Below are 60,956 nucleotides of genomic sequence, written 5' to 3' on the forward strand. Positions count from 1 at the left end.
AAAGATCCACTTGCCTCTGCCTCCCAAGTACTTGGATTAAAGGTGTGTACCACCACCACCTGGCGCAATAAGTCACAATAAGTATTCTTCATCACTGAACCAGCTCTACAAATCCTTGAGTGTATTTTTGTAGCCTACATTCTTGTTAAGGGAAGACAGAAAATTAAGAAAGTAGTATATTGTATTATGATATGGAAGAATGTTAAAGAGAATTATAATACCATATACATTATACACAATATGTGGAAATATTGCCAATCTGTAGTATTAGAGTTTGAAGGAAGTCCATAGTAAAGGATTGGTAAGATTTCCTTCAAAGGCTCACAGAGTTCAGATCACACGGGGTCTATACATGCACTAAGGGTCCTGTATTTTATCCAAAGAGATAAAAATCAATCAATAGTTAAAATGAAGAATCTAGTCAATGATTTATAATTCAACAGAAAACTATTTCACCCAGGGTAATGTGTAGCACTTTTAGAACCACATGTGGTATGCAAAGCAAAGCACATTTAAAATTAAAAGTCATTCCCTTCCATTAATATATAAATTCAGTGGGAGAAAGATAATGTGTGCCAGCAAGTAAACCATCCACGCATACATTAGTGTTTAATCCAGCAGCAAGATGTAGAAAAGAAATTTGTAAATCAATGATTTAGAAGCTGAAAATAACACATTAATCTTCATTCAATATTCATCCTACAAATGTGGTTTCATAAAAAGTTCTCAGTGTCTGGAGTATTTTTCATTTTCTAATCTCGATTGATCTCAGCTAATAAGAAGGCTGTTGTTCAAAAGAATGATCTTGTTCAAGATGATTTAGCATGGTTAAGATGGCAAAGGAAATTGGAAATTTATAGATCTGTTAAAGAGACCTAGATGTCAGGCTAATTGATACATTTTGGCTACCCTTTGAAATTGCATCCATTTTTAGAATGTCAAATGAGCTCTCAAAGCAACAAAGAAGAATCACCCTTTAAACACACTGCGGAGCAGCATCAAATAGTTATCCATTAAGCAGCTCAACAAGCATGTATACATTCTTTCCATCAGAAGTTCTTGTTTCTCAGAACCAAATACACACGGCATGTAACACTCACGCATAATAATCAGCACAAAGGTAATCATAATGAAAAGTAGCAATTTTGTAAAACTAAAAGTTTGATTGCCCTAATTCAAAATGAAAGCATATAATGCCTATTACTAGTTTTGTCTGAACAGCTCTTTATCTATCCCTGCTTAGAAAGATGTTAAAGAATCCAAAGGTGCTTAGATTTGACTGTAAACCTGACTACTTGTCCCCACTCAAACAGCTGGTACTATGCTTAGAGCTATAGTCATCTCTTACCAAAAAGTCTGTCAATAGACTTACAATAGAACACCCTGTAAACACTTGATCTTGCCGTAGTCCTCCTACACAGAGCCAGAAAAGTCTGAGTCAAAAGCTACAGTAATTTCCTACCTTACTATAATGCCAAGGTCCTCAACAAATGCCTTCAAGCCAAGACAGACAGTAATACCAAACCCTGCTATTCACTGTATTCCCTCTGCTACTGGAACTCTTCGAGTCAATGCCCAGGTCCTCATCTTGCCCACCAATCCCCAGTAAGACAATTACGCATACAAGTAACAGGAAAAGCTGAAGGATGAGAGAGACATACTTAATGTGTTCACACTGGGAAGAGGAGCAAAGAGGTCCAGTGACACTCCCCAATTCATCTTGGGTCCTGACAAGAATTTCACGTTTAAGTGGAAGTCAAGAAATGTGTGTAACAGAGCAGTCATGGTCAAAGTGTGGTCTTACCCATCCTGATCTCTGCTTGTCTCCCCTGAAAGGTGGTCTGACAACTTGTCAGAACTGTATGGAATCTCTTTCTGGAAGACAAGTTCCTCCTCTGGCTGGCATCAGCCTTTGGTCTTCTTCTTCTCCCAGCATGGGATTCTTGGGGAAATTCCAGTTTTCCAAGGACAATTGTTTCAATAGTCTGATAAGCCACAGGGAGGGGCTCAAACATCTCTTTAGTATATCTTGTTCCTACCAGGAAAATTATACCTGTCCATGCACTCTACCACCCCCAGGCTGCTCGAGTTCAGTCCCAATGACCTCCCAGCTCTGGCCAAAATACAGAGTACACTCTTGCTACTTCTCTGAAGAGATCTGCTCCTACAAGTTCCCCACATCTTGTTCATTCTGTCCTTACTACCCTCTCCTCTTTGAAATTGTTACCCTATCTTCTCAAAGTCTGACCCCCACAGTCTCCTGTCCCTCCTCAGCACTGTCTCTCCACAACATCTGCCACCACCTACTGTGTGCTAGTTTGGTTTACAGCCTGTTTCTTTCCCATCTCCTCTGCCTCTAAAATGCTTCCCATGAGAGCAGAGGTTGTTATTTATTTTGTTCACCAGTGCCTTCAAAATTTGGAAAGCAGAGCCTAGCACACTCTAGACACTATCAATATCTGTTGAAGAAACAGATGCACAGAGAGAGCATAGCTGATAAGATATTTAAATCACCTACTAGATCCAACAATCTGAATCATTATTCTGACAATGTAGGAGAAATACTCTTATCATGCACAGAAGTTCTGACAAAATGCCGGCCCATTTTCCTTGGAGAAAGGAAACCTTGGGATGCATACAGCACATACACTAGAGAAGGAGATAAACACTTGTCCTTGTTCAAAGTATTCTTGCTAGAAAATAAATCATAGTTTAAAGGATTTCATTCCGTTTTGATTGGTAGGAATTTCAAGGAGCGATGTTAATAGTAGCTGTTATTGCATCATCAAAAATCTCCATAGTTAATTAGACAAATTATACTTGAAGAATCAACCCATGCCAAAATGTAATTAAAGGTGTCATTTCAAAATAATTTTATGTATGCCTGTCAGGACTACTAAAATTATCTCTCTTAAGAGTAATTACTTAAGAAAATGTTACAAATGTACTGACTGGTGAGAAACTCTTGATTAAAAGATGTTTTTTAACACACACACACACACACACACACAGCGCACACGTATACACACAAACGTGGCCATAATGTTGAGGGGGGCAGACTGTGATGACAGATCTTCCTCTGTATCAGATCCATCTTCATCGCTGTTGCTCAAGCTCTAAACCTAATTAACACCCTGAATTTTACATGATAACGATGTGAATTCCTTCACCACCACCTTGCCACCTTCCTTCTTATGCCCCAGTTTTCTTCTTTCACACTTAAAATGTGAACCAAGCGATTTGTTGAAGTTATTTTTGGCCTGGCAAGCAGAGCGAAGCAAATGACTTTGCCTATGTTCCCTGTTCTGGAGTTTATATTTTTTATTATTCTTCATTAAGATTATAACAGATTATATGTGCCAATGTTGACTTAATTATTCACTAAATAGTAAACTTTTTTTTCTCTTTTTTTTTTTGACATAGTGATAGGAATTCCAACCATGCCCCATGGTCGTGCATGCCCAGCGGGACACTTAGTCATCTCTGCCTAGTCATTTCCGGGTCATACTTCCTGTGTGACCCGTGACCCATGCCCCATGGTTACGCGCATGAGTAACGTGCCCAGGTGCGTCCTGGCCTTTATAAGGCAGCGCCATCTTCCCCGGTCTCTTTCTCACACACGTCCTTCCACAGGCCTGATCACATCTATCCCTTTGTCTTGATAAAACTCTTGTTAGTGGATTCTGTCATGTGTCATGACTTTTCCTTTGGGGCAAGAGCACCGCAAAAAACCATCACACAGGACCTCTTGCTCAGTGTAGTCCTTCCGCCTTAGCCTCCTGGGTGATGAGGTTACAGTTATAAGTCACCTGGCTTTGACAGGTATTTTTTGATGCTTTATTCCAACCCTCCTAGCAAGAACAAATATATTCTGAAGAGAGATGCTTGTACCTCTCCCTCTGGCTATCATACTATTAAAATATGACCCCAAAGTATAAGTTTCCCTAGGATTTTATGCTGGGACAAGAAAAAGGTTGAACCCTTTGTTCCAGACAGAGGAGGAACTTGTTTCCCAGGAAGAAATTTCACACAGTTCTGACATTGCAGGACAGACCAGAAACCAGGACAATGGCGGTTCAGTTATGGGTGAGAGCACACCTTGAGCTGGACTGTTTACATAGGAATAAATAACTCTTGTCCTCTTTTTAAACCCCCCAAATGAACTCGGCAGACACTGGATTTCTTCACTGTTCCTCTTCCCAGTGTGGCCAGGTTGAATAAATCTCGTTTCTCTGCTTCTCATTATTACTTGTCTCCTTAATTGGTGAATCGAGAGTAGGGAGCTGAGCATAGATTGTTAGGGTTGCCAGAGCTGTCTGTGACCCTAATAACTCCTGTCACATTAGCTACTTGACACATACTCCCAATTAAAAGTCTGCGCCACAACACCTGCCTATTATAACTTGGAATTAAAAAATAAAACACTATTGAATTTTTCATGTTTATGCTAATAGTTTAGGCATCTTCACAGAACCTAACATTTAAATGTCATCAAGCTATTATCAGTTTTGGTACTAAATATATTTTCTTTTGTAAAAAATTTAATAGCATGTCTGTGTATGTGTTTGTGTGTGGGTTATGCACACATATTTAGGGGTGTCTGAGGAGGCCAGAAGGGGCACCAGATGCCCTGGAGCTGGAGTTGCAGGTGTTTGTGAACCGCTTGACATTTGTACTGGGTACTGGACTGGGGTCCTCTGGGAGAGCAGCTTGACATTTGTACTGGGCACTGGACTGGGGTCCTCTGGAAGAGTCCTCGATAGGGTCATCCTTGTAGAATCCTTTGAGTTTCTACTGCACTAGGTTTCCACATGGCCCCTCAAATGCCCTCCAATTCCAATCATGTCTTCCAGTATTCTTGTCCTTCATCCTCCCCTTCCACCACCTGATCCTACCTTTTCCTGTTCCTCCCTGACCCCAGTCCACCTGCAAAATATATTCTATTTCCCCTTCCCAGGGGAGATCCATGCATCCCCCTAGAACCCTGCTTGTTACTTAACCTTTCTGGGTCGGTGGGTTGTAGCATGATTATCATTTGCTTAACTGCTAACATCCACTTATAAGTGAGTACATACCAAGTTTGCCTGTCTGGGTCTATGTTAACTCACTCAGGATGATGTTTTTTTAGTTCCATCCATTTGGTGGCAAATTTCATAATGTTTTTTTTTTTTTTTTTTTTTTTATTTTTGGGAAACATTTCATTGAAGTGGCTCCCTTACATTTTCAGAGGTTCCGTACATTGTCATCATGGTGGGGGAGCATGGCAGCATGCAGGCAGACATGGTGCTGGCTACGTCTTGATCAGAAGGCAACAGGAAGTGGACTGTCTTTCTGGGTATGACTTGAGCATATATGAGACCTCAAAGTCCACCTACACAGTGACACACTTCCTCCAACAATGGCACACCACCTATTCCAATAAAGCCACACCTCCAAATAGTGCCAATCCCTTTGGGGGCCATTTTCTTTCAAACTACCACATTCTACTCCCTGCCCCCAAAGGGTTGTAGCCATATCATAATACAAAAATGCATTCAGTCCAACTTCAAAAGTCCACATAGTCTTTAACAGTTTGAAACTTACTTAAAAGTATAAAATTACAAGTCTCTTCTGAGATTCAAACAATCTCTTAATTGTAATTCTCTATAAAATAAAAATAAAAAAGCAGATCACATACTTCCATCATATAATGACACTGGATGTATATTACCATTCCAAAACACAGGGAAGGGAGCATAGTGAGGAAATATTGGACCAAAGCAAGACCAAAAACCAGCTGGGAAAACTTCAAACTCTGCATCTCCATATCTGAAATCAGAGCGCTCTTCAGATCTCCAAGTTCTTTCTTCTTTGCTAACTGCAACATAGTTCTTCCACTTGGGCTGGTTCCACTCTCGTTAGCAGCTCTCTTTTGGCAGGTGTTCCACGACTCTGGCACCTCTAACATCTTGGGGTCTCCCAGGCAATCCAGGCTTCAATTTCACAGCTTCACACAATGGCCTCTCTAGGCCTCTATTGAGGAACACCCCTGTCACATGCCTGGCCTTAGCGGCCTTAGTCACAAGGGCAAATTCCATAGTTCCTTTCTTCTATCCACAATTCCAGAACCACATGGCCATGCCATTTTTTTAAACAGCTGAGTAATATTCCATTGTGTAAATGTACCACATTTTCTTTTCTTTTTCTTTTCTTTTTTTGTTTGTTTGTTTTTTCAAGACAGGGTTTCTCTGTGCAGCTCTGGCTGTCCTGGAACTCACTTTGCAGACAAGGCTGGTCTTGAACTGCCTCTGCCTCCCAAGTGCTGGGATTAAAGTCATGCGCCACCACCCCTCGAATGTACCACATTTTCTTTATCTATTCTTCAGTTGAAGGACATCTAGGCTGTTTACAGTTTCTTGCTATTATGAATAAAGGCGCTATAAACATAGCTGAGCAAGTGTTTTTGTGGTAGGATGAAGTGTCCTTTAGGTGTATGCCCAAGAGTGGTATAGCTGGGTCTTGAGGTAAATAGATTCCCAGTTTTCTGCAGAACTGCCATATTGTTTTCCACAGTGTTTGTACACGTTTGCAATCCCACCTGTAAGTGGTCCCCTTGCTCCACATTCTAGCCAGCATGAGCTACCACTTCTGTTACTAATCTTAGCCAATCTGATAGGTGTAAAATTGAATCTCAGAGTAGTTTTGATTTGCATTTCCCTGATGGCCAAGGATGTTGAACATTTCTTTACGTGTTTCTCAGCCATTTGAGATTCCTCTATTGGGAATTCTCTGTTTAGATCTGTACCACATTTTTAATTGGATTACTTGGTTTATTTATGTCTAGTTTCTTGAGTTCTTTATGTATTTTTTATATTAGCCCTCTATCAGATGTGGAGTTGGTGATAATTTTTCCCATTCTGTAGGCTGTCATTTTGTAATATTGACAGTGTCCTTTATCTTACATAAGCTTTTTAGTTTTATGAAGTCCCATTGTTTAGTTAATTATTGATCTTAGATCATATAACCTTTAAATAAATAAACATTTTAATTGCAAAACATAACAAACCTAAAGAAAAGTATGTAAACATAATAGAGATAGGTTAATAAAGAGTTATACAGAGAACACCAAAGAAACCAGAATAGGGCATCCAGAAGTCCCCTACCACCTCATGTAAGCTATCAAACTCCCTTCCTCGCCACCACAGATATTCACTTTGTGGTACTCAGTAACTATTTTTGTGATCTTTCTTCATAGCCATAACACTAGATACTAGTCCTTAAACAATGAGGTAATTCTTCTTTGGACTTTATGTAAGTGGAACAACACAGTATACGTTCTTTGGTTTTTATTTTTCCATTCATTGTTACATTTTTGTTTCATGAAAATTCTTGTGTGTGGCTCTGGTTGAATGATTTTCACTATGGTGATGATGACTATATCATGATTCATTCATATTTTCTGCTGCTGGGGAATGTTTTGTTGTTGTTATTGTTGTTTTATTTTGGTTTTTTTTGTTTGTTTGTTTGTATGGTTTGTTTTTTTAATTTGAGCTGTTATTAACAGTGCTGCCTCAGAGTGTTTTTCTGTGTCTCTCCTCTGTTCACAGTCCCTCCAGTACAGAGTGACATTATTTTTCAGATGGTTAGATTGTGATCATTTTTCCATTCTAACACCTGAGAACAATGACTCTACCCCCATTGGAAATAAAGAAAAAAATTTAAATTTCACAGATAGAAAATAAATATACAGTGAATACAACATCAGATTATAACGACATAGCCTAACCTAGTGAGTGATGAAATCATCGTAAGAATAACAATAATAGGGGCTGGAGAGATGGCTCAGAGGTTAAGAGCACTGTTTGTTCTTCCAAAGGTCCTGAGTTCAATTCCCAGCAACCACATGGTGGCTCACAACCATCTGTAATGAGATCTGGCACCCTCTTCTGGCCTGCAGGGATATGTGCAGACAGAACACTGTACACATAATAAATAAATAAATCTTTAAAAAGAGTTTCTAAAAAAAAAAAAATAACAATAATTAACTTTGTAAACAACCAAATTTTTTTAAAGAGATAATGCAATGAGTGCATTTGAAAGAGAGACTTCAGAGCAGAAGAATGAAGGGAAGCCTTGCAGGGATGATGGTATTTACATACATGATGATGGGTAGAAAGATGACTTGTAAGGAAGTGGCAAAAGGCATTCCAGAGCGGAGGGAATAACACAAGAATACAAAGGAAAGGAAGGAAGGAGTAGGTACAGGAACCTGTGGGAAATTCACTTGTGCAAGTGCATGAAAGACTCTAAAAGGGGGCTTTTTCAGTAATCTATTCAATGAATTTAGTTAACATCTAAAAAATAGGCTCAAGACCATTTTAATACAACGGGCAATAAAGGGAGCCATATCTGACTTCAGGGAGCTTATAAATCAGAGGGGAATAAAAGCAACCAGTAATTACGTTTAAAAAAATGCAAACTCAACCCTGGGACAAACCTTTGGAAAAGATGTAAAATGCATGTAAGAACAGCAAGACAGCCAGGCGGTGGCACACGCCTTTAATCCCATCACTTAAGAGCACTCAAGGAGGATCTCTGTGAGTTTGAGGCCAGCCTAGTCTACAGAGCGAGATCCAGGACAGCACCAAAACTACACGTAGAAACCCTGCCTTGAAAAAGAGAGAGAGAGAGAGAGAGAGAGAGAGAGAGAGAAGCAAGACTGAGACTGGTTACAGAAAAAAAATGAGATTTCCTAAACAAAAGGTTAGTGACACCAGGAAAGTAGAAATAAATGGACTATCCACCACAGAAGAATGAACATTTCCAGTAAAAGACATAGCTGTGCAAAGGACCTAGGGCGACTGGGTGCAGTGTGTGATGGTGCCTTCAGGAGATAGCCAGGAAAAGGTACATTGGGCGAAAATTTGAAAGACTTTTAAATGCCAAAGACATTCCATCTTAGACATCTTGCGTTCCATGTAGTTGCAGACTATGTTGCATTTAATTCTGTGTCAGATATAGACTAGTACCTCAAATGTAGATGTTCAAATCACTTGCCGAATTGACCCAAGAGCAGACTTTATTTTGTAGATAAGATCCTCGAGATCTGAAAAAAAATCTGTTACGATTGGATTGATGAGATACACATTTACCACCTATTTAGAACATTTAAGCACAGTAGGATTCTAGAAAACCTGCTGTTGCTTGACTCCACAAGCTAAAATGAAACAATAAAAATTCAGGTAAACTGTTGAGCCTCAGATTCAAGAAATCTTGAAGGCTTGGTGAGTGAAGTGCTCGGGCACAAGCATGAGGACCTACGTTCTAATACCCAGAATGCACTGAAAAAGTGTGGTGTGGGGCAGTCATCCGCTTTACTCTCCAGGAGAACATTGTTTGGAGAATCTCTTAAGTCACATGGGAGATAGTGGACACTTCTCGGGTTCCTGGCATGAATGCAGTTGACTGTCACTCATGCACTCTGAGTGTCACTCATCCATCCACTCTGAGTGTCACTTATCCACTCTGAGTGTCACTCATCCACTCTGTCACTTATCCACTCTGAGTGTCACTCATCCACTCTGTCACTTATCCACTCTGAGTGTCACTCACCCACTCTGTCACTCGTCCACTCTGAGTGTCACTCACCCACTCTGAGTGGTGATGAGTGTCTTGCCAGTGGAATGACATCCCTACCCACCCCACCTACAAGGAAGGGCGTCTTCTCCGTAGCTGTGAAGTGGCTCATCAGACATCAAACAGCTCCCTTCCTCCTATGTCGGGACAGCTTGCCTTGGCAGTGTGAAATGAATGAGTATGCTCTCTCCACACCGAGGAGCCCTGTGCACTTTGGTGTGTGTATTTTTTTTTTTTTTCCTATCAGAATTTAAATTAGCAGGACAAGAAAAAGAAACCTTTACAGTAAGAAACAAAGGCCTGATGCTTCCACTGTGTGTGCTTTTACTTCAAACTGAATCATCAAGACAATAGTAACCAGTGTCCAGGTACGTCCCTTGTCCCTTGATTCCTACATTTTGTGCCAGGTGTGTGCTGGCTCCTGGGATTACAGTCACTAAGATAAACAAGAAATCATCGTGAGGCCTTTGCCGATTTTGGAGGCTCAGTGCGGAGAGCGGTGGGTGCTGTTTCCAAAAGAGGAGCTGGGTTTTTCTAAACCGTGCGAGCGAAAACCTCGGCTCCAGGAACTGAGTGCTACCACGTTGTACCCCAACCTTGAGAACGCCGCACCTCCGCACAGCGTACTAGCGCCTCTGCCTGGGACACTTCCGGTCTTCGCGCAGGCCCCGCCCCCGCCGGCCCCGCCCCTCACGCCCCGCCCCCGCACGCACGCCCCGCCCCGCACGCACGCCCCGCCTCTGCGGCCGTAGAAAGATGGCGGAGTTGGACATCGGGCAGCACTGCCAGGTGCAGCACTGCCGGCAGCGAGGTGACGCTGGAAGCCCCGTGCCCGGCCGCGGGAGACCTGGGCCGGGTTCTGACGGCCGGGGCGGTGGCGGCGGGTGAGGGAGGACGCGGGCGCGAGCGGCCTTCCGGGGGAGGAGGCGGGTGCCTTGGGTTGCTATCCCTCAGTTTAGGGGTGAAACTTGTGGCCCCTGGGTTTCCACCCAGGTCCTAAAAGCAGACCTTGCAGACTTCCAGGTCGCTTTGCTCAGGAAGCCTGGGGCCGCAAGGGCGTAGATCAGGGCTGCAGTTCCCCTCTGTCCTTACCACTGCGGCCTGGGCCACTGCCTCAGGCCTTTTTTTGTTTTGTTTTGTTTTGTTTTCTTCAGACGGATGAGTTGAACAGCATCAGTTTTTAACTGTGTTCGCGGGCTTTTAGAAGTCTCAGGGTTTCTGACCCTCAAACTATTCCAGCGGGTCCTTAGGCACTCTCCCACTCAATCATTGCTTAAATCATCACTGTTTGAACAAACAGAGCGTTGATTTTGGTGCCGGATTCACTTAAGTGGTTAGTGGCAGATTAATAAACTACATTTTAGAAAGGTTTAATAAATAATATAGTGGTGGTCTCTCCATTGAACAGAGACCCCGTCATAAACATAGACCCTGGTGGTAGGTGTTATATTCCTGTAGCCGGCAAGTTCTTCAAGCCTTAGACTCACAGACAGCACAGCCTTTGCCGACTGGACTGCACTCGGAATGTTTTTGCAGGGCTTCATCCCGCTGCAGCTTCAGTCAATTCCTAGCAAGTTCCTGAATCCAGCTCTTAGATTTGGCCTGGATTCAGTGTGAAGCCTGTAGTAAGCAAAGACAACAGGACAGGTGACTTAATTCATTGTTACTTCGATATGTCCCTTACCATTGACTGTAGTTATGAACCACTAAGCAGGTCGAAACTTGTTTTCACATGGTCCTTTTCTATGGAAACTTAGCCATCTGGGTTATACTGTTACATTTTGTACATCTGGTCAGGCTGACTTATGTCTAAAAGTGTCTACTATCTGCGATACAGTTTATCCTTTCCAGTTTAACATATCTTTCGTGTTTATTAAGTTGAGATCTGTCTCTTTTGGATTAGTTGAAAGGGTTAAAATTAAGTGGGGATATCAGATACTAGGAAATTATCTTGATCATAACTCTTCGTTTTGGGCTTCCTTGAATGGCATATAATATATGCTTGATCACTCTTAAGTCTCAAAATCGCAAACATGTCCGGGTTTTCACATTGAAAAGTAGCATAATGGGCCAGTGAGATGGCTCAGTGTGTAACAAGTTCTCTGGTGGATAGGGGCAGGGGCAGTAGAACTCATATATGCATATATGCAGAGGCTCATATATGCAGAGGGCACTGGCCGGAGTAACAGGAGAGATCCTGCCTCAAAAACAAGATGGAAATATAGAACTGATTCTTAAAAAGTTATCCTCTGACCTCCACATGTGTGTCAAAGCGCAAGAACACACACACTCATGAAATAAATCTAAAAATAGATATAAAACTTTTGCAGATTATTATGTTTCAGTTTCTCATATTGACACATGTATCTTTAATTTCTTGGTATCAAATTGAAGCTCCCAGCATCATACTTTATTTAGTAACAATAGTGGTAGCTCATCAGGCACGTCTCAGTGAGGGAAACAATATTCTGCAAGCACGATCACCTCAAGGCTCCCTTTTGTTTACATACAACCTCTTTGTGTGTTGGACTAAGATACCCTATAGGGTGATATCTTTTCTAGACTATTACAGATTTCTCTAATAGGGACTGAGCTGTATCTTCTGGTTTTCATTGTGAAAGTAGTATGATTGGTATACCTAGCTTCATGTGGCTACTTGCTATAATTTAATGTTTAAGATATAGTCAATTTAGAAAGTCATTAAGTTGGGAATGGTGGCTCACACCTGTAATTCCATCACTCTAGAGTCTGAAAAAGGGAGGCCAGGGGATCAGGAGTTTTGAAGCCTGCCTGGGCCATTTGAAACTTTGTGTCAAACAAAAAATAAACCCACAAAAAGTGATTGATTATCTTTATCATTAGATAAAACTAATTATTAAATTAGTTTCCAAATATGAGAATCAATACTTTTATGAACTTTCTAAAACATGTGTATAGACAGCATTAGGACAAAATAACTAATAAGGTATGATAGATTTAGATATAGATCAGATTGATACACATATGCATAGATAGATAGATAGATAGAGACTTGTATATTCTACATCATGTATATCCATGGCTTTATTATTAGGTAATCTACTTAATATTGCTAGATTGATGTTAAGTGGAGTCAGAATTAAAACCTAGAATTTTTTATGCCAAATGGAGACTCTGTAGTATATGGTCCTCAAAAACAACACCCAGTAAGACTCGGATACCAAACAAAGAAGAAAAATACCAGCAAAAAAAGTGGTTTTTTGTTTGTTCATTTTTGTTTTTGTTTTTTTTGATTTAACAAAGTTACTATGAGTGATATCTACCTCCTGCTGGTTCAGCCACTTTTTCCTAGAGTTGAAAATTTGGTAGATTTTGTTTAATGGAGATTGCCGGGTTACTTGCTACACAGGGACAGTTGAAAGAAAATTTTCTTACAGAATTGGCCAGTAGATTCTTTTTGCTTAAGAAAGCTTAATCAAAATCAGATACTGACCAGTACCTACCATATTTTCCTCCAATTTTAGATTTTCTTCCATTTGTATGTGATGGTTGTTCGGGAATATTTTGGTAAGTTTTTATGTAGGATTTGAAAAGAATTTTGGTGTTTTTCAATATGGGGTTAATTTCTGAAAATTGAATGATTTTAAAATGGTTGTAATTTTAGCCATTGACAGTTGGTATTCAGCATTGTAATCACTTGTGAAAAAGGCAAAGTGACTAGTCATAGACTAACTAGTTATACATATATATCATTAATCTTTTAAGTTTCAAGAAATGCAGTCATGAATGTGGATTTTAAGAATAGGTATCATAATTTACAACGAGAAAGTAATGTCCACATATAAAGAATATAGCTTTTAAAAATCCAGCCGTGACTATTTTCTGTATTTTAATTAACAGATGAAAAGAGTCCAGCCTATAACATTTTTAAAATAGATAGTGCATTGAACACATCACTTGCAAATATGACCTGTGCACCATTCAGGGATTTGAGAAGACATGCCTGACATTGCATTCCTTCATTTAACTGATTCCTTTCAGAAGAAGCTGACATTTGCATGCACTGTAAAGCACCCAAAGAAAAGATAACCAGAGTGGTGTATTGTTTACTCAATTGCAGGTGAACATTTATGTTTGAGACTGTAGACACTACTTTCTGTGGATTTCAGTTTGTTCTTACATGAAAGTCACTAGTGTAGTGTAGCATAATGCACCTTAAAGATGTGAGATGTTAAAATAGCCCGAATTACTTGTTATCATTAAGTGAATTAATTGATTGCATTTAAATAAACACTGTTTTGAAATTATTTAAGCCTTGAACACAGAAGCAAGGACTCTCATGGTTGTCCTGAGGTATGTTTATTTTCTCTTACGTAATTTATATATCTCTGACATAATTTATATATTTGTATTCATGCACTTTTAGAATTTGATTAGATTTAAAGCTAGTCGATGTACCAGACATTAAAGTTTAGCATCCTAAACGAATTATATAAAGAATCTTTTGTTGCATTTCTAGTATTTTTCTGTCTTTGAAGAAAATTTGCTCTGATTGGTATTTATACATTTTTATCCTCATAATCTTTATTCTTAACATTTCTGGTTAGGAAGCCCACTCATAGCATTAGGCTATGCATTTATGATACACATCATGCTGTCCTTCCAGTTCACTGTTCCCTTTCTTGTAGTGTTCGTTTTCACTGGTGTTTGGTGATAGGATTCTGTGGCAGTCAAGTTTTTGGACCCAGTCAGCCCTAGGCCATCAAGAGCAAACCCTTAGTCCAACAAAAGAACATCCTTATCCTGATTCCAAACATGTGAATAGATTGAGAAGGGAAGCCGAAGATAGAAACCAAAGCAACACCCTCATCACTACTAATAAAGGAGGAAGCTTAGTGCAGAGCAGGTGGGTCATTTGAGGACATCTGGAACAGCTGTCCAAAGCCTGATGCGCAGATACTACTTGGCATCGCTTCTCTCCAAGACAGAAGGGTGGGGAGTTCATTGAGAATTCCCCACATTGAAATGGAAGCACCTGCTTGTAAGGAGATAATTTCAGTGGGTTTATCCCGGCCACCATTCACTGAGTCCTACTGGAGAATTTTCACTTCCATTCTCTCAGTTCTAAAAAACTAAGGTTGCATGGTGTTAGTCCAAATCTGACCCTTTGGTGTGATCTATTTGAGGAAAGCAAAAATTACCTAACTTGTTAGTATTATGAAGGACTGAATGGAAGGAATGTATTGTATTTTCTTATAAAACATATAAATCTGGCCCTCTGTGCTCTTTTTCTTATGGTACCATTTGATTTCTATGAATAGCTCTTACATTATCAGATACATTTTCAAGTAAAAATAATTTTACCTTTAGGTCATTGCAGCAAATTTGGAAGAAATTTAGGTTTTTATTTTATTTTATTTTTTGGTTTTTCGAGACAGGGTTTCTCTGTGTAGCTTTGTGCCTTTCCTGGAAGTCACTCTGTAGTCCAGGCTGGCCTCGAACTCAGAGATCCGCCTGCCTCTGCCTCCCGAGTGCTGGGATTAAAGGCGTGTGCCACCACTGCCCAGCTAGGTTTTTAATTATAATAAATGTTTCCACCATTGATATAATGAATTTTCCTAGGGTTACAGATTTCAAGCAATCATTTTCTTAGATTTACTTAACTCTAGGAATCTAGTTACTCTATGCTCAATAATGTGGCTAATCTAGTTCTTTTTTTTCCCCTTCAAAAAAACCATTTGTGTTCTGGTGTAACATTTTCTGATCATACAATATTACATAGCATGGGAAACAGTTAATGTTTTTGAAAACCGCCTCATGTTACAGCTTTGATTTTTAAGGGTTCTGTGTCCTAAATTGATCTTCATTTCCTACAACTGGCATAGGAAGCAGTTATGACTCTCCTTTGAGGGTTGACGAGTTGACTACCTGGGCAGATTTTTATAGGGCCTCCTTGTGTGGCACTGTTACAAACAGGGGGTAAACTGTAGGCAGTAAGCTGGGGGCAGTGGTACACTCCTGTGGTCCCAGCACTCAGGAGGCCGAACTAGAAATACTGCAGATTCAGAGCCAGCTGGGGATTACACAGTAAGACCCAGCCTCAATAAAAAAGTAAGGAAACTGAATAGTCATTTTAATTTAACTAAAAACATAATCATAACACGTTAGAAAAGTCATGACAAAGTGGAACAATAAGCCTAGTAGTCATTTCTCATACAGACATTCCTTGTCATTTGTATGTGAGAATAGATAACTTAATCTGGTAAATTTAAACCAAAATGATGTGGGTGACGCCATCTAACCCTGGGAACTATAGTTTCCCCCTTACTGTTTTAGGTGAATGTAATCAAGGAGAGACCGAAGACAGATGAACACAAATCTTACTCGTGCTCATTCAAGGACTGTACTGAAGTAGAGCTCGTGGCAGTGATATGTCCTTATTGTGAGAAGAACTTTTGCCTAAGGTAATCACCTAAACCATTCAAGCTTTATGTATCTGTTTGGTTGTCCATGAGCGAGTGCCAACTCCTCTGTTACTTGTAGACACCGTCATCAGTCGGATCATGGGTGTGAGAAACTGGAGATCCCAAAGCCTCGAATGGCTGCCACACAGAAGCTTGTCAGAGACATCATCGGTGAGTCCTAGCGAGCTTGTGTGGCTGTTTTGCTTCCTGGTGTACATCTGTTACTCCACTGCTCCTGCCTCTTACGTCTGACCACCAGTTATGGAGGTTTGTTAGCAGGCCCAGTGTAAGGACTTGCATTCTAAAATTTTATTATTTTTTAAATTATTTGTATGGGTGTTTTCCCTGTGTACCACTGGCATGCCTGCTACCCTTGGAGGCCAGAGAGAACACAGGGTGTCAGATCCCCTGGAACAGGAGTTAATATACAGCTATAAGCCATGTGGGTGCTGGGAATTGAACCCAGGTCCTCTGGAAAAGCAGCCAGTGCTCTTAACAGCTGAACCATCTCTACAGCCCCAAGAACTTGCATTTTAATTTTGTACAAGCCTTCCAGAGAAGTGAAAATCAGAAAAGTGTAAGGTTCTCATTAGATGGTCTCATTTTGGGGCAGCTTAGATCTGGTGTTAACGATTATAGCTAGGTATGTTGATGAGGTTGGCATGATGGGCAGCTTTGTTTACAGAATACACTTTACTAAGGCTGTTTGGCTGTGCTGTGAATGTTGCTGATAATATGAGGCACCAGGAAAGAGCATGGCTGTGACTTAGCTTAGTTTCTCTGGCAATATATTAGTTCAGTAGAGCTTTTATCCCATATTAAGGGTGGGGCCTTTGTTAAAAACAGAAGTGTTTTATAAAAACATCAGTGGCCACTTTAGATTAAGTTGGTTAGGTCAAAAAGAAGCACATGCCTGTGAATTTTTTTTGAGGTATAACTTGTAAACAGAGGTTTTTCTGTTCTGCCCTATCCCACAGCCGTTTTGAAATATTCACTCAGAGGCTTAATATTAATTACAGAATGTTTGGCCTATAGTCCAGGCTTATTATTAACTAGCTCTTACATTAAAATTAGCCCCTTTTTATTAATTTGTGCATCGCCATGTGGGCTGTGGCCTGCAGGTTCTCGGACATCTTTTTTCTTGGGAGGCTGGCTCTCATCTCTCCACTCCACCCTTCCTTCTCCCTGTCTCTCCATTTGGCTTTCCTGCCCAGCCTTATTCTGCCTGGCTATAGGCCAAATCATGTTTTATTATCAACCAATGAGAGCAACACACGTTCATGGTGTACAGAAGGGTCCTCCCACAGCAATAACTTGCTTAGATTGACCATTAGTCATGTAAATATACTTAACAGAGCTGTACTGTGCAATTTATGTATGCTAAAGGTCATAATGGTACAGCTGGGCATGGCGGTGTACTTCTGTAATCCCAGCAGAGGCAGGTGGATCTCAGTGAGTTTCAAGGCAGCCAAGCTTACACAGGGAGACCTTGTTTTAAAACAAGAGGGGGAAAAAAAAGAAAGAAAGAAAGAAAGGGAAGAGAAAAGAAAAAAGAAAATCTGGAAATTGTGATGGGCAAGTGCTTATATGCTGATACTTCTTCCTTAGACACCAAGGCAGGAGGGGCAGTGAATAAAGGCCGGAAAGGCGCCAAAACCAGCGGGACAGCCGCAAAGGTGGCTCTGATGAAGCTGAAGATGCATGCTGACGGGGACAAGTCACTGCCACAGGTGAAAAGAGCAAACGTGTCAGATATTCATGTGGTCTCCTTTCTCTTCCTTCCATTGAATGCAACTTAAACCTGACGCGTCGCTCTAAAGGTCACGTGCGTGAGTCTGTATAAATATGCCATACATATGCATTTTTTTCCACTTTGTAGAGATGGCAATAAACCACATGCAGCCTTCTTTCCCCCACTTTGGATCATGTTTTTGGTATTTATCTGTACTCAAGTTATGGTCTAGCTCATTCACTAGCTACACATTATTCTGTTGTATGACTGGCCTACTTTACTTTTGTAAATAAATCTCAGGTTTATTCAGTGCGTTGTTATTAACACCTGTTCTTCAGTGAAGATCCTTGTGTTTAGGGAAGGGAGCTTCTCTAGATAGTCTCTTTAAAATCCCAACACCTAGGAGAAGGAGGTGGGAGGTCAGGAGTTCGAGGTTAACTTAAGCTATGGAGTGAGTGCCAGAAAAAACTCAGACTGTACAAGCATACAGAGTTTTAGCCATTTTTCTGTGTCCCTGCTTCTCCGTTGCTGTGATCAACACTGACCAAATCCAACTTGAGGAGGAAAGGGTTTATTTCAGCTTCCATGTCACAGACCATCATTGAGAGAAGTCGGGGCATGAACTCAGACAGGAACCGTGGAGGAGTGTTGCTTGTTGGCTTGCTCCCTCTGCTCAGACTGCTTTCTTATATAGCTCAGGACAACGTGCTCAGGGATGGCACTGCCCACAGGGGCCTGGGCCCTCCTCTATCAATTAGCAATCTAGAAAATGCCACACAGACATGCCAATCTGATGGAGGCAATTCCTTAGTTGAGGCTTCCTCCCAACTGTCTCTAGTTTGTGTAAAATCAACAAAAACTAACCAGCATACAGCATAACATGTTACATGTGTGTCTGTGAACATATACATATATTTATAAATGTCTAGTGATGAGGCTATAAATGAAAGTAAAGCATGTTTCAAGTCATCTGTCTGTCTGTATGCCCATTGCCTAGTAGAAAAAACCTGTGTGCTAGTATTGCTGACACTTTCTTTAAAATGTGCATCATAGTCCATGAAATGTGTGATGTGACTTTTTGCCCTTTCCCTATTGATGAATATTGATTCTGTCTCCTCTTATGGCTATTGTATTTATTTGATTGTTTTCTTTTCTTTGAGATAGGTTTTTATGTAGTCCAGGCTGCCCCAGGAATCTATAACTCCTTTTTGTGCCCCTTCATGCTGCCTTTTAGATGACCTTCAAATCCATCGTCTCATTAATTAAGCCTTTTAATTGAGAATGATAGGAATTTACCTGTTTGAGTTTCTTATTTTAGAAGCCATATTTTTAGCTTTTGTATTTTTTCTTGGATATCTACATCTTGTTTTACTTCTGCTTGTTTTCATCTTATAACATATTTATTTTTATGGGAAATATTACGTAACGTCTCTCATTGCATCCCAAGTCACTTACTTTAATATCTTTTTACATTTGTTATGTACATTACTTTGTTTTAAAATTGAAGTTTATTGATTCCACAAGTTCATCTTGACTCTGAAGGGCTTCTTGAATTTTTCTCCCCTTACTTCCCAGTCCCTCCATGGCAGTTCAGTCTTTTCTCTCCAGCCCACCCACCCAGAGCATCAGTTTCAAACCTAAGTTAAGCCGAGTGATGCTTCTGCTCTGGAGAGACGCAGGGGTTGTTGCGGTGGCAGCCACTGAGCTGGGAGAGCTCAGCTATTCATTCGGTTGGGGAGGCACAGCTACGCCTTTGTGCCTTCCTCTGTACTGATTGATGTCTTTGAGCAGTTTCCAGGCCAGCACTCAGCAGTCAGTCCCTTAGCCTGCTTCTGTAGATTCTAGTCTCCCTGAAATTGTTAAGGAAAAAGAAACTGTAAGGTAGCTGATAGGAAATCGAGTCCGAGTCCCACACCAGGCTCTCTGCAGGCCACGAGCCCCCAAGAGCCCTGTCTTTATCTCTTTATTTATTTCCCACTTAGCCACCATTAAGCTCTGCACTATCTGTTCTGAAGCCCTGATGGCCTGTGGGGTTTGTTTTGGTAGTTTTCTTTATGTTTCTTGTTGCTGTTGTTGTTTATTTATTTAGAGACTAGGTCTCCCAAGCTGTTTTTAAATTTACAAACTCATGAACCTCCTGCTTCAGCTTCCTGTTAGCTCGTTTTTTGGTCCTAAGACCGATTTTTAGAGGCTGTAAGTTTTCATTTTCCCTTTCCTATTTGCATGCTTGCTGCTCTTCTCTGGGAGCAGGGCTGGTGGTGACGGACGTGGCCACCACTGAGGCTGTTACAGCAGTTCTCTTGTCTTTGAATGTTTTTATCTATAATAAATCCCACTGACCTCCAATCTAAATTCAGGCATTGTTTTCTCTGTGTTATTTCTTAAGATAACTTCGATTGTTCCCCAACATTTCCCATTAAAGATGCCTCACTTAGAGCAACCCTTTTATTGTTTGGGAATTGACCTGTGAAGACAGTCTCCCTAAAGCAGTTTTTAGGAATCAGGGAAGATCCTATTCCTCCTATTTTTTTTTTTTTAATGAAGTTAATTAAGTAACAAATACAACTGAAGAACACAGTAAGGCACAGATTATAGTAGAGATCCCATCTCTGAAACCCTGTTTTATTAATAAAGTATTTTTCTGGGGCTTTACTGTACTCTAGTTTTTCACTTTCTTCGTTCTCAGAAATCTTTCTGCCTCTGATAAGTAGTAAAGTTGTTAACATACAAACAAGTGTTTTGTACCAAAAGCCTTGTCTCTTGAATGACAGGAACTTGATTCCAGGAAGTACAGTTGAAACCAGTTTGTTTCCGAGCAGAACAGAACAGGGGGCCCATGTTGAGGGATTCTGATGTTCTTGAATGATCCATCAGTTTTCTTGATTTCTCTCTTGTTCATGTTGAATTCATTCTTAACTCAGGAGTGGCTAGGGGATATGAGGGAAGCCTACAGTCCAGGTCTGAATTACTGGAACTCGACATAGAAAAGAGAGAGCTCCTTCTCCCACAGTCCCTGAACATAGAAAGGTCACACAATTGTCATTACACAGATCGCCCAGCTAGGGTTCTGGGTCTTTGGACATATAGTTAGTTAGATGGGCCACACGATTGGTTTTCTCACTAAAACTTACGTCATTGTAGGGTTTTCCTACTTTGAGCAAAAGAAGAGAGGAAAGGGTACCACTAGCGGCAAAAGGAATGTCTTGCATCATGTGTCTAATCTATATGTTAACTTTTGCTTACACAGACAGAAAGAATTTACTTTCAGGTCTACTTACCAAAGGGGAGCAAAGAGAAGAGCAAAGCCATGTTCTTCTGCCAACGATGGAGCATTGGGAAGGTCGTGGACTTCGCAGCTTCCCTAGCCAGTCTTCGAAATGAAAACAACAAGTTGACGGCCAAGGTACTGTGCAGTCAGCTTTCCTCCTCCAGGGTCTGGCATGTGTCGTTACCACTGGGTGACTTGTTTCTCTCTCGGCAGAAGCTGAGGCTGTGTCACGTGCCTTCAGGAGAAGCCTTGCCCTTGGATCACACTTTGGAAACGTGGATCACTAGGGAGGACAACCCTTTATATAATGGTGGGAATGTTATTTTGGAATATCTCAACGATGAAGAACAGACTTTAAAAAATGTTGACTCTTACTTGGAATAGTCACTCAAGAATTAGAGCCAGAATTTACAAGTGGAAATCATTCTATATACATAGTCGATTTCTTTTACTACAGATACTTTTTTAAAACTCTAAAAGTTGCTTTTTTATAATTTATTTCCATTAGGTCATAATTTACATCAGTAGTTTTCTACTAAGTTCCAGGTTTTGTGTTTTGAAGTTTAACTATGTACTGAGAGTTACGGCAAAGTATTATTTTTATTACTGTTCCTGGGTTATGTGTAGAAACATCAGCAACCATGTGTTTCCTGTTAGGCCCATGCCAGCTGCTGACTTCCTGCTGTGGCATGTTCTGTACCACCTTCACTCCAAGCTCCAGCTCATACCATACCCACTGTTCTGTGGTTTTGCCATTCTTGTGGCAGAGAAAAATGCAGATGGCAGATGCTTCAGTCCCTGTTGATTTTGTTTTGAGCAAGTTCTGTGATTAAGCCTAATTGATTACAGGGCCAGAATACACAGTCTACTGAGGACCTAAATGATGATGTATGAATTGATATATGCACATGAACTGCAGAAGCTTAGACATCCTCTCGTTCCGTCTTCCAAGTATTTGGATAAGAATCCTCAAACCTAAGAAGGGAAAGTTATTTTCTTGGTATCATGTAATTGCCCCGAATATATTTCTGGTAAAGAATTGTCTCCAATGGATTCACTTGTTGTTGGTATGAATGTATTACAGATGAGAAGAGCAATGAACAGACTGACTTTGTTACAGTCTCCTTCATTGTACCAAAGCAAAATATCCACTAAAATGATTGCATTTACCTGTACATTGAAAGAAGTCCTCTGGGGAGGCTTTTTGTCTACACCTGAGGAGAAGGAGTGTTTTCTGTCTGTAGTGGATGCAGGACCACACTAGAGAAGGAAATCAAGTATTTTTAATTGCCCCCCTCCCCCTTTCTATGCCAATTTTCATGACTTCAGGTTTAATTAAAGGAATAAACTCAGCATGTTCATTTGGTCTTCTTCAGCTCCATCTTTTTCATGTCCTTGTAATAAAGAGTGATACTTTCTAGCTTTTATCAGGTTCTGAATTCATGCCTTTACATAGCTGCCTGCATGCCTACTTGACACATTAATGTCCAGTTGCCAATACAGGCACAATGGAGACATGTATACATATACTTAGAACTGTCATATGAAGTTGTAAGGCAGGTTGCAAATAAGTGAATAGACAATATAGCCATGTCTCAATAGCTGTTTTGTTGGAAACTATCAAACTAGCAATAGAAATAATCTTTTAAAAATCCATATACCAGGAGTTGGGGTTGGTTTGGGTTGGTTTGGTTTGGGGTTGGATTGGTTTTTTGTTTTTTTGAGATACCAGAAAGTTTTAATACCAACCAGTACTTTACATTAATCACAATTACTTGCACACAGTAGGTAGTCAGCACATATAATTGAATGAAAACTAAATATGCAGAAAAACAATACCTACTGAGAAGAGGGCAAATGAGGCTGGCAGGGATTGAAACCTGGAAGGATGAAAAAATGTCTTCTCTCTTTGGTCAGACAAAAGGGACAAGGCTATCCAGCGGGGACCAACAACAGTGGGCACACTGTAAGCTAGGTCAGGTCCTTGCCGGTGGAGCCTGCAGGTCTGGAGGATGCCAGGGAGGAACATCCTTGGTACTAAGGACTGGCAGCTAAAGCATGCTTAGTCTACAGAGGACAAGATGTGCAGGCGAGTCTCAGTTCCCCTAACTCCTGGTGTCCAAATCACTGAAAGCAGCAAACCCAGGGCATTGGGTTAAATCTGCCTAATGAAACGGCAGGGTTACACTGTCCCTATCACTCCCAGAGTTTTGACTGCTGACAGTCAATTACAATTGTACTGGGAAACACACAAAGCACAGGAGAGGAGTGCAGATGAACAACTGAAATAACACTTTAGTACTAATGAGCATCAGTCTAAAGAATGAGGAAATACACGAGAAAGGTGGATGATTGGACTCTTCCTAGCTACAGTGATCAGCTTTTAGTTCCAAAGTTTTCAGATATGAAGAACAGTTGGGAGAGCCCGAAAGAGAAACAAAACAAAATAAAACAACACAACTCTAGATAAAGCACTTGGGAGGAAAAGCATACCTACTTCAGATTGCTTGGATCTGGTCAAAGCTGTGAATTAAGGTACTAGGTCATATAATTGTAAGGGTAACTGCCATTTTATTTTTCTAAGTTACATTATTTAGTTTTGGTATGTGTGGGCACGTGCCACAGTATGTGTGTGGAGGTCAGAGGACAACTTGGGGGAACTGGTTCTTTCCTACTATGTGGGCTCTGGGGATCAAACTCAGGTGTGCACCCTGGCAGAAGTGCCCTACCTACTGAGCTACCCACTGGGCTCTTGACTCATTTTGACAAGTTCTTCCTGTGTAGTTCAGGCTGGCCTGAAACTTGTGACTCTCCTGTGTTAGCCTTCTCAGTGTCAGGTGTTTTTTGTCACTTTAAAGTTCTTGGGAAACTGAGTGTGGTGGCTCATGCCTTTAATCCCAGCACTCAAGAGGCAGAAGAAGTGGATCTCTGTGAGTTCAGGACCAGCCTGATCTACCTAGTGAGTTCCAGGACACCCAGCCAGAGATCCATAGTGATACTCTGTCCTAAAACAGAGCTTAGTCCTGTTGCCTGTCCTCACCACTGGTAAAAGTGTTTGTTGTTTTTTTTTAATGTCCTACATAGAACTAAGTGATGCCAAATTTATGTTTGAAAGACATACACTATGAAGATGCCAAGATGAAGCTCATCACTTTGTATTCTAACACACACAAGTAGAATAGACATTTGTAGTCGTGGGGAGATTACTGTTTGAATTTTTACTGCTTGGCATCCTTTCATTTGGGAAATACACAATTGAGTTTGTGGATTGCTTTTCCTCACCCATGGAAGCTGAGGCATGGCTGGGTCAGTGGACTGCTGCCCATACCCCTAGCTCTGCACAGTGAGTCATGTTACTAAGAAAGACTAGAGCATTCGAATTAAGCTCAGTACCTTTCCACTGTGGAATTCCACTCAGCCAGGCTATACCTTTAACTGCCTACTTACTTTCTCAAGTTACCTGGTGTGTGCCTGACGTCTTCAGACAGACACCAGTGTAGATGTAACCAACCGTCTATTAAATAAGAAACACAGAGCCGACTCAGAGAAGAAAGCCAAGAGGTCAGAGCTAAGAGCCTCACCCTTCCTGCTTCAGCCAAGAGAGCTCTCCGAAAAAGAGGCCTACTTCCTGTGTGTATGTCTTTTAATAGTCTTTCTGTTCTGCCTTCTCATTGGTTGTAAACCCAAACACGTGATTGCCTCATCACTGCCTGTATGTACAGCCCTCCGGGTCTTCTATGGTATTGAGATTAAAGGCGTGTGTCTCCAATGCTGGCTGTATCCTTGAACACACAGAGATCTACCTAGCTCTGTCTACCAAGTGCTGGGATTAAAGGCGTGCGCCACCACCGCCATGCTCTTGCTATGGCTCTAATAGCTCTGACCCTTGGGCAACTTTATTAACATACAATTAAAATCACATTTCAGTACAAGTAAAATACCACCACACACCAAGGGCAGTCTTAGGGTTTGTTTTGCCTGATAGATTGCTCTAGAACTCCAGAAAACCATTAGTATCAAGGATAGTCTCAAGAGCAGCCACTGTAGCCACTGATGGCAGCCACATGACTAACTTCAAGTGAACAAAGTTGAACCTCTCTTGGTCACTATGGCTTTCAGTTTAGGACCCCAGTGTTACAGGTGTGAATCAGGGTGCATAGGGCACCTGCATCGACTTCCAACTGCTTGTGACCCTGAACAAGGAATTGAACTAGGGAGGGACACATGGATGGTGACAGGAAAATCGATGGAAGTGGGCCAGGGCTGGAGAAGGGTTAGAAGTTCAGTGCCACCTGTTCAGAGCAGATTGGCACATTTGCCCCACACGGCGTTTGTTTTTTTTGTACATGCTCTGTTAGAAGACAGCCTTAGTAGGAAGGGGATTCCAGTCTTTCAGCTAACTGGCTTCTTTCATGTGCCAATTTTCACTAATTCTCTCTTTCTCTGTCCCCCATCCCTCCCTCTCCCCTACATCGTTCCCTCTTCCTCTCCCTCAGCCCCTCCCCTCCTCCTCTCTCCCGACTACACACTCTCCTGTCACAGCAGCATTAGATATGCTGTTTGCTTCTGACTTTATGGAATAGTAATAATGAATTCCCAAGCATTAGTATCTATCTTAGGAACCCCCCCTCCCCCGCCGCCGCCCCAGCTGCTTTCATTTTATTATGTTCCTTAGGACAAAAGAGAACTAAAAGAATAATAACTCCAAGAGTTTATCCTCAGGTAATAAGGAACTCAGGAAGAGAGATTAGGTTTTTGTGACAGGGACACCTGTTAAATGCAAGGGTTTACTTCTCATTTTTCTTGACTACAAGTTAAACTGGTTGTGTCACTCCCTAGATGGCTCTATCTATATTCGTTTGAAGTACAGCAGTTCCTCCTCTTGGACCTTGACCCAACCAAACCCCAGCTGTTACCTAACTCCCATTTATGCATTCTGCCACTGAAGACCGGCAAGAAGAATGGTCTTTTTTGTTTTTTGAAAAAACCGAGTTGCCACATGTGGTTGCTCTAACCTTTCAAAATGTTTGGAAAAGTTTTTGTAATCCTACTTTTGTTGGTAACCCCAGGAGAAGCAAGGAAGTCGTTTCTCGGTTTTCAGAACATACAAAATACTGAAATACTGTCATTTGCTAAGGCAGAAGAAACTGTCGTTGTAAGGTCCAGTTATAAAGATAAACAGCCTAGCTCCAGCTACCTTTTTGTGAAATCAGACGATCCAACGGTGCTGCAGGTGGTGAATGTGACCAAGACCTCGCTGGACGCCACAGACTTTACCATCCGCCTAATGACTTTCCCAGGAGAGACGAATCTGACCATTCAACTCTGGGATTCCCAAGGTAGGCAAAAAAGACTCATTGAAGAGATAAAGAATATTAAAGTCAGAGTGCTCGAACAGACAGAAGACAGCCTCTTCCAGGCACCTATGCATGTCAATAGATACATCCTGCTGCTTGTTTTATCGATGTTCTTTTTAAATAAATGTGCCTTTGGCTGCAAGATTGAATTCCAGGTACTTCAAACAGTATGGAAGAGACCTCGGCCGGTAGTTCTTGGGGCAGTCACACAGTTTTTTCTTATGCCATTCTGTGGTTTTCTCCTGTCTCAGATTTTGGGATTGCCCAAAGCACAAGCTTTTGGATTTGTAATGACCTGCACATGCCCAGGAGGAGCTGGGGGCTATCTTTTTGCTCTCCTTCTGGAAGGAGATGTCACTTTGGCCATTTTGATGACTTGCACATCAACATCCCTGGCCCTGATAATGATGCCTGTCAATTCGTACTTATATAGTAGGCTATTAGGATTAGCAGGTATATTTCACATTCCTGTTTTAAAGATCGTGTCTACACTCCTTTTCGTCCTTATACCAATATCGGTGGGTGTAGTCATCAAGCACAGGACTCCTGAGAAAGCAGTCTGTTTAGAGAGAGTAGTTCGGCCTCTGAGTTTGACTTTAATGTTTGTCGGGATCTATGTGGCTTTCAGGATGGGAATGGTGTTTCTGAGAACGGCTAACCTAGATGTGCTTCTTCTGGGGCTGTTGGTTCCTGCACTGGGCTTTACGTTTGGCTATTCCTTTGCTAAAGTCTTTATGCTGCCTCTTCCTGTTTGCAAAACAGTTGCTATCGAAAGCGGGATATTGAACAGTTTCTTAGCCCTGGCCATTATTCAGCTCTCTTTTTCACAGTCCAAGGCATATGAAGCCTCTGTAGCTCCTTTTATAGTAGCCATGTGTTCTGGATGTGAAATGTTACTGCTCCTTCTGGTTTACAAGTGTAAGAAAAGAGGAACCCTTAGCACAAAAACTGAAAACACTCCTTTAGTCTAAAACTTACAGCACTCCCAATTATGAGACACTGTGGGAGATTCAAACTATGCCTAAATAATGCTTGCTCTAAAGTCATCTCTCATCTGGCTAAAAGCTTGACATGGGAGGTGAGATTATTTCTTCTAATACTTAGTGTATGTTTTACATATTTGTGTAACATATAGGTGTGTATAATATGTATATGTTAAATGTTATATATGTTTATATGTATATGTTATATAACACACACACACACACACACACACACACACACACACACACACACACGTTATCCATAGTAAGCACCCAGTGACTGCTACAGTACATATTGAGAAGGGAGCTTAAGATCCCTTGCAGTGTGTTAGTTTGGTAATGATTTTACAACCTCTTAATGAGGAATAGCAATGGAAATAACCAGTAAATCCTGTATGTCCTAAGTTTTTAAGGAAAGAAGGCTCTTTGGATGGAGCAGCACATGCTGATTTGGGGAATGAGCAGGCAGATTCCTATCTGGCCCTCCCACTAGCTCATCTGGAAACAGCCTGTCTTGAATAAACACAGCAGCTCTGTTTTCACAGCCACACGTGCTTCTGACTTCCATCTTCCACACCAAAGGCACTGCCACTCATCTGGAAAGGACATCTCCTCCCTCCTCTGTCCTTTTTTTTAAACAGTCAACCTCATTATTGCAAAATGTTCATCTACTACCTGCACCAGCCTCCTCCCCATTCCCAGGGCTATTGCTCTTGTTACACATATATTGCTCTTTCTCCAGACTTTTCCAAACTGGCTTTGGCTTCTTTCTCCTAACTCTAGTCAGTAATATTAATCTTATAAAAGTTTAACTTGGATGGCATAATTTCCCTGCAAAGAAGCCTGTTTGCTACATGCATAAAGCTCCTATTCCCCAGAAAGGTATTATTACCCTCCACTCTGAATTTAATCAGCTTCCGGTTTGCTCCCTACCACTTCTTTACATATGTGTCTTTGCCATTTTGTAGGTTCCTTTTGACTCAGATTTTGGCTCTGCCTAAGGCACAAGCTTTTGTATTATACAGGTCTTTGCTTCTGGTAAAGCAGAGGTTTAGTGTCTCAAGGATATACCTTGTGTAAGCCAGACTGGCTGTTTTATAGCAATTTCTGTTCTGTTTAATCTCCTTACTCATCTTTAAGCATGAAACCCATTTGATGTTTTTCTATCATATTAGCACTAAATTTTCCAAATGCTTATTCAAACAGATTGTTAAAGCACAAGCTAGGACTCATATGAAGACCATGCTTCAAAAAGTAATCAATTAGTCTTTGGTCAGGGGTGTGCAGCAAGAGTGCTTGTCTGGCATATTTGAAGCCCTGGATTGTAACACTGAAAAAATAAACACACACACACACACACACACACACTTCTACATGCACTTCATGGGATAGATTTCTACATCATCAAAATCTATAACTGAAATTTTCGATGCATTTTTTAGTACTTAAGAGCAGACCAGTCTGTATTCTTGTCTAAGACAATGTAGCCATTAAGGAAAAACAAAACAACAAAAACAAAAACAAAAAAACACTCTTAAGGATATACCTTTCTCTATTTGACTATTTTCTTGTTGTTGAAGGCAAAATAACGATCCCATATTCCAGTTCCCTTATTTTAAAAAGGTGGAAATAATGATGTCAACTCCATTAGATTGTCCTGGGAATGATATTCAGCCACACGTCTACTGTGCTTGCTTAGCAGAGCACAGAGTTAGCTATTATTACTGCTTTGTTCAAGTTTAAACTGTTGACACTGACAGATGCATACTGGTGGTTTGAAATGTCAGATAGCTATGTTTGGAGCCTAAACCTTTAATAATTTCCTGTCAGTGTTCCTGCCTATAGTGCTGTAGTCCTGGGAACTTCTGTTTTCTGCTGACATAAGATAGACAAATCTGCTCTTTCTTATATCACTAAGTCTAGTGTATCAAAAACAGGATTCATAAAAGACCTGATGCTATGATGACGGGTGGCTGTCCTGACCTTAAAAACAGTGATTGCCTCCCTGGAGTATTGGACTCCTTCAGACAGAAAGGTCCATTCAGAGGCTCAATATATAAGTGTATTTATGTAATACAAACTTAACTAGGTACCTCTTAGTGAGCATAATGTGCCAATTGCAAGTCAGGAGACCTGCCTTTCTAGTTGTGCTTTATGATCAACCTTATGACACTGAAAGTGTGTCAGTTTTTAATCTGTAAAACCCAGAGATCAACAGAGGCTTCATGTTCTCTCTCTCTCTCTGTGTCTCTGTCTCTGTCTGTCTGTCTCTGTCTGTCTATCTGTGTGTGTGTGTGTGTGTGTGTGTGTGTGTGTGTGTGTTTGTGTGTGTGTGTGTGTGTTTAAAATCTCTACCATCTCCGAGTTTTTCTCTTGTCATGTATGGATGTCTCTACGACCATCGGAACCAACTTTCACACACTCAGTAACAGGGTTTTGGACTTTGTGGCACCGGCTCGCAGCACGGCCATCGTGGAATCAAACACTGTTGTGCATGTCACTTTCAGAAATCACCTGGCAACAGAAAGGACTGTTTGTGCTGAAGAACCTGAGTTCTGAAGAAAACAGAACTGGAGTTCCTGCTCATCTGATGGAGGAAGCCAGTGACAGCTTTAATGTGAAGAAATCCTGTATTCAGTCCCTCATTTATCTTACTTCAAAATGCTTACAATGATTTTCAAGACAGTGGGACAACTCTCACTCATGAAAGGTTTAAAGATGCTATTTCCTCAAAGGCCTAGGGAATTCCATTTGTTCACATATCCATGTCTGTCAGCATACATTTGATAAGATTTTTTTTTAAAGTGGTTGACAATGGATAACCCAGAAATCTAGTTCTTGAAGGCCTTTTTGAAAAATCAAAAAAAAAAAAAAAGCCGAAAGTATTTGATAGAGGTATCCAAGGCAGTTTCTTAAGATAGCATTCTTCAGAAGAGCAAAGACAAGTTTTGGCTCTTCGTGAGGTTTACAAGTTGGATTCATCATTCCTGCCACTCATCTCTGAGACATGTTGCACATCATTAACAATTTCTTGTCTTTTGATTAAATCAAGAGAAGCAATGAATTCACAAGCAATTATGCAAGAACACTGTGGTCCTCTTGTGGGTAAGTCATATGTGTAGAGTTTTCCACTTAAAAGTAACATGCCTGCCATCATACCTGACCTACCATTTCATGTGAGGAAACATTTTAAAAAACTATACACTAGCTTCTGTTGCCCGTATGGAGCAACCTGGTTGACCCATATATATTTTCTGTATGTGGACTTTGGAGTCAGGGAGCTGTGCTCATGCTGTGTGAGTTTGGGACAAATCCCTTAATTTCTCCAAGCCTCAGTTTCATGATCTGTATGAAGAGAATCTTCATGAAATGGTTGCAACACTTATGTATAGGCATGTACGAACACAGTTGCTGCCTGGTGTGGTGGCACATGCCTGTAACCGGAGAACTCCAGAAGTGAAGACGTGAGGATCAAAGACTTGAGAAGCCAACCTATGCTACATAATGGGACACTGTTAAAAATCCATGGCTGGGAAGGTAGCTCCACGATAGGGTGCTTGTATGCTATTTACAAAGCCCCAGGCTTTATCCTTAAAACTGAGGGTTGGGGCAGGTGGGGAGCCACCTGCCTGCAGCATGTCAAGCCCTCAACAAACAACAACCGGTATCTAAGTGAATTACTGCAAAGAGAGTTGGTGCCGAGAGCCAATTATCAAAAATTTAAAATCTCCTTTAGGCTTACCTAATACAAGTTTAGCAACTAAGAGCTGCACAGTGACAGTCACAACTCCAATTTATCTGTGACCAAAGAGCAGGATGGAACTCAAGGACCAGATGGGAGAAAGGGAAATGGGAAAACATGAACGAATAAAGACGAAAGTGGAGATTTGCAAAATAAAGAGGGGGTTCTTAGAGAAGAAAGGGTATGCAGGAGAATGCCAGAATACACCAACTTCAACCAGACCAGCCCTCCCAACGCCAAGGACGTCCAGGTTGGCAACTCCGGGCGGAGTCCAGACGTGAAGGCGGGGTTTCTAGACGTCCGGTCCCCGCCCGTAGGCCTCAAGGGGCGGGACTTCCTGTCGGAGCAGCCCCGTTACCTCCGGAAGAGCCGAGCCCGACCCCGGCAGTTGAGCTTCGCAGTGCGCGCTCACACGAGGTAAGTCCGTTCTGTCCCTGCATCCCCGTGCAGCGGTATTCGGTGGCCGAGGCGCAGGCTCTGACGAGCTGCAGGCGAGCTGCCCCATGCTGGGCCGGGGCGGTGGCCGGGCCCTCCTCCCGGCTCTGCTTTCCGGAGTACTCCGGAAACAGCCGAGCGGCTTCGCCAGGCCATCCTCATTGATCTCCGGGGTTCTATGTCGCAGAATACGCCCGACTTTGCAGAAACCCTCAGGGATCTATATGGCAAGTTCCCTGGGTCCCGAAATCACAGGGTTAGGGATGGACAGGCCCGGGTCCGGTGATGTCTTGGGTCAGGAGCGGGGACAAGAGACGGGAGCGGAGTGGCTGTACAGGATAGAGACAGTTTAAAGTCTGTATGACTTTTGTTCCCAAAGTGAAGGCTGCTAGAATATAACCCCCATGAGAGCAAGTCTTGTGGCAAAGAGGTCTTTGAAATAAAAGGGTTTATTGAGCCATTTACATATACCAGCTAGGAAAAGACCAAGACTTGGGGCACATTTTGTAAAAACAACAAGGGTAAAAAGTATGTCTGAGATTTATAGCTAACGGTATTTTTGGATTTCAACGCACAGGTTTTTTTATTGCCCCCACCCCTACCCCACAAAAAAAGAACAAACCCCAACAACTGTTACCTAATTGACTTCCCTTATTCCCTGTTGTGGACCCTGTAAATTTCAGGGCACCTCAGAAGATTTCATTTATCAGCCCCCTTTCCTCAAGAAATATATTCAGACTGGTTGAAAAGATGTAGTATGCATACAAATGACCAAATGCTGTATAGCAACAGCATTTTTTTTTCTGCAAATGTCTATTGGTTGATATCTATTCGGCTGGATAATTCCTTGAAGATATGATGGATAGCTTTTGAAACAGTCTTGGGGAATCGGTAGGTGTTCTGTTAGTGGTTAGTGTTGTCACAAGGTGACATGTGAGAGGCAGGAGCAGTTTCTGGTGAGGAAGCCCAGCCCAAGACAGTTGAGTTGTGAGAAGAGTGGACTAAGAACAAGGTTGATAGTGTAGAAACCATTCTTGAAGAGCACTAAGCAGTTTGTTCTACAACTTAGAGTAGTCTTTTACAGATACTTGAATGCTTGTATCACAAGGAAAAGGCATGTAGTCACGATGGCCTATGGCTGTAATCCCAGCCAGCATTCTGAAAACTGAGCCAGGACGGTCAAGCATTTGAAGCCCACCTTGTCTCAAGGAGAAGGGAGCAGCAGCCAGTAGACACTTGTCCATCTGCTCCGTGTCCCTGTGCTGCTTTTCCTGTGCAGTGAGGCAGAGAGTCCAGATGCTCTTAAAGAGGAAGCACGGCGTCACTTGCTCTCTGTTGTGCAGCAGACAGAGTTAGTGTGGCTTTATAAAGAAGGCCACCTTTTCTGAGCATGACCGCTCCCATGCCTCTCTGTGCGAAGAACTCCTGTTAGCTGTGGTCAGGCCTGTGGTGGGTCTCTAGCGGCCAGCAGAAAGCTGGCAAGTCACATGGTTATAATTCCCCCTCCCTGAAGCCTAGGAGGTAAATGGCGCCTTTGCTTTTATAATTATATTTTTAGGCCTAAAGTTTTTTTCCCTCAGAATGCTGTAATGGAAAGCAAGGAACTTTCAAATCAGAGTTGAGTATACATTCTGTAAAATCTGCCTGTATAACATTGGGCAAATTATTTCTAATCTGTATGCCTTAAATTCTTCACCTTTACAACCTTATTAAAAAAAAATTCCATGTGCAAAGCACTTAGCTTCCCGGAGTTCAGTTAACACAGACATCTTTTGCTCCTTTGTCTTTAAACCTGCCTTGATTTCAGCCTTCCTGGAGTTCTTTTCTTGTTCCGCCCCCCACTCATATACCTGACCTTTAGACTACTTCTTAATCACATCTTGACCTACCTAAGCTTCAATTGGATCCCTGCTGTCTCCACAATATGATAAGGTATGGCCACTTCCCAAATGCGATACTATGTGGACACTTTGGAAGACAACTTCATAGAACATGTTTTTGCTTTGATAATTCTTCTATTAAGTTGGGTATAGTGGCACATGTCTTTAATTTTAGCACTTGGGAAGTAGAGGCAGGGCATCAGGAATTCAAAGTCATCCTTGGCTATTTATTGAGTTTGAGACCAGCCTGGACTGTGAGACACTGACTCAAACAACAGTAACAAACATTTTCTACTATAGAGGTGAAATATGCGGTGTTTCAAAATGATGTTTACTGGGCCTTTATCTTGGGCAAAAATGTTGAACTGTAAACCAGGGAAGGGCTGAATCAAAATCAAAGTGAGTTTCTAATGGAGCCGCTTGTGTCAGTGAGTGCTTGCAGAGTTTGTAACTGTGTTGTGCTTCCCTGTGTTGGATGTGTTTAGAAGATGTCCGACCCCTGGCAGGAGTGCATGGACTATGCGGTCACCCTCGCAAGACGAGCTGGAGAGGTATGTGTGAACCACAGTTTCCCTGCCGGAGTGTGATGTGTGTAGAGACCGCAGGACAGCCTTGTTCGGGAAGGAAAATTCCATCTTACTAAACGCTTTAACTACAGTGGAGTCATGGATGGAACCTGGGACTGTGTGCATGTTAGGCAGGCACTGGCACTACATGACATCCCCAGCTGGATTTTCCAGTGTGTATTGTTAAGCTTTTGTGATGACAGTCCTGAATCTAAAATAGGATATGAAATTATGTAATATTTTACCTAGAAGGTCATAACACTAAAATGACTTATTTCATAGACATTTTTGAAAGAAAAATTAAGAACATTATGTAAGACTGATTGAATGTTTGAAATTATTTTTATAATGTACCTTTTTGTTTGGTTTAAAATTACTTACATATTTTTTACTTGCTTACCAAAAATGTCTTTTTAGATGATCTGTGAAGCTCTAAAAAATGAGATGAATGTTATGATTAAAAGTTCTCCAGCTGACTTGGTAACGGTTACTGACCAGAAAGTTGAACAGATGCTTCTCTCTTCTATAAAGGAAAAGTACCCATCTCACAGGTATTTCTTGCACCAATTTAAAGTGATAAAAGTAAGCCTAAGTTGTAATCTATGAGGCCTGTATTGCTTCTAGGTACAGATTTGTAAGTTGACTTAAGCTTGGAAAGGAGTCTATTTGAGTTATTGGGCAGCTCAGGCTGATGCGTAGGAAGAAGACACACCTGTGGGTGATGTCTGGGCCATTGCTTTGGATAGTGTGTGCGGTCTTGATCTTGACTGACGGCATTGACTGTTTCTGACCAGTCTTTTAGATATTTGTACCTCATTAGTTAAGATTCCAAATCCTGAGAAGGAGCCCCTGGTGCTGAGTTAGGTCGATTGCCTGAACTGTGGTTCTAGGAATGGGGGAAGAGGGGGTCTTTGGATTTCTTAGATGGTGGAGGCATTTTGCTGCTGCAGGCACAGTAGAAAAGCTCAGTTAAACTCCTGCATTGCAGAGTCCCTTACGTGTGAGAGAAATGGTAGCATTGGGAAGTTTGAGAGAAAATCCTAAAGTCAGGACTCTGCGCAGACACAGGAATTTAGCAGAAACACTGTTGTCAGCCAGGCAAGGTGGCAGATGCCCCTAATTCCGACACTGGGGAGATGGAGTTAAGAGGCATGGGGATGTGTAGCCGGCCAGGGCCACCCAGTGAGAGCCTGTCTCAGGAAACTCCAGGCTGGAAACAGGTCAGCAGTAGAGCACTCTGCATGTGCAAGTCCCCGAGTCTGATCCCCAGACCTTTAAGAAGTTAAAAGCCATCCTCTGAAAAACTATCCTCATAGTTCTGTTCCTTCTTCCTCCTGTGGCATCAGCCATTATCAGCCTTTTAGCCACTGAGAAGGAACAATATTTAAAATTGTGACTGAACATACTTCCTTCTAATAAAACAGAAGTAAGAGAAAGAGGACAAATATTTATTAGGACAGTTCAATGTCAAACAATGAAAAATTCAAAAAAGAAAACAGAGAAGAAACTAATGAACTCAGACACCATTTATAAAATCAACTTATAGTTGTTGTACACAGTCATGGCGGGTAGTTTCTAGTCACGTTAACTTACTGACTGTTCTCTGTTATCTATTACTACTATTAAAATAATTCTAAATGACGGACATAGTGCGTCACAGTTTCGCCAGAGTTGGGAAGATGGGAGTAGCTGGGCCGCATGGCCCTGGCTGCGGTCTCTGGAAGTTTCAGTCAGTGGTCCAGAGGTGCAGTCCCCAAGGCTCCAGTAGGTTGGGAGTATCCCTTCACATCTGTGGCTGCTGGCAGCTGCAGCTCCCTGGGGCTGTCTCCTGGCAGCTTCCCCAGTTCGGCACTTTTGTGGCATCCTCTCAGAGCTACGTAGAAGCTGGCTTCTCCCGGGATGGGGAGGGAGAAGCGGTGTGAACAAGATGGGAACCACCAGGCCAGTAATAAGGCCATTCAACTGTCACTCCTGCTGTGTTCTGTGGATTAGAAGTCAGTGTCACACTCAAAAGAAAGTGTTATGTGGACTCTACATCTTGATAGGTACTAGAGAATCCGTGGCCTTTTATTATTTATTTCAATTGGTTTGATTTTAAGACAAAGTCTCAGTCTTGCCCAGGCTCTCCAGGAATTCATGATTTCACTTATACCTCTAGAGTGCTGAGATTTTAGGCACTGCAGCCACACCCTCCCTGTGCTCTCACTTTTGAAATCACTGTATTTCTTTAATTTCTCATTTTAAGGAGGACCTTCTCAGATCCTGCATTTATGCCAGCATTGCATTTAGAATGTAGGAGTCTGTACTGTTTTACATGCCTTTGTTCTGGGGAAAGTAGAGCTTTGTCATATTTATCACGTGTGTGTGTGTGTGTGTGTGTGTGTGTGTGTATGTGTGTGTGTGTGTATGTATGTGTGTGTGTGTATGTGTGTGTGTGTGTATGTATGTGTGTGTGTGTGTGTGTGTGTGTGTGTATGTGTGTGTGTGTGTGTGTGTGTGTGTGTGTGTGTGTTTTATTTTTAGAAAGAAAATGGGCCAGGTGATGGTGGTGCACTCCTTCAATCCCAGCACTCAGGAGGCAGAGGCAGGTGGATCTCTGTGAGTTCAAGGCCAGCCTGATGTACAAAGCAAGTTCCAGGACAGCCAGAGCTACACAGAGAAACTCTGTCTTGAAAAACCAAAAAAAAGGAAAAAAAAGAAAGAAGAAAGAAAGAGAGAGCAGCAATAGAACAATAGTCTAGTCTTGGCTTGTGTTTCATGGTAGACCCTGTAGCTAAGGAAATGAAGCTTAAAGTTCTGACTCTAATTTAGAGGTTAGAAGTCTGTGTTTCTTGCTTTCAGTTTCATTGGGGAAGAATCGGTGGCGGCTGGGGAAAAGACGGTCTTCACAGACAACCCCACGTGGATCATTGACCCTATTGATGGGACGACCAACTTTGTACATAGGTATACCTTTAATTTTAATATAATCACTGTTGTTGTTAACTGGATGATTCTCTGTGCAAGGCGATACATACTTTAGGAAGCTGTATAAGTTGTTTTTGTTCTTTATTCTAAGAAACTATATAAAATGTAGCGGCGGAGCTACATTTCCTATGCAGGTGTTTTCTAAGATGAGGAGGAAGTGAAGGAAGGGTACTGTATGGACTTGTGCCTGGTCGCCATTCTTTTTCTTCCTGGGAAGACTATATAAACATATGAGGGAATGACATGGGTGCTCAGGTCAGTAAAGGAATTGGTACAGGTCACTGATGGAATACTCTGTGTACAATGAGTTCACTCTAAGAGAAAAGAGAGGCACTAAAAGGGGGTGGGTGTTGAGATCTACAGACTCAACAGACTGAGATTTAAATCCTGCAGCTTATTTATTGGCTTTGTGACTGAGGGCAGTTAGTCTTCCTAAGCCTCAGTTTAAAATTTACGTAAAACCAGGCTGGAGAGATGGCTCAGGGTACAGGCTGCTCTTCCAGAGGACCCAGATTAGATTCCCAGCACCCACATGACCTCTCACAGCCATCTGGAACTTCAGTCCCGTGGGATCCAACACCTTCTTCTGATCTGCACAGACACTGCATGAACATGATGTTTAAACACCCATACACATAAAATAAAAATAAAGGTTAAAAATGCTTAAAATCCAAATGTTCTAGTTTGTTATCTGTTGCTGTGATAAAGCCATGACCAAAAGCAACTTGGGGGAGGAAAGGGCTTATTTCATCTTACTCTTTACAGTTCACCATTGAGAGAGCCAAGGTACAAACCACGGAGGACTGCTCACTGGCTTGCTTCCCCTGGCTTGCTCTGCTACCTTTCTTCTGTAGCCCAAGCCTACCTGCCCAGAGATGGCACCACCCACAGTGGGCTGGCCTCCCTTACATCAATTAGTAATTAAAATAATGCCCCACAGACATTCTCAAAGGCCAGTTTGATGTCGACAGTTCCTCAGTTGCGATTTCCTTTTCTCAGATAAGTCTAGGTATGTGTCAAATTGACAGAAACTATGACCCTGGGTATGATAGTATAATCCTAGCACTTGGGAGGTGGAGGCAGGAGGATCATGGGTTTGAGACAAGCCTGGGCTACACATTGAATTCCAGGCTAGCATAAACTACCTAGTGATACCTTAGTTTTTAAAAAGACCTTGTAAAATGTCCATATTAATAGCACCTGCTTCATAGAGTTACATCTCTCTGGGATTCTTGTTGTACACTTTTGTAAGAACTAAGTATAGTGCTTGGCCTGGTAAGGATAAGTTGTCTTGTAACTGTGTGTGCACACATGTGAGTATGCTGCGTAGACAGTTACTAAAGTCTATAAAGCTGTAAGGCATAGAATCCACATGTGACAAGGCACCGTACCTTTTAAATATGGAAGCTACTTGAGAGACATTGAATAAATCAAAAGGTTGTAATGTGTTTTTATTAAAATAAAAATTCCATGTTAAATACTTAAGCTTATTTTCATCAGTATTTAAGCTTATTTCAGTTATGTTTGAACCTATTTTGCCTAATTTTTTTTAAAAATTCTGATTTTCTTAATATGTGAGAATATAAAATATCTGTGTGCAAACTAGAAACTGTGAAAATCACTGGCTAACTGTGTTTATTTTTCTAACATTCAGCTCCTAGTTCCATGTCAGAATAGGAATGAATAATTTTTCCTCCCTGGTTTATTGCTTGTGGGGGAACTGAAAGGAATGTTTTCTTTTTAACTGTGACCAGTGTTAAGGAACTTTGAATTTGTATTTTGAAAACCAAGCGTGTACATAGTTACTTTTCTTACAGTGTTTGACATAAGGAGCTGTGGGATGGATGGTGTGCAGTGCAGTTTTCTTCCCACTCTGTCGCCCTGGGACTGAGGATCCCTTTCTGGAAGTGATGTTGTTGCCAGTTCCTTATGACCCTTTCAGTCATGTTAATGTCTGTAGAAGCATCGTGTGTGTGTGTGTGTGTGTGTGTGTGTGTGTGTGTGTGTGTGTTGCCTCTTTCTCCCATTTATATGTATAACTCGTGACATATTCCATCTTCAGGGTCATGAGAATTAATTTGAAATAATCTTATAAGTACTTGTTGAAATTAAATTCTGTCTTGGTTAGTTTGTGTATTTTTTTTTTCAGGTTTCCTTTTGTAGCTGTTTCTATTGGCTTCGTTGTAAATAAACAGGTATGTCTTAAATGTATGGTTCATAAAATATCTTGCTTTCCTTTTCTGAGAAAAAGTAAATCTGTCTGGTGTTCGGTTTGTGCCACCACATCACTGTGAACATAAGCTACAAGACTGGGGACATCTTCACATGCATTTCCAGTGGATAAGGTTGTTTCCTGAGAAGACATAGTTGGAAAGAGAAAGTGAACACAAGTAAAGGAAACACAAATCATCATCATACTTATGACACACGTAGCTATGACAGGAGTTAACGTGACTAAAATGTCTCAGAGACGAGGTGGGACATGTCTAAGCATGTCTTCATGATGTTAGTGAAGGGAGCCATTGAAAGGCAGTGAGGTGTCTGGGGCTGAAGGATGGCTGGAATTAGGGTGTGTTTAGGAACGTAGACATAATTGAATTCTTACATGCAAAACCCAGTAGAGTGAAATCGTTGGCTGCTGTGGTCCCTTTTTGTTCGTTCCCTGCTGTTTGGCTGTTCGGCTGCTGTCTTCAAGGAGCTTGTGCACTGCATTTGATCAATATGAACAAAAATATAGTTCAGAAATTTCTGAAATAAAAACCCAAGGCTAAGTGGTAGAGTGCTTGCCTAGCATATATAAACCTCTGAGGTGAATCGCTAGCAATGTGCATGCACGGCATGTGTATACACACACACACACACACACACACACACACACACACACACACACACACTAAAAACATGTTAGTACAAAGCTCTTGGTTACTGGCTGCGTTGGTCACATAGCGCACCAGGTGGTCCTAAATAAGCCTTTAGCACAGATTCAGCCAGAGCGTAAAGTGGTCTCTACTTTTGAATCCTTAGTTTGTTACGGTCAGGTGTGTCACCAGGTAAAGGTAACATGTAGAGGAAGGCAGAGGAGGATATAAGCAGTTCTGTCCACAGTGCAATGGGGGACTGTTCATAACATAAGGCATCTTAGAAGTTGGCTGTGTTAGTTGCCACTTAGAAAATTAGAAATTTGCCAGCTTTGAAGAAGGAGGAGGAGGGGGAGGAGGAGGAGGAGGAGGAGAAGGAGGAAGAAGAAGGAAGAAGAAGAAGAAGAAGAAGAAGAAGAAGAAGAAGAAGAAGAAGAAGAAGAAGAAGAAGAAGAAGAAGAAGAAGAAAAGGAGTTTTATCAGAAAGAACAGTTTGGCAAAGTTGATATGATTTTGACCTCTTTGCAAGAGGTTTCTGCAAGACAGTTACAAAGCGTAGACCCCTGTGGTGGGATTTATGGGAGCCAGAATTATTCTTAATAGTTGAATCTGTGGATTTGAAGGCACCGTGAGAATCTAAGTGCTAGCAGGGAAATGGACGCCGTGCAAGATGGGTAGAAAGCCTGAGGTGTCAACTTTTAAAGGACACCTCAGGGAAACATGGAGCTTTTAAATTAAGTATTGAAGAGCTTTGAGGATGGCTGTCCATCTCTAGCATTTGGGGGTCAGCAGAGATTTATTATAGTTACAGTAGACTGACTGGGCAGTACAGAACTCAGACTGCAGGGTGTCAGCAGAAGATTAGAAAGTACAAAATGTAGACCTTTTGTTCTTTGATAGTGAAGGGGCTGCTTTAATAGAACCCAGGAGACTGGGTGAATAAACATAAGTACATCGGCACACAGTGGAAGCTGGGGTTTAAGGTTAGTGTCTGGTGAAACCATTCTCTTCTGAGGCTGTGCGTCTTAGGCTGCTGGAGAGGAAGAAGGCTGAATCCTTACATGGTAGAAGGCAGATGCCTCTTAAAAGCCACACCTCCCAGTACCTTTCTGTTAGCTATTAAATTCAGCATGAAAGTGTAGGGGGCAAGAATTCAAATGAGCAATAAGGATGTGAAAAGTTACCAGAAGAGAAGGAGGACCCGTGGATGGAGTTTGTCAGAGAAGGGATGAGCAAGGATCCTGATGCAGGCAGACACAGGGTTCATTGTAGAAAATACAAAAAGCTGCCTCCATCCGAGGTTAGGAGAGAGGGACAGTGTGTTTTCTGTGTCTGGACTTGAGTGGGAGGGGAGCTAAGGATTGAGGTCTGATGACCTGCTGTGTTTGGGCTACAGTCGAGCGTTTGCTCATCTTATTAATATACTAGATGTTCTTGATACTTTATTCAATTAATTGAAAAAACTCAGATTTGCTAAAAGAGCCTTGCTTTCCCATGCAGATGGAGTTTGGAGTTGTGTATAGCTGTGTGGAAGATAAGATGTATACTGGCAGGAAAGGAAAAGGTGCCTTTTGTAATGGGCAGAAGCTTCGGGTCTCACAACAGGAAGGTAGGTGTGTCTTCCGGCACTTGGTACCCTTGGCCAAGTGTGCTTGTAATTACATATTTGTATGTTAACCTCTGGACGTAGCGAGTATTAGCTGACCCAAGATTGTATTATTGTTTCCTTTTCCCTCCTGACTTCAGTTTTTAGTGTGATAAAACATGGAAAAGCAGGTGTCATTGAGCAAGTGCACGCAGTATCAGATGATGTCAAAGGAAAGATGTTGATGTCAGTCAGGTTCCTGTTCTGAGGCTCGTGACTTCGTGCTTCAGCCACACTATCTCAGTCTCCTAGAATTCCTGCACTTGACTGGATGCCACTCAGCCCATTATTGGCCAATAAATCATAAATAATGCAGTTAAAGCTGAGATCAGTTGGGCATAGGGGCGTATTCCTGGAATCCCAACACTCAGGAAGTAGAGGCAGGAGGATCAGGAGTTTGAGGCCAACCTGGGCAAAGCCAGTTCTTGGGCAACCTATGCTTTGTACAAACCTTTACCAGAGAAAAAAAATCTGTACCTTTTCCCAACAAGCAAAACCACCTGAGAATCCTTAAGAATGATACCCAGTAGTTTCTCAGTCTATGTGAGGGTCAAGTCCTTCATATAAAATAATGTAGTTGCATATAACCTGTCCACATACCCTTGTTTTCTTTGTCTCTAGGTTCATTACAGCTAATACAGTATTGATGCTGTATAAATGGTTGTTATACTCTATGGCCTAGGGAGATAATGTGGGAAAAGTTTCCATATTCAGTGGATACAGGGTTTCTTTTTTTGTGGGGCAGGGGAGGGGTGTTGCCATCTGAGAGGAGTTAAGTCTGTGAATGTGGACCCTGTCTGTATGAAGCTAAGTTTGTGTGTATGTGTGTGTGTATACATACATGCATACTCATTGAGGTAGACATTGGTGTTTGAACTGTTTCAATATGACATTTGGTTGGCATTTTAAGTCACCTTTCTTTCATAAAGGATCCTTTCAGTTTTGTAAGTACTTTAAACTTGCAAACAGTTTTGATTTTGGAATCTTTGCAGATTTTCGTAAGTTTCATAACTAACCAGCCTACCTACCTACTTTCCTTCCTTCCTTCTTTTCTGATTTTGTTTTGTTTGGTTTTGAATCAAGGTCTCACTGTAGCTCTTGCCTGGAACTGGCTGTGTAGACCAGCTTGGCCTTGAACTGAGAGATCTGCCTGTTTCTGTCTCCTGGGTGCTTAGATTAAAGATGGGCACCACTATGCCCAGCCATAAACTTTCTCTTAAACACTTAAGTTGAGGGCATATTTTTAGTTCATTTCTTTTTGTTGTTGTTGTTATTTTTTAAATGATTTATTTTTATTTTTTTAATTACAGAGTTGTGTCGAGCACCATACCTAATTTATAAGTTTTTTAATATTTGAAGCTTGGAAAAACGTTTGACAAAACTTGGAAAAAGAATTTAAATATCTCATTTTTTTCTGAGTTGTGTCAGATTTCTTCTAGAGTTTTGGTTATTGACATCTTGTGGTTTATTTGAAATAACTTCCCTTTTCAGATATTAGCAAATCACTCTTGGTGACTGAGTTTGGCTCGTCCAGAAAGCCAGAGACTTTACGGACCGTTCTCTCCAACATGGAAAAGCTTTGCTCCATTCCCATCCATGGGTAAGCCTTCTCACTCCCACCAAACTTGCAGCTAATTTCACTTTCTAAAGGAATTTGTGTGTGTGTGTGTGTGTGTGTGTGTGTGTGTGTGTGTGTGTGTTGTGTGTGAGTGTGTGAGTGTGCTCTAACATGTGTCTATGTCTGTTGTGCTTGTGTGGAGACTAGATATCTTGACCTTAGATATCTTCCTCATGGTTTTAGATGAATTTTGTTTGTTTTGTTTTTGATTTTTACAACATGATTTTGCTGTGTATCTTAGGCAGGCCTTGAGTTCACAGTCCTGCTGCCTCTGCCTCCCCAGTGCCTCAGTCTCCTCGATCTGGGCTGAGAGGTGTGTGCCACAATGTCTAGCCTTGTCCCTCTGTTTTTGTCTCTCCGTTTAAACATATCTCTTGCATAAAACAGAATGGAGTTTGAATTTATAAGTCAATTTTGAATGTTTTTAATAGACACAGCTATTAATGTATTGTGTTGTGATAGCTGTTTGTATTTTCTGTAGTTACTGTGTTTATTTTATGAATTCTTTGCTTTGTTTTAAAATTTTTGTATTTATAAATGCTTACATTTTTAGCAAATTTCTTTTGTATTAAATCTTTCTAATGTTCTTAATGTTGCTTTGTTTTGTGTTTAAGATAGGATGTCACTGTGTAGCACAGGCTAGCCTGGAATTTGTCATCCTCCTGCCTCAGTCTCTAGTGCTAGGGTTGGTTATATGTTTTACACTCATGTCCAACTTCAGAGACATTCGGTAATAATGAGTTTTATAAGTAAATAAGCCGAAAGTGAATATTGCTGGGAATGATGGCGTATGATGATACCGTTGCCCACTTAGGAGGCTGAGGCAGTAGGATTGCTTGATTCTGGAAGTTAGGGTTTTCAGTGGAGAACATAGTGAGACCCTAGCTCAAAAATGTTTATTTGTTTCTTTGTTTTTGAAGCAAGTACTTACCCTAGACATTTTAGGAAAAGCTAGTGATTTGATGTCCCTTAAACTTCATACAGGTGTTTATTATACAAGTAGCGTTTTTCTGACCTTTATTATAGTTGTTTGAGTAAAAATAATCATTACAAAAGCCACTGAAGCAAGGCATGGTAGAGCATGCCTGGGATGGTAGAGCATGCCTGGGATGGTAGAGCATGCCTGTAACCTGGGCCTCTAGGAAGCTGAGATGAGAGGACTGTAGAGAATAGTTCAAGGACAGCCTGAGCTAGATAAGAAGAGACTGTGTCAAATGAACGAGAAGCCAGGCTCTGTAACACTTCTCTGTCATCCCAGGTACTGAGCAAGCTGAGGCAAGGAGGCTGGGCTGCATAGTGAAAGCTCATTTCAAAGAATGCAAAAAAGCTCCTGAATGACGAGGAATTTAGGCTTTTATCCTATTGCTGATTGTCAATACTCTTTTTCTCCTGAAGTGTCATTGGGCATAGACTCAGAACTCATCAAGGACCATCGAGTAACCCAGCCTTGTTTTATAGCTGAGTTGAGAGGTTCAGACATAGGAGATCACACAGCTAGATGGAGAAACAACCACAGCCCTGGCTTCCAGATCATTCTTTCTTCAATATGTAACTTCTCTTTTAGGAGTTAAGATGTTCCAAGTACATTTTGACCATGCTACAAACTATGATTTGGGACTATAAATCTGGTCTGCGTAGTAATGTGTAAGGTAAATGAGCAGCTTTGTAACCTAGCTATGGAACCTCCCAGAACATGAAACTTTAAAGGCCTAAGGCATAATGACCTTGAGGCAGGAACAATGTGCCCTTTCAAAGCTTGTGCTCCAGTTGGCTGTGTGAAAGTTGGCACTTTAACCCTGGGCAGTAAAATGGCTGTAAAGCAGCTTCAAGTGGCTTATATGTTAGCTTTTTGTTTGCTGTTGGCTGAAATAAAAAAATAACTTTTAGGTTTTGATTTTGGGTTTTTGTTGTTTTTTTTAGTAGTTGAACCAGGAAGGTGTTAGCAAAGATAAGTTCTGTTGTCTCACTCCTTTCTGGGCTCTGTTGTGTGTTTTCAGTGCCATTTTAGAATTGCTCATAGAAAAAAGTGAGATCTGAAAGTCATGATTTGTCTGACTGACAGGAACAGGTAAACCAGCCAGCCAGGTCCTGAGGAGGTCACGACAGGCATGAGATAAAGTAAATTATGATGAATCACTTGCTTGATCTGAGGGCATTAATGCGGATGTGTCCAGCGTTTGAAGATTGTGACATGACACTGTCATCTTCAGGGTTCACACTTGAGTACTGCACAATCAAGTTACAAACAAGAATCGTATGTAGTCTCATGGTATTTCCTGTTCAGTCTACAGTTTTGTGTAGATTCAAATCGGACAGGCCCAGAGAAGAGCAGTTTTATAATAAACATGGTACTTTTTACTAATATATCATTTGTAGTCATTGCATTTGTAGTTTAAGATAAGTTGTCCCCACTTTCATGACAAAAACTGAAAATTTGAAGAAGTTGTGAAGTAGCTGAGCGAGAGAGCAGACCTAGATCTTTTGATGTGGTGCAAGCTCTCTTCCCTCCTAGGCACACTCAGTCTCTAGAAGGAGCGGATGAAGATCCAGTTCGGAGCATACAGTGCAGAATCTGGGTCACGGTGTCACTGCCAGCAGAGTGATGTCTTAGGTGATCCTTAGGTGCGAGAAGAACAAGCCCTTGCTGACTGCCGAACCCCTGCCCAAGAGCCCTCGATGTCCGCCAGAGGCCAGCAGGAGTTCCCCTGGTGGGGATGATTGTGCACCCTTGGGTTAGGCACCTCTGAGTGGTAGGGCACAAGAACTTACTTGTGAGCAGTCCTGGTCATTCTTTGCAGAACTTGAGCTCTGAACTACTGTGTCCCTGTCTCCCTTAAGAAGTAGGGAAGCAGCCTGTCCTGGGTTTTGGTTTCAGTTTGTTTCCTTTCAGGCAGAGTCTTACTGCGTAGACCAAGGTGGTGTCAGACTTAGAGTGCTCCTGCCTGAGCCTCCTGAGTTCTGGGGTTCTGGGCATCTCCATCGTGCTCAGCTCACCTTTCTTTATATGCTAAAACTTGTTACTTAGAATTGGATTGACTCTTCTTGCTAGTTCATTAAACTTGATATGAAACTGAAGTGTAAGTTGTAAAACGCACTCCAAATCAGAGGTGTTTATTCGAGGGAGATGCAGTAAAGAAACTGCCAACGTGACTGCTCCATTGTATGGTTAAGGTTTTTATTGTAGATATGAGAGAAAAAGAGCCAAGGGCATCTGGAGGAGTCGAGAACAGAGAAAAAGAAGTAGACTGAACATTGCCAGGGTTGGGGAGCAGGAGCAAATAGTGGAGAGAGGGAGAAAACAAAGACAGAGAGCACAGTGAGAATAGTTGTAAGGAGGCCGAGCAGCCAGGGGAAGGGCCGAGAGACTGGCATGGGGGCTTTGAAATGTGCAACTTGTACTTGTGAGTGGGGACTGAGGGAGCCTGGAAGCTGGCATGGGCTTTGATACGTAGCCACAAGTGTATGTCAGTGGAGGCGTATGCCCCTTCTTCCAGAGGTAAGGAAAATGACTCCTTTTGGCATATGGGAGCTGGATTTACAAGCTCCTGAGGGATGTTGGCTTTTGTCTAACCACCAGAAGTCCTACAGTTCAGGGAGAGCTGGGCCTGGACCCAAATGTTAGATGAGTCAGCGGGTTCATTCTTTGTGGGGGAGTCGAGTACCCTTTGGATCCGACGGGTGTCATGTTATTCCCATCCTTTTTTAAAATTGGCTTTGTGAAAGATGCTAGGTTTTGTTTTTAAGATACAGGAAAAAAAAAACCCCACAATTCATCAATTCTCAAGTACTTTTGAAGAAATATAAACTTTGAGAGAATGAATCTCTGCCTTATTTCCAGAGGTTGAAATATTAGTTAACAAAGGAGTTCAAAGTAGATAGGGTAGAACCCCCTGTAACCTCAGGAGGCTGAAGTAGGAAGGTGGCAAGTTCCAGACCAGCCGGGAGTATTTAGTGAAGCTTTGTCTCAAAAACAACAGTAACAACAACCCCCCCCCCCAAAAAAAACCAAACAAATAAATAAAAATTAAAAAGGGAAATTTGGGTAAAACTTTGAAGTACCTTACAGACATTATGTTCCCTTGTTCCCTGGCTCCTTTTTTTTTTTTTTTTTTTTGGTTTTTCGAGACAGGGTTTCTCTGTGTAGCTTTGCGCCTCTCCTGGAACTCACTTGGTAGCCCAGGCTGGCCTCGAACTCACAGAGATCCGCCTGGCTCTGCCTCCCGAGTGCTGGGATTAAAGGTGTGCGCCACCACCGCCTGGCTACCCCTGGCTCCTTTTTGTTATGGTTGTTGCTGTGTTTGTTTGGAGACGGTCCCATTCTGCCCAGGCTGGCCTCAAACGCATGATGGTCCTCCTGGCTAGCCTCAGCTTCCTTCACCTACACTCTAGAGCACTGGCTCCCAGTATTGAGACCCTTTAAGAAGTTCCTTGTGTTGTGGTTTTCTCTTTGCTCCAAAAGCCATACTTAATTAAGTATGTAAGGCTATAACAGGCTTTATTGTGTTGCTACTTCATAACTCTAATTTTGCTACTGTTGTGAATTGTAGTGTAAATATTTTTGGAGATGGAGATTTGCCAAAGGAGGTGCAGCCCTCATGTTGGGAACTGCTGCTCTAACATGTTTATTTCTTAGTGAAAGAGATACTCATTAACATAAGCACTTCAAACACCAGTGCTGGTGTTTCTGCATATGCTACAGGTCAACCATGAAGGTCACAGGACAGCTTTCAGGGGTCAATTCTCCCTCCACTGTGAGCTGTAAAGATGGAACTCAGGTCGTCAGACTTGGTGACAGTTAACTTGACTTGCTAAGCCATCTTGACAGCCCTCTTTGTTTTTGAGGGTCTCACTTTGCAGCCCTAGCTGGCCTTGAACTTAATATGTAAAGACCAATACTTGACCACCAGTTTTACTATTTATACGTGATTTTTCCTGAATTCACGAACCTCCTGCCTTGGCCGCCCAAGTGCTGAGATTAAGGTGTGTACTAGTGTATACAGCTTGATTCTCATTGCTCATCCGTTTCCTTTAAAGTAGTTTCATAGTCTTTCATTTGTTATGCGCTTAATATTTTTTGAACATTTTTAAGCTCCTGTTATTTGTAGAAAATAATGACATTTTGAAAAGTAAAGACTGAATGTTCATGCAGAGCCCAGGCTCCTGTTGTGGGTTCAAGCACAAGCATGATGTTTTCCAGTTGGCAGTGAGCAGTAGCATGGTGTTTTGCACGACCTGCAGACAGATTGCACTGTGCTATCTGTGCAAAATAAATGCACTGTGGTGCTGGGGTCTAGACACAGGAATGTACACAAGGGTCATTATTCTTCACTGTTTGTCTATTTTTGTTTTTTGAGACAAAATGATACAGTGTACTCCAGGCTGGCCTTGAACTCACTGTCCTGCTTCAGCCTCTCAAGTACTGTGACTACAGGTGTGTGCTGTCACACCTGGCTCTCTCTGCTGTTTTTTGTTTTGTTTTGTTATCCCTTAAAGTCTTTGTTATCTGTCGTGTTTGTCTTATTAAATGGTTGCTTTGTGATAAATTCGTGATTTACATAGTACATAGTGACAAGATTATTTTAAGAGATTTCTTTTTGTGTGTGTGTAGGAATGTTTGCTTGCATATATGTGTGTGCACCACATACATGAGTGACTGCAGAAGCCAGAAGAGGGCATCAGATCCTCTGGCACAGCAGTTCCAGGTGGTTATAAGCCACGGAACTGAACTCAGGTCCTTGCAAGAGCAGCAAGTGCTCTTAACCTCTAAGCCATTGCCCCAGCCTTCATATGTAAATTTTATATACTTTAAGTATATAGAGAACATTTTTATATAGAGAAAGTTTAAAGTATATAGAGAATACTTTTGTCCACAATTATGCTCTAGATTGAGGCAAGCAATCTCAGTTGGCATTGAAAGTGACCTTAAAGAGGAATACCTCTTTTGAGAGGGTTTGTTTGGTTTGTTTTCCTCTCTAATCTTATTTTTCATGGTAGAATCCGGAGTGTTGGAACAGCTGCTGTTAACATGTGCCTTGTGGCAGCTGGAGGCGCAGATGCATATTATGAGATGGGGATTCACTGCTGGGACATGGCAGGAGCTGGCATCATCGTCACCGAAGCGGGTGGAGTGCTGATGGATGTGACAGGTGAAGTCATGGCACCCCAAAGCATGTTTCCTTCACATCTGTTAGGCTTTTCCTCTCTGTGTGGGCTCTGGAAAACAAAACACACAGTTGATAACCTGTCCTAATAGAAAAATAAGCTATATAATTTTCTATAAAATCAAACATTAGAGATAGAGACAAAGATGGTGCCTAGTGGTAATACATAATGAGAAATGATTGAGACTCTTCAAGTGGGAACATCAGGAGCTCCAAAGAGGCTTCAGGAAGGTCTGCTCTTCTCTGAGGCTTGTACCATGAACTTTGAACAGGCCATAGTGAGAGTGGACAATGGAGTTTGACCACCACCTTTTGCTCTGGCCAAGGTCAGTTAAATATTAACTCTGAGCAGAAGGTGAAATTGGAGAAAATGAGCCTGAGTTCCAAGAGTTTACCAGTAACCAAGGAAGTATGGCACAGTGGAACAGGAAGTGGAAAGAAAGCCATGTAAAAGACATCCGGAGTGAGTACCTGTCCACAACCACTTAGACAGTGAAGAAGTGGAGGAGTGTGCCTGTCCACAGCTGCTCAGACAGTGAAGAAGTGGAAGAGTGAATAAGTGGAGGAGTGTGTCTGTCCACAGCTGCTCAGACAGTGAAGAAGTGGAGGAGTGAAGAAGTGGAGGAGTGTGTCTGTCCACAGCTGCTCAGACAGTGAAGAAGTGGAGGAGTGCCCACAAGGAGCAGAAAGAGAGGGTGGCGTTTAAACTTGAGGCCCCTCATATTGGTACTTACTCAGAAAGGATGCCTAGAAACTTACATCCTCTCAAGGCTGAAACGCTGTCATTGGGTGATGAATTTCTTTTTTTTAAAGAAAACTGAATATATTAAAATGTTAGCATGGCCATAAGATATAGCTGTGTACTTGCTTGTCTCCTGGCTGTTTTTCTACAGGGTATAACTTTTCTATATTTGATTTGATTTCAGGTGGACCATTTGATTTGATGTCTCGGAGAATAATTGCAGCAAATAATAAAGCATTAGCCGAAAGGATAGCCAAAGAAATTGAGATAATACCTTTACAAAGAGATGACGAAAGTTAGTTGGCACAGAACCGTGTCCAGCTCCATCACACATGCTGACCCTGGGATGTTAGAGGTGTCTGATGTCACTGTTTATATTTGTCTTTGAGGTCCTGATTTTAAAATGGGAACATTTTTTTAAAATGACATATGCAAAATTAGATGGAATATTTGATTGTTGAAAGAAAATTTGCATGTAAGAATATCTTGGGGACAATATACAGGAAGTATAATTAATGAACTAGCCATGGAATAGTCACCAGTCCACATGATCCCCTTAAATTTTAATGTACTATTTATATGCACAGTTCTCAATTAGAAAGTTTTCCTTTTGTAAAAGTTTTTCTCTTTATTCCAAAAGCCATATTTAATTAAGTTTGTAAGACTGTAGCAGGCAGGTTCTCTTGTTGCAGAGAGCCTTTTTGTTTTATTAATCACTGTAATTCAGCATCTGTCAAACAGTAGGCAATCTAAAATCACCTTACAATAAATACCGGAAGCCGCAGATCCTGCTTCTAATGGGTACAGCGTAAGATGACTATTCTATATCTTTGCTTCCTGTTTTGAAGTTACAGTTATGTCACTGTCCTTTTTATATTTCATATTGCCATGCCATTTCATAGAACTATACTGCCAGAGATGATTGCTTATTGTGGTCATTTCTGCAGTTGGTAGACTACTGTATGTTGTAGGCTCCGTCTAAACCCCTGTACTAGAGAGAAATTTTCACAGTATCTGATATAGTTAGTTGTAGTGTAATGTTTTACTAAATATAGTATTCACATTCAGATACTTAAACTGGTTTTGGCTGTGCTGACAGATGTATTGTGGAATTAATGGTGAATGAAGTATTTGATTTCTTTCCAAAATCCTTACTTAATTTCATCACTGCTGTCTGTATATTCTATAAGGATCTTGGGCCTCTCAAACTCAAGAGGGCCTCTCAAACTCAAGAAGAAAATTTAATGGTTCCTATTCCTTTTTAAAGGATTAATTTATTGTCTAGCCTTGGTCCTTGGCATATGAACAGATACTTTGTTCTTAGTATGTTTGAACTTTGTATTTGATAAAATGAAGTGTTCTTGTAAGTTCCAAGGCAGGTATTATTTTATTGTTGGGTGATTTAATATATTAAATCTCTATGATACTCTGATTTAGGCACTGTAGTTAATATATATCTGCTGTTAACTACATGATTGAAAACCTCACATATCATGTAAATTCTATTACAAGACAGGTTGTTTTTGCAATTAAATTTATGGTTGGGGATTTAGCTCAGTGGTAGAGAGCTTGCCTAGCAAGCACAAGGCCCTGAGTTCAGTCCTCAGCTCTGAAAAAAAAGAAAAAAAAAGAAAAAATTTATTTTAATTAAGACTGTTATGAATAACATTTTATTTTATTATATTTACTTATGTATCCCAGGCTGGCTTCACAATTGTTATGTAGCTGAGGATGAACTTGAACTTCAGATGGTCCTGCCTTTCTCTCTTTAAGTTCCGAGACGCACAGAAGATGGTTTTGAGCTATCACATCCGGTTTATATGTGCTAGTGATGGAACCCAGGGCCTCGTGCTTGCTAGATAACCCCAGCCCATAAATAACATTTAAATTAAAAGTGTAATTAATGATATAATATCAAAGCTTATAGTCTCAGCTCTTTTTAGGGGTTTTGAGTTGAGTTACAAATATTTGAAACTAATATATATGATTGGTTATGTATTTTTACCTTTTTTTTTTTTTTTATGGTTTTTCGAGACAAGGTTTCTCTGTGTAGCTTTGCGCCTCTCGTGGAACTCACTTGGTAGCCCAGGCTGGCCTCGAACTCACAGAGATCCTCCTGGCTCTGCTTCCCAAGTGCTGGGATTAAAGGCGTGCGCCACCACCGCCCAGCTGTATTTTTACCTTTTGCATATAGTTTTCTCAAAACAGGTAAACACTTGGTATTTTCCCCGTGGCTAGCTGTGTGTGTATATTCATACTTTGGAGGCCTCAGGATTGCTCAGATGTCAATTCCCCCAGGTGGATATGTATAGTCAGGCTTTGAAGGAGCTTTCTGTCACTTTAACAAAATGTGGTGGCATTCTTGCTGAGCTGCACCTGGCCTGGCTCCAGAGAGCAGCACCTGCCCTAATCTGTCTTTTGTTTAGCAGACACCTTTTGTTTCTCTTGTCCTCTGTGTGAAGCCTGTCTTGGAGTTTCCCAAGGATACAAAGGCCTATGCAAAACTTGATTCAGGAAACCGGGAAAACCGCGGTACCTGACCAATCGAGGAATTTGCACTTGGCATTGCATTGTTGGGGGCCCCTTTCAGGGTGTTTTGAGCATATGGAAATCAACTGGCTAAACTGTAATGGCGAGAAATAAAAATGCCTGAGGCCAAGGGAAGGTGCTTCAGTCCTTCGAGGCTGGACCCCCCTGCAGCCGTCAAAAGGCCAAATACATTCTTAAGGTGCCTCTGAATCTTCTTTCAACGGATCTGCGAGAGCCCACACACCTGTGTCGTGATATATAGCAACAACAAAATGCCCGAGACGCTTAATTTAGGAAAGGTTTGCTTTGGCTCACCTTAGAGTTTTAGTCCATGACTGGTTGGCCTTGTGGCTTTGTTGCTGTGGCAAGACAGCACATTATGTCTGGCTTGCATTTTACAATGGTCGTGCTCACTCATGGCCTGGAAGAAAAGGGGGAAGAGACTGGAGTTCCGCAGTTGCCCTTGAGGGCGTGGCTCAGATGGCACAAAGGTCTCTCACCTAGGCTCCACCTTTTCTCTATCTTCCCAAACTATCACCCAGGGAAACAAGTGTTTCTGATTATTTCCTGGGGAAACAAGTGTTTCTGATTACTTGGGTTTTTTTTCCAAAATAATTTATTTTTATTTTATGTTCATTGATGTTTTGCCTGCTTGTATGTCTGTGTGATGCTTTCAGAAGACCTGGAACTGGAGTTACAGACAGTTGTGAGCTGCCATGTGGGTGCTGGGAACTGAAGCCTGGTCCTCTGGAAGAGCAGCCAGTGCTCTCAGCCGCTGAGCCATCTCTCCCTGTATCCTGTATTCTTGAGACAGGGTTTTGCTGTGTAGTCCCGGCTAGCCTAGAATTCTCGATCTTCCTATATATGCCTCTCTAATGCTGCCATTACAGGCATGTACTACCACACTGGCTGGGACCAGCTCTTTCCTACACGTCCCTGTGGATGATAGCCAGTTTCCAAACTCTTAACAAGAGTAAAGGGAGAAAGTTAACAACTAACACAGAAACACAGAGATCCCTAAATGGCATTGGGAAGTTAGAATCTTACTATTCAACAGATATGAATGAGTAGAGTGCCATCCTTAATGCAGTGGTGTTTGCTCAAGGCCAGTGAGATAAGAGTCCCAATTATACGGCTCCTAGCAGTGAGATCAGGACCTGTCCCTGGCGCTTCGCTGGCTTTTGGGAACCTGTTCCCCATGCTGGATTACCTTGCCCAGCCTTGATGCAGGGGGAGGAGCTTGGTCCTGCCTCAACTTGACATGCCATGCTTTGTTCAAGTCCATGAGAGGCCTGCCGCTTTTTGAATGGACATAGAGGAGGAGTGGATGAGGAGGCAGGTAGATGGGAAGCGGGTTGGGGGAGGGGAGGAGGGAGGGGAACTGTGGTCGCTATGTAAAATAAATGAAAGAAGGTTAATTAAATAAATTTTTTTAAAAATCCCAATTAGACCGTGGTCTAGTCTGTGAAAGATACCGCTGCATTTAGATAAGGAGAAGGTTAGTCTTTCCTTTGAGTAGTGTGGGATTGGATGACCATGGAAAGAGGAGAAATACTGACTCCATCCCATCAAGTAAAAGATCAATTTCTAGAACTAAATACAAAAAGTAAAATGGGTCCACTGAGGTGAGGCAGTATGGGTAAAGGTGCTTATCACATCTGATGGCCTGAGTTTGCTCTCTGGGACTCCCATGGTGGAAGGAGGGAACTGACCCCTGGAAACGGTCCTCTGATCTAAACATGTACCATGGGTTGTGCATACCCCATGCCCATATTCATTTTTTTAAAAGTAAAACAGTTTCTGAAAGAGCACATTTTCTCTCCCTTTGGGCAAAAGCTGGGTCAACAATGCACGTACAATATACTCAACCTAAAAAAGGATGGATAGACTAACTACATTAATAACTTTATCACTGAAACACCATCAAGGTTTCAGAAGGCAAGGCATCCATAGTCCTGTAATCCTGGCGTTCAGGAGGTGCAGGCAGAAAGATCAGCAGTCTCAAGAAAGAAAACTCAAGCTCAGGAAGTTTGCTTTATAAATACCTATATGTTAGAAATTGTCTATATAAAAACATCCACATCTAAAGGACAAGGCATTTGCAAATGTAAGCAAATATGTACTTCACAAAACAAGCACACATACAACTACTCAGTCATTCACCCAGGAAATGAAAACAGTAACACCCCAACACCAGAACGGTTAAAACAAAAAACTGAAGCCTAGCAACACCAAATACCAAATACTTACCTAGGAAGACAGCATGGATTGGTAAGCATAGGAAACCCCTCAACTGCCACGCACCACTGCTGGTGTAAGTATTTGGTGATACTCAGGAAGTATCCAATCAGGAGAGATGTTTGTCTCAGAAGCCAGTCTCCACTTCTTAGTATACACCAGACAGATGCAGACCTCAAATATCCACCCTGAGTGGCCAAAGTTGCCCTACATGTAAAACTGAGTCTACCAATAGCAGGCTGGCTTTAAAGGGTGGGGAAGAGTCCCATAGTGAATACTACACAGCACTGAAAGGGGTGGGTGTGATAATTACCCAGGAAATGTGATGACTTCCAGTCTGTCTCAGCCACTGCTTCCCAAAGGCATGCCCTTTATGAAGTCACCAGTGATGATCTAATTTAAAGAAGCCAAATCGTGGTGTATCCAAATCGTGCCTTTAAGTTGACCTGCATTTCTGCCCCCTTGTTCTGTTTTCAGAAGCGCCTTGAAAGTTTACTCTGTCCCCTTCTCTGTTTCCTCTTCCCGTTTCTTGCTCTGGTATGACACTGTTCCTAGGTTGCACCCTTGTTCCTCTTGTTTCCAACCAAGGGAACTGTCCAACCTGTGACTGGTCTGTGGATTTCACCACATCCTTACTATGGACTCTCAGGTCTTGATCTTCAGCTGTGTTTACCTCCTGAGAGGTCATCTGAATGTACTTCCAGCTCCCTCCTGAGTTCTCCCTCCAGAAGGCTCTGTTTTAGCTGCTCCTCGTGTGTCAAACTGCTGAATTTCCTCAGAGTGTCATGCTGTGCTCTATGTTCTCTCCCCTTTCAAATTGGAACCCATTTATTTGATTTTTACTTTTCCTAAGTCTCCTGCATTTCAGTTTGTCAAGGCCAGGTGCTTCACAGCGTGAGTCTGTGGAGATTCTCAGTGAACACTCCGCCACACTGAGAACTAGCATTTACTGGCCACCTTTCCAGCTGTCACTCCACCTGTCCAAACCAGCTGACTGAAAATAGGTCTTTCATCTTATGGCTATAAAGATGCCTATACATCACAGTGGTTCTTTGTCCCTGGGCACTGCCCCTAGCACATAGGCTATGCCCATATTTTGCACTTGAAGGTGGTGTATCTTTGCCTGCAAGAAGTCATGAGAATACCAGACCCACCCACGTAGGGTAAATGTAATTTGTAAGGGAACTGGAAAGTTAGGAGTGCCTGGATGCAACTAAGTCACAAAGTGTTTAATGTCAGCACTGACATACTTGGGCGTGATTCTAGCACTCGGGACACCCAGGCAAGGGGATTTCAAGTTCTGGGCCAGTAGGGGCAACATAAGAAGACTTAGCTCACACTGCCAACAAAATGGAAGAAACAGCTTTTTGAGAGTGGCGGCCCTCATCTTGAGTTGGGTCTGAGCATTCAATCTCACACATCAGTCTGTTCAGAAGGAACACAAATGTACCATGTAACTGTCAGTTTACACATCATCTGCTTCTATGACACATATACTATGTTTACTGTCTTAAGTACCTTACCCTTTCAAATTTTTCCAGTTCCTGTCTTTTCATTAACTCATGTACAATCACTTGTCCTCTGCTTTGTTGAAGCAGTAAGTCAGACAATGTATTGGCTACAGTAATGTCTGAAATTGGCTGGCCATGAAAACGCCAGCGCCACATTCACTGGAAGGGCACTCTCCATGAAGGCAGCTAATTTGGCCAATTTCATGCATGTTAGAGTGTTTCAGAATGGTCAATGTAACTAACCTCTTATGCTGGTTCTTTTTTGGGCATGATATATTTCTCCTCAGAACCATCATGAAGTTTCAACACAGGATGGAGAGTGGACTCCTTTTGGATGCTGTGGTCAGACCAAGTACAGCATCTCCAAGTAGCTTATCAGCCTTTGATGACAAGGAGAAATCTTTTGTCTTTACATTTTCTAGTGTCTGGGGGTTCAACATTGAGTGTGATAGTTTTCTCTGTGAGGGTCTTTCTAAACGAAAATCTGCATCATTGCCGATGGTGGAGGTGGAAGGAAGAACAGTTAGAGGCTCAGGGGGGTTCCAGGCCAGAGGTCTTTAACTCTCAAAGTATTTTCTTTGACAGTAAATGTTATTAATAATTTTTACTAAAGCAAGAGGTTCATATGTTCAAGGCCAATCTGAGCTTGTATTCTAGGCTATTCTACTCTAGCTTAGGCTTCATAGACCTTGTCCCAAAAATAAAGGTTTGCATTTATTGAGCACAGTGTACCTTGCATTATGCAGAACACTGGATAGTCAATGTCTTTATTACTCATAAAATGCCAGAAGTGGTGGTAGTGCACACCTGTAACCCCAGCATTTGAGAGGCTGAGGTAGGAGAATTGCCATGAGTTTGAGGCCAGCCTAGGCTACATAGCGACTACTCAGTCATCCAAGGCTACCAGAGCAAGATCCATCTCAATAAACAACAATAGTAACAGCAAACAATAATCCTAAGGGAAGTTATAATCGCCATAGCAACAAAGATGCTCTTCAGTCAGCTGACTTTCCCTGCACAGATAACCCAGCTAAGCTATGGGCTCCTGTGGAGACCCCTGGCTGAGCATTAGAATCATCTGGGAGCTTTGGACACATGCCGCTGATGAGGTCATAGCTAGTGAATCTGATTTTTTAGGCCAGAGGGTTGTGGACCATCTGTATTCTCCCTTTTCCTAGGTAATGCCGTCTGGCAGCCACGATGGAGAAGCATTTTGTTTCCCAGAAATAACCAATTTCTTAGAAGTAGCCAGGTTACTTATCCACCCACTCTCTTACCTCCACAAACCAGGAGTTTTGTGGTACAGTTTGATACCTTCATACAGAAATGTTAGGTCAGCTCTTTGCTTGAAAAAAAAAAAAAGTAATTCTAATTCGCTTATTTAAGTTCCAAAAATGAACACTAGATGGCAAATACCACATAGGGAATCATTGTATTGTTCCGAGTGTTTTATTTCTGAAACGTTTTATTTCTCATTCAAATAATAACCTTAGCCAATCTTTGATGTTTATAATGCAGTATTCAAACCAGTAGTGCTGATCCTTCATTACTGATAAATAAATAAATAAATAAATAAATAAATAAATAAATAAATAAATACGAGTAAACAAACAGCATAGGGGAATTCTTTCTGAATTGTGCTATGGGCTGACTCACATTCCCTTACCCAGAGCTGAGGGTACCCATATATGTGGTTTCCTGGATTTTAGCTGCCGCCCAGATTCACTTTTTAAGGTAGCTAGTTTATCATAAACATATACAAAGTACACCACCTGTCATTTGTTGTCGCATTTGAGAATACTTTCCCTATTAACGTATTTTAAGTCATTGACCCACTTAGAAAACATTTACGTCTTGCTTTCGTTTCTCGGGCCTCTTGTGTCAGCCTCAGCAGCGTACAGCAGAGGGCGCAAATGCACCGCTCTCCGCCACTTAACCTATCTTTAGAAACTTGCTGAAAGATTCCGACTCAGGCGAAATCTGTGAGGAATACAAAGAATTACACCGATTGCATTGCAGTAAAGAATACCATAGCAACATCACTATTGCCCTAGTCTCACAACGTCCGGGTACCCTCAGGTCCCACACCTCCTGATGGCTGCAGCTGCCCAGCCACCCTAGCTGGGCTCAAGGAAGGCGGGATGGGCCCCTGCGGAGCTGCGGGGCATCTCCAGGCAGCCAAAGGGTTCTATTCTGTGTTTCTTTACTGTCTTCTGTTTTCAAGTGCGGAGCTTTTCACATCACACATCCAACTTTCTCATGAGGACGGGGGGAGTCTGGAGGATGTAGAGGCTCACGTCCCAATTTACAAATGTCCACATTCTCCTAAAATACTGTCTAAATTTACTAACCTCGACTGCAAGGACATTCAAGATGGTAGCAACACCAGAGAGGTCCCGCTCGTGCTTTCAGGCTCCAGCAATAGACCTTTTCTTCTCTCATATGAATGCTCAGCGCAAGCTGTGTTACCACTTGCTCTTCTTTTGTTAACTCTAACCCCACCTTTCATTGTGAGCCCCACTGGACTCTTGTTCAACTGATCTTTCCTTGTCTAACTTCTGCTTAAATTTACTCACCGTATTTGATCTTATCTTACCTGTGACTTCCTCCAGGAAACCTTACTTCTTCTGAGGGGTCTGCCTTTCTTCATTCATAACTTAGTACTTGCCTAGTAGTAAAATCGGTGGTAGAGTGTGTCCTTAGCATTCGCACGGCCCAGGGTTCCATCCCCAGAAGCAGGAAGAACAGTCAAACGTGGAGATGATGCACGTGTGTAATCCCAGCTGTTAGGAGGTAGAAGCGGGAGGACCAAGGATTCAAGATCATCCTTTACCATACACATAGAAAGCATGGGGCCACTCTGAGCTATATAAGACCACGTCTTAAAATAAAAAAAGAGAAAAAAAGAAAACAAGCAAAGAAACCTGAGTGTAGTGCTCGCTACACTGTAATACTGGCCATCACAACAATCACAATTCTTCATTTGCATTCTCATCATCGAAGCACGGTACTTGGAAAATACCAAATTTGAGAGCAGGAACTTTAAGCATGCCGGCAAACCATAGTTTGTCTAGAATTCCATATTGTACACTAAAGACCCTGTCTTTAAAAATTAAAAAAAAAAAAAGGTACATTCAGTATTTGATATGTGAAAAATCTAAAGTCAATGAAACTCTATGGAACATCCAAAAGCCTTGCAAATCACTTCAGATTCAAAGCGAGAGGTAAGAGATATAGAATACAATAATCTTTCTCTTCTACACAATTGAACAAAGCTATGTGGTCATGTGACAGTCACAGATATTGAGAATTTCACTACATGGAGAACTTTGGGTGATCAGGAGCAGACTTAAGGGCAGTCTTTGATGCTCCCAGGGAACAGTTTGCATGATGACCATAAGCCGCACCCCACCGCTCCTCCGCCTCTTCCCTGCACAACATCTCAAGGCTGGAGGAAGAAGATACTTTGAAGATAAGATTAAACTGGATTACATCCCTCCAAAGCCTGCTGAGAGTTCTCAGCTAATCCTCAGTGCTGACAGGGCTCTGAAGCCCGGCTGCTTCACTGACCTACTTACCAAGAGCCACGTTTCCTGTTTTGATAGAAAGACAGTGAGGTCCTTCTTAGTTCCTGCCCTAGCTCAGGCCAAACTAACCAAAATCAAGGTCCTGGAGACCATTATTTCGCTTCTTGCTTCACAATCACCCACTCTCAACACAGCACGGAGCTGTATGAAAGCCTAACCTGAGGGTCACAGTAATCAACCACCTGCAGATCCCTATGTCTCTGCCTGAGTGTCCAGTGTAGTCACAAGCTTCTCTTTGTCACTTCCTAGAATAGGGTCCTCTCTGGTTTTAATGTAAAAACTGCCTTATCCTGAATTTTCATTCCTCCCCCCTCTCCTGAAAGATCAATGGGAATTTATAAAATGACAAGCTTCAGGTCCCACCTTATATCTTCAAAATTTGAAAGTCTGTAGATGACCCTGAGTGGTTCTAGAAGTGTGAGTACCCTATATATGGGACTAATGTAATCAACAGGTTTCTTCATCAGACTTCATGACTGGGGGTTAAAAGCAAACCAGTGACTCTTGGTAGTAGCTAGGTAGACTAGTAAGCGTTTTTATTCTTGACCTATCTATACTGCCTGTGCTTTTATCTTTGGTTTGCCTTTATTCTTTCTTTGACCTCACTTCTAATTTAAATTCTTGTCATATTGCATATCCAAATAAGTCAACTTAAGCCTGTTTTACAACATGCCAAGGAATAGATAGCCAGACTAACACTTTAATAAATATTACATCCAACTTCTGTAGATAAAATAATATTCTTGGCAATAAGTTCTGAGTGAGAACTTTTGAATGAGCTGGAGATGGCTGTGTGTGTGTCTGTCCATCTGTGTGTGTGTGCCTATGTATATGTGACTGTCTTTGTGTGTGTCCGTCTGTCCATCTGTGTGTGTCTGTCTGTCTGTTCATCTGTGTGTCTGTCTGTCCATCTGTGTGTGCCTGTCTGTCCATTTGTGTGTGTGTGTCTGTCTGTCCATTTGTGTGTGTGTGTGTCTGTCTGTCCATTTGTATGTGTGTGTCTGTCTGTGTGTGCCTGTCTGTGCATCTGTGTGTGTGTATGCCTGTGCATGTGTGACTGTCTTTGTGTGTGTCCATCT

At 41.8% G+C, this 60,956-nt stretch overlaps 3 protein-coding genes across 9 annotated transcripts; all 3 read left to right on the forward strand.

The window, feature by feature from the left end:
* Positions 1 to 10,335: 10,335 nt before the first annotated feature.
* Positions 10,336 to 22,426, forward strand: Zfand1 (zinc finger AN1-type containing 1). Of its 4 annotated transcripts, none has more exons than XM_059253940.1 (8): positions 10,336 to 10,426; positions 13,119 to 13,161; positions 13,908 to 13,947; positions 15,931 to 16,058; positions 16,138 to 16,229; positions 17,667 to 17,788; positions 21,038 to 21,193; positions 21,272 to 22,426. In XM_059253940.1, exons 1-8 carry the CDS (start codon positions 10,372 to 10,374, stop codon positions 21,440 to 21,442), a joined length of 807 nt encoding a protein of 268 aa, XP_059109923.1. In that variant the 5' UTR covers positions 10,336 to 10,371; the 3' UTR covers positions 21,443 to 22,426. The 4 variants fall into 4 exon arrangements, with proteins under 4 accessions (XP_059109923.1, XP_059109924.1, XP_059109925.1 ...); XM_059253941.1 differs by having other exon boundaries at positions 21,275 to 22,426; XM_059253942.1 differs by having other exon boundaries at positions 21,059 to 21,193.
* Positions 22,427 to 26,081: 3,655 nt separating this feature from the next.
* Positions 26,082 to 27,386, forward strand: Slc10a5 (solute carrier family 10 member 5). The gene has a single exon (XM_059253935.1). It carries the CDS (start codon positions 26,082 to 26,084, stop codon positions 27,384 to 27,386), a length of 1,305 nt encoding a protein of 434 aa, XP_059109918.1.
* Positions 27,387 to 31,449: 4,063 nt separating this feature from the next.
* Impa1 (inositol monophosphatase 1) lies at positions 31,450 to 52,013 on the forward strand. 4 transcript variants are annotated; one of them, XR_009377508.1, is made up of 10 exons: positions 31,450 to 31,557; positions 33,941 to 34,006; positions 34,439 to 34,572; positions 36,863 to 36,967; positions 39,138 to 39,183; positions 41,347 to 41,455; positions 42,983 to 43,091; positions 49,104 to 49,255; positions 50,197 to 50,367; positions 51,714 to 52,013. XR_009377508.1 is itself a non-coding variant. In XM_059253939.1 (10 exons), exons 3-10 carry the CDS (start codon positions 33,944 to 33,946, stop codon positions 50,310 to 50,312), a joined length of 834 nt encoding a protein of 277 aa, XP_059109922.1. In that variant the 5' UTR covers positions 32,389 to 33,096; positions 33,383 to 33,507; positions 33,941 to 33,943; the 3' UTR covers positions 50,313 to 51,379. The 4 variants fall into 4 exon arrangements, 3 of the variants coding, with proteins under 3 accessions (XP_059109919.1, XP_059109922.1, XP_059109921.1); XM_059253939.1 differs by lacking the exons at positions 31,450 to 31,557; positions 51,714 to 52,013 and adding exons at positions 32,389 to 33,096; positions 33,383 to 33,507 and having other exon boundaries at positions 50,197 to 51,379; XM_059253936.1 differs by lacking the exon at positions 51,714 to 52,013 and having other exon boundaries at positions 50,197 to 51,379.
* The last annotated feature ends 8,943 nt before the right edge of the window (positions 52,014 to 60,956 follow it).

This window comes from Peromyscus eremicus, chromosome 2, assembly GCF_949786415.1.
Source record: "Peromyscus eremicus chromosome 2, PerEre_H2_v1, whole genome shotgun sequence".
Lineage (NCBI taxonomy): Eukaryota > Metazoa > Chordata > Mammalia > Rodentia > Cricetidae > Peromyscus > Peromyscus eremicus.

Coding starts and splice junctions, on each gene's coding strand:
- Zfand1 (XM_059253940.1), top strand. CDS start 10,372: ATGGCGGAGTTGGACATCGGGCAGCACTGCCAGGTGCAGCACTGCCGG. Junction 13,162..13,907: donor GGTTGTTCGGGAATATTTTG/GTAAGTTTTTAT, acceptor AAATTATTTAAG/CCTTGAACACAGAAGCAAGG. Junction 16,059..16,137: donor GAGAAGAACTTTTGCCTAAG/GTAATCACCTAA, acceptor TGTTACTTGTAG/ACACCGTCATCAGTCGGATC.
- Slc10a5 (XM_059253935.1), top strand. CDS start 26,082: ATGTTTGGAAAAGTTTTTGTAATCCTACTTTTGTTGGTAACCCCAGGA.
- Impa1 (XM_059253936.1), top strand. CDS start 33,944: ATGTCCGACCCCTGGCAGGAGTGCATGGACTATGCGGTCACCCTCGCA. Junction 34,573..36,862: donor GAAAAGTACCCATCTCACAG/GTATTTCTTGCA, acceptor TCTTGCTTTCAG/TTTCATTGGGGAAGAATCGG. Junction 43,092..49,103: donor TGCTCCATTCCCATCCATGG/GTAAGCCTTCTC, acceptor TTTTCATGGTAG/AATCCGGAGTGTTGGAACAG.